Here is a 72089-nt window from a genome sequence, read left to right on the forward strand (position 1 = left end):
CTTGTTCTTTATATCTGAGGGGAAAATGAGCAGTGAGCATCATCACAGATCTCCTTTTACACCAGACAGTCTGTGCAGACTGGAGAATCAAAGCCTGATAGACTGGCAGATATTCAGTAATAAATTCTTGTGTTTATAGACTTTTTCTTGACGAAATAGCTGGTGATGCCATAGAAATGGATTATTTGTGATGTTCTTATCACTGCTTAAAGTATCTAATTACTTTTACACCACAGATTTGGATTTGACTCTCTGAAAACAGAGAAACTAATAAAGTCTTTTAACTGGACAGACCGTCCCAGGGCACAAGGTGGTGTTGCTAGGGAATCTGACCTGAACAAATGGCGTCGTATCTTATTTCAATGAAATTTAAGATCTCAGAAATTAAGACACAGCTGAGTTTTCTATGCTTCAAAAGTTTCTTTCATTTTCTGGTCTTATTTAAATTTTTATTTTTAAAATTTTTAATTGGAGGATAATTGGGGTTATCCTGGTGGCTCAGTGGTAAAGAACCCATGGGCCAGTGCAGGAGATGTGGGCTCGATCCGTGGGTCGAAAAGATCCCCTGGAGAAGAGCCTAGCAACCCACTCCAGTATTCTTGCCTGGAGAATCCCATGGACGGAGGAGCCTGGCATGCTACATTCTGTGGTATCACAAAGAGTAGGACATGACCTAGCAACTAAATAACAACAAAATTACTTTGCAATGTTGTGTTTGTTTCTGCTGTACAACAACATGAATCAGCTATATGTATACATTTGCCCCCTCCGTCTTGAGCCTCCCTCCCTCACCACGCCCAACCCCACCTCCCACCATCTAGGTCATCACAGAGCACTGAGCTGAGCTTCCTGTGCTATACAGCAAAAAGTTTCTTTTAACAAAGACTTTATACCCAATAGAAAGTGCTCATAGTGTATCAGTCGGTTCAGTTCAGTTCAGCCGCTCAGTCATGTCCGACTCTTTGTGACCCCATGAATCGCAGCATGCCAGGCCTCCCTGTCCATCACCAACCCCTGGAGTTCACTCAGACTCACGTCCATTGAGTCAGTGATGCCATCCAGCCATCTCATCCTCAGTTGTCCCCTTCTCCTCCTGCCCCCAATCCCTCCCAGCATCAGAGTCTTTTCCAATGAGTCAACTCTTCACATGAGGTGGCCAGAGTACTAGAGTTTCAGCTTTAGCATCATTCCTTCCAAAGAACACCCAGGGCTGATCTCCTTCAGAATGGACTGGTTGGATGTTCTTGCAGTCCATACTCTCAAGAGTCTTCTCCAACACCACAGTTCAAAAGCATCGATTCTTCCATGCTCGGCTTTCTTCACAGTCCAACTCTCACATCCATACATGACCACTGGGAAAACCATAGCCTTGACTAGATGGACCTTAGTCGGCAAAGTAATGTCTCTGCTTTTGAATATGCTATCTAGGTTGGTCATAACTTTTCTTCCAAGGAGCAAGCGTCTTTTAATTTAATGGCTGCAATCACCATCTGCAGTGATTCTGGAGCCCAAAAAAATAAAGTCTGACACTGTTTCCACTGTTTCTCCATCTATTTCCCATGAAGTGATGGGACCAGATGCCATGATCTTTGTTTTCTGAATGTTGAGCTTTAAGCCAACTTTTTCGCTCTCCTCTTTCACTTTCATCAAGAGGCTTTTTAGTTCCTCTTCACTTTCTGCCATAAGGGTGGTGCCATCTGCGTATCTGATGAGGTTATTGATATTTCTCCCAGCAATCTTGATTCCAGCTTGTGCTTCTTCCAGCTCAGCGTTTCTCATGATGTACTCTGCATATAAGTTAAATAAGCAGGGTGACAATATACAGCCTTGACGTAGTTCTTTTCCTATTTGGAACCAGTCTGTTGTTCCATGTCCAGTTCTAACTGTTGCTTCCTGACCTGTATATAGGTTTCTCAAGAGGCAGGTCAGGTGGTCTGGTATTCCCATCTCTTTCAGAATTTTCCACAGTTTATTGTGATCCACACAGTCATAGTGTATAGCATTACTTAAAACACATGGACATTTCTAAACGTATTTTCCATAGATATACCCTATAATGTTTATTTTAATTAGCACATGGTAAAGTGCCTTGGGATTCTGTGGATGATCTTAAATTAATATAGAAGTTAACACAATTAAAAACCTAATTAAAATGAAAGACAGAAAGGTAGGTGAAAGGGACTAATCTTCCAGAAAAAAATTAAAAGATCACAGAGCAATAATCTAATATCAATAATTGTTGTCTAGTTGCTAAGTCATGTCTGACTCTTTGCAACTCCATGGACTGTAGCCCATCAGGCTCCTGTGTCCATGGGATTTCCCAGGCAAGAATACTGGAGTGAGTTGCCATTTCCTTCTCCAGGGGATCTTCCCAACCCAGGGATCAAACCAGCATCTCCTGCATGGCAGATGGATTATTTACCACTGAGTCACCAGGGAAGCCCATCCTGATTGTAACTACACTTAATTATCCAATTTAACAGTTCTAGATATTACTTGCTCTCTTGATTACATAGCAATATATCAATTCATAACTAAATATTATGTCAATACCTTTCAATACCTTTAGACAAGCCTTGTTTTTAGAGCAGCATATGCCAAAGACATTGGGTGCCCCAGTATTCTAAGTTGATAGTCTTGACTTACAGTGGTCTAACAGTCAGGATATATCTTAACCACTCAGTCATGTCCAACTCTTTGCAGACCCATAGACTGTAGTCCACCAGGCTCCTCTGTCCATGAGATTTTCCAGGCAAAAAATACTGGATTCTGATTGCTAGAATTTTGTTGAGGATTTTTGCATCTATGTTCGTCAGTGATATTGGCCTGTAGTTTTCTTTTTTTGTAGTATCTTTGTCAGGTTTTGGTATTAGGGTGATGGTGGCCTCATAGAATGAGTTTGGAAGTTTACCTTCCTCTGCAATTTTCTAGAAGAGTTTGAGTAGGATAGGTATTAACTGTTCTCTAAATTTTTGGTAGAATTCAGCTGTGAAGCCGTCTGGACCTGGGCTTTTGTTTGATGGAAGATTTCTGATTACAGTTTCAATTTCTGTGCTTGTGATGGGTCTGTTAAGATTATCTATTTCTCCCTGGTTCAGTTTTGGAAAATTGTACATTTCTAAGAATTTGTCCATTTCTTCCACGTTGCCCATTTTATTGGCATATAATTGCTGATAGTAGTCTCTTATGATCCTTTGTATTTCTGTGTTGTCTGTTGTGATCTCTCCATTTTCATTTCTAATTTTATTGATTTGATTTTTCTCTCTTTGCTTCTTGATGAGTCTGGCTAATGGTCTGTCAATTTTATTTATCCTTTCAAAGAACCAGCTTTTGGCTTTGTTGATTTTTGCTATGGTCTCTTTTGTTTCTTTTGCATTTATTTCTGCCCTAATTTTTAAGATTTCTTTCCTTCTGCTAACTCTGGGGTTCTCCAATTCTTCCTTTTCTAGTTGCTTTAGGTGTAGAGTTAGGTTATTTATTTGACTTTTTTCTTGTTTCTTGAGGTATGCCTGTATTGCTATGAACTTTCCTCTTAGCACTGCTTTTATAGTGTCCCACAGGTTTGGGGTTGTTGTGTTTTCATTTTCATTAGTTTCTATGCATATTTTGATTTCTTTTTTGATTTCTTCTGTGATTTGTTGGTTATTCAGAAGCGTGTTGTTCAGCCTCCATATGATTGAATTTTTAATAGTTTTTCTCCTGTAATTGAGATCTAGTCTTAATGCATTATGGTCAGAAAAGATGCTTGGAATGATTTCGATTTTTTTGAATTTATCAAGGTTATATTTATGGCCCAGGATGTGATCTATCCTGGAGAAGGTTCCATGAGCACTTGAGAAAAAGGTGAAATTCATTGTTTTGGGGTGAAATGTCCTATAGATATCAATTAGGTCTAACTGGTCTAATGTATCATTTAAAGTTTGTGTTTCTTTGTTACTTTTCTGTTTAGTTGATCTGTCCATAGGTGTGAGTGGGGTATTAAAGTCCCCCACTATTATTGTGTTGTTGTTAATTTCCCCTTTCATACTTGTTAGTATTTGTCCTACATATTGCGGTGCTCCTATACTGGGTGCTTATATATTTATAATTCCTATATCTTCTTCTTGGAATGATCCTTTGATCATTATGTAGTGGCCTTCTTTGTCTCTTTTCACAGCCTTTGTTTTAAAGTCTATTTTATCGGATATGAGTATTGCCACTCCTGCTTTCTTTTGGTCTCTATTTGCATGGAATATCTTTTTCCAACCCTTCACTTTCAGTCTGTATGTGTCCCTTGTTTTGAGGTGGGTCTCTTGTAAGCAGCATATAGAGGGGTCTTGTTTTTGTATCCATTCAGCCAGTCTTTGCCTTTTGGTTGGGGCATTCAATTCATTTACGTTTAAGGTAATTATTGATAAGTATGATCCCGTTGCCATTTCCTTTATTGTTTTGGGTTCGGGTTTATACTTCCTTTTTGTGTTTCCTGTCTAGAGAATATCCTTTAGAATTTGTTGGAGAGCTGGTTTGGTGGTGCTGAATTCTCTCAGCTTTTGCTTGTCTGTAAAGCTTTTGATTTCTCCTTCGTATTTGAATGAGATCCTTGCTGGGTACAGTAATCTGGGCTGTAGGTTATTTTCTTTCATCACTTTAAGTATGTCTTGCCATTCCCTCCTGGCCTGAAGAGTTTCTATTGAGAGATCAGCTGTTATCCTTATGGGAATCCCCTTGTGTGTTATTTGTTGTTTTTCCCTTGCTGCTTTTAATAGTTGTTCTTTGTGTTTGATCTTTGTTAATTTGATTAATATGTGTCTTGGGGTGTTTCACCTTGGGTTTATCCTATTTGGAACTCTCTGGGTTTCTTGGACTTGGGTGATGATCCATGACCAAGTGGGCTTTATCCCAGGGAAGCAAGGATTCTTCAATATCCGCAAATCAATCAATGTAATTCACCACATTAACAAATTGAAAAATAAAAGCCATATGATTATCTCAATAGATGCAGAGAAGGCCTTTGACAAAATTCAACATCCATTTATGATAAAAACTCTCCAGAAAGCAGGAATAGAAGGAACATATCTCAACATAATAAAAGCTATATATGACAAACCCACAGCAAACATTATCCTCAATGGTGAAAAATTGAAAGCATTTCCCCTAAAGTCAGGAACAAGACAAGGGTGCCCACTTTCACCACTACTATTCAACATAGTTCTGGAAGTTTTAGCCACAGCAATCAGAGCAAAAAAAGAAATAAAAGGAATCCAAATTGGAAAAGAAAAAGTAAAACTCTCACTGTTTGCAGATGACATGATCCTCTACATAGAAAACCGTAAAGACTATACCAGAAAATTACTAGAGCTAATTAATGAATATAGTAAAGTTGCAGGATATAAAATCAACACACAGAAATCCCTTGCATTCCTATACACTAATAATGAGAAAGTAGAAAAAGAAATTAAGGAAACAATTCCATTCACCATTGCAACAAAAAGAATAAAATACTTAGGAATATATCTACCTAAAGAAACTAAAGACCTATATATAGAAAACTATAAAACACTGATGAAAGAAATCAAAGAGGACACTAATAGATGGAGAAATATACCATGTTCATGGATCGGAAGAATCAATATAGTGAAAATGAGTATACTACCCAAAGCAATTTACAAATTCAATGCAATCCCTATCAAGCTACCAGTGATATTTTTCACAGAACTAGAACAAATAATTTCAAGATTTGTATGGAGATACAAAAAACCTCGAATAGCCAAAGCAATCTTGAGAAAGAAGAATGGAACTGGAGGAATCAACTTGCCTGACTTCAGGCTCTACTACAAAGCCACAGTCATCAAGACAGTATGGTATTGGCACAAAGACAGACATATAGATCAATGGAACAAAATAGAAAGCCCAGAGATAAATCCACACACATATGGACACCTTATCTTTGACAAAGGAGGCAAGAATATACAATGGAGTAAAGACAATCTCTTTAACAAGTGGTGCTGGGAAAACTGGTCAACCACTTGTCAAAGAATGAAACTAGATCACTTTCTAACACTGCACACAAAGATAAACTCAAAATGGATTAAAGATCTAAATGTAAGACCAGAAACTATAAAACTCCTAGAGGAGAACATAGGCAAAACACTCTCCGACATAAACCACAGCAGGATCCTCTATGATCCACCTCCCAGAATTCTGGAAATAAAAGCAAAAATAAACAAATGGGACCTAATTAAAATTAAAAGCTTCTGCTCAACAAAGGAAAATATAAGCAAAGTGAAAAGACAGCCTTCCGAATGGGAGAAAATAATAGCAAATGAAGCAACTGACAAACAACTAATCTCAAAAATATACAAGCAACTCCTGCAGCTCAATTCCAGAAAAATAAACGACCCAATCAAAAAATGGGCCAAAGAACTAAATAGACATTTCTCCAAAGAAGACATACAGATGGCTAATAAACACATGAAAAGATGCTCAACATCACTCATTATTAGAGAAATGCAAATCAAAACCACAATGAGCTACCACTTCACACCAGTCAGAATGTCTGCGATCCAAAAATCTGCAAGCAATAAATGCTGGAGAGGGTGTGGAGAGAAGGGAACCCTCCTACACTGTTGGTGGGAATGCAAACTAGTACAGCCACTATGGAGAACAGTGTGGAGATTCCTTAAAAAATTGCAAATAGAACTGCCTTATGACCCAGCAATCCCACTGCTGGGCATACACACTGAGGAAACCAGAATTGAAAGAGACACATGTACCCCAATGTTCATCGCAGCACTGTTTATAATAGCCAGGGCATGGAAACAACCTAGATGTCCATCAGCAGATGAATGGATAAGAAAGCTGTGGTACATATACACAACGGAGTATTACTCAGCTGTTAAAAAGAATACATTTGAATCAGTTCTGATGAGATGGATGAAACTGGAGCCGATTATACAGAGTGAAGTAAGCCAGAAAGAAAAACACCAATACAGTATACTAACACATATATATGGAATTTAGAAAGATGGCAATGATGACCCTGTATGCAGGACAGCAAAAAAGACACAGATGTGTATAGCAGACTTTTGGACTCAGAGGGAGAGGGAGAGGGTGAGATGATTTGGGAGAATGGCATTGAAACATGTATAATATCATGTAAGAATCGAATCACCAGTCTATGTCCGATGCAGGACACGGCATGCTTGGGGCTGATACACGGGGATGACCAGAGAGATGTTGTGGGGAGGAGGGTGGGAGGGGGGTTCATGTTTGGGAATGCATGTACACCCATGGTGGATTCATGTCAATGTATGGCAAAACCAATACAGAATTGTAAAGTAAAATAATAAATAAATAAATAAATAAATACTGGAGTGGGTAGCCATTCCCTTCTTCAGGGGATCTTCCCAACCCAGGGATCAAACCCAGGTCTCCTTCACTGCAGGCAGATTCTTTACTGTCTGAGCTACCAATTAGGGGTTGAGATGAACCACCTGCCTTCTGTCCTAGTCGGAAATAGCTCCATCGATCCTTCAACCTGAGCATGTCTGTCTTGATAAGCTCATAGGAAATTTTTATTCTTGCTAAAACTTCATAGATTAATTCCTTTGGTGAGCCTTCCTAAAACATAGTGCCAAGCTAAGCCTGCCTCCACCTTCCTTACCCATATTACTCTGCCAACCTAGGACCCTCTCAGCAAATCTTCTTCTCTTCTTTTATCCTTAAGTAAAGGGTAGTTGATCTATGATGTTAATTTCTGCTGTACAGCAAAGTGATTCAGTTATCATATACATTCTTTTCCACTGTGGTTGATCATAAGATACTGAATATAGTGCCCTGTGCTCTCCAGTGGGACCTCCAGTTTATCCATCCTCTACGTAATAGTTTGCACCTGCTCACCCCAGCCTCCCACTCCATCACTCCTTCACCCCCTCCTGCTTGGCATTCACAGGTCCGCTTTCTATGTCTGCAAGTCTGTTTCTGTTTTATAGATAAGTTCATTTTGCCGTATTTTAGATTCCACAGGCAAGCAGAGTCATATGGTATTTGTCTCTCGCTGACTCATTTCACTTAGTATGGTAATCTCCAGGTGCATCCATGTTGCTGCAGATGGCACTGCTTCATTTTTGTGGCCGAGTAGCATTTCGTCATATATACGTACCGCGTCTTTGTGCCACATCCGCTCCTCTGTCAATGGACATTTAGGTTGCTTCCAGGTCTTGCCTACTGTGAATAGTGCTGCTATGAACATAGAGGTGCAGGTATCTTTTCGAATTATGGTTTTGTCCCACAAACACTGATCATCTCACAGTTTCTGAGGCTCAGATATCCAGGATGGAGTCGGCTGGCCAGGTCTAGCTCCAGATATCTCATGAGGACACAGTTGCTGTGTCCACTGACGGCTTGTCCAGGGCAGAGGACCAGCTCCCATGCATACCCAGGTGCTGTGGGCCCAAGTCGTCCCCTGGCTGTTCACAGAGGCCTCAGTGCCACACTGCCTGGCCTTCCCCACAGGACTGCTGGCCACAGAGCAGCTGGCTTCACACCCCATCCGATGATCCAAGAAAGAGCAGGTGACCATGGTGGAAACCACAGTGTCTTAGACACAAGTCTCAGAATTGGCCACCATCACTCTGCTGGGGTCTATTGCTCATGCAGACCCACCCTGATGCCAACTTTCCACAAGCCTAGGGTACCACCATGAGGTGGGGCTCATCGGGGGCAGTCCTAGAGCCTGACGAGTGCACCAACTTTTCATTTTGCTGAATCTTTTATTAATATCTGATGTCACAATTGCTTCATAAATACAGATGAAACTAATTATAAAATGCTAAAATATAATACTGATATGTGAGCAATATTCCACCTTAATTTCATACAGCCGTATGAAAAACACACTACATTCTCCTTATTTTTCTAATTTTGCCAAGAACAAGTCTGTGTCTGCTGGCTTTATTTACCATCACCTATTACCCCAGCTAGAACAGGTATTCTGTCTCTAATTGACTGCTAGATACCCCGTGGCAACAACAGTCATGAATATAAAGTAGGAGACACAGAAACGTTCCTCAAATGAAGGAATGACGAACACATTACCTTGGGTTGGTAATTAGCAACAGATGAAAGCTCAAAACGGTGATCTTGGGCCTCAACCTGAGGCCATTCTTTTTTTTTTCTTTTCTTTTTAAGGATGATTATTCAAGTATGAAGTTCTTATGCTATACATAAAATGGTGTAATTTTATTTTCTTTCTCCATCTCATTTTTTAAAATTTGTACTGGAATATAATTGTTTTACAATGTTGTGTTAGTTTCTGCTGTACAACAAAGTGAATCAGCTGTAAGTATATATATACATACCCTCTTTGTGTGGATTTCTTTCCCACTTAGGTGGTAGCGTTCTCTGTGCTGCACAGCTGAAATCATTCTTCACAACCAAAAGGACAGAGCCGGTCCAGCTGAATGTGTGGATGGTGGACTGAATCCATGGTCTCACAGACCCTCAACTTAGACACACATCTCACAGGCACACCCAGGAACCATTTGCAAGGTACCGAGGGCAGGAATATGTCAAGACTGAGGAATAACGTCCATGGGATTTCATCTTTAGATGAAATGCACAACTAAGTGCGCATATTGAGAAACACAGTCTTAAAGGAAAGACTGTGGCTGAAATTCTCATCTTAGCTGAATTTCCATGTCAATTTGAAGGGTTATATAACCAACATGGAGATGACTTGAGAGTCCCTTGAACTGCAAGGAGATCAAACCAGTCAATCCTAAAGGAAATCAACCCCTTCACTGGAAGGACTGATGCTGAAGCTGAAGCTCCAATACTTTGGCCACCTGATGTGACGAGCCGACTCATTGGAAAAGACCCTGATGCTGGGAAAGATTGAGGGTAGGAGAAGAAGGGAGTGATAGAGGATGAGATGGTTGGATGGCATCACTGACTCAAGGGACATGAGTTTGAGCAAACTCTGAGAGATAGTGAAAGACAGGGAAGCCTGGCGTGCTGCAGTTCATGGGGCTGCAAAGAGTCAGACATGACTGAGCGACTGAACAACACCCATACCAAGGCCAGGTGGGGTATCATTTCTGTTCCAGACCTCAGAGTCAGATCCAATCAAGATTTCTCCCCCTCTTGCTCTTCACCAGCTGGGATCATGCCCACCCCACACTCCCTCCCACTTCAGGATGGAAAAGATCAGCCTGGGGTGGCCCTGGGGTCCACAGACATTTGCCCTCCCCTCACCCCAGTCCAAAGCAGGAAGTCAAGGCAGCCCCACCACCCGTATGTACCTGGAGGCCCCACGTACCCGCCCCCATCAATTCTAAGAAGCCAGAGCCAACCTGAGCTCAGCTTTTACAGTTCACTGCTGAGAAACCCTCCCCTCCCAAAGAAAGCTTAGTAAAGTGAGTTATAACTCAGTCTACAAACGTGCTTGACAAACCCTTTTGCTGTTCTTCATTCTGATACACCTTGTCTAATGCAACAGGTATGGGATGACCCAGAGAGATGGTATGGGGAGGGAATTGGGAGGGGGGTTCAGGATTGGGAACTAATGTACACCCGTGGCGGATTCATGTTGATGTATGGCAAAACCAATACAGTATTGTAAAGTAAAATAAAGTAAAAGAAAAAAAAAAGAAAAAGAAATTTAAAAAATAAAAATAAAAAATGAAAAAGGAATTAATTTTTAAAAAACATACTAATAATTTAAATTCACTAGAGAGTTAGCTATTTAGAGGAAACCTGTTGTAAATCCTTTCACAAACTGAAGGCCATTTAAGTAATTACCCTCTAATTTACGTGCTCTGCTAGGTCAACTATTTAAATGTCTGACTTTCTTAATTCAAGGCACACCTGCACTTACAGACCCGCTTTAAAACCCATTATAGCTAACAAAAGTATTTCCTTCTTTTCTTTAACAGAAAAAAAGAAACAGTATTTTGGTGAAATAGGCAGAAGATATCTATTTTCCTGGCAACGCTTCTAACACCAGCAAAGAAGATTTCTAACTGATCTAGACAATACGATCTAAAATCAAATTATCTTATATCACATGTTTTATAGATCTTTAAAATGTATTGTGAGCATATACATCTTAAGTTTCTACAATTTGTATTTAAACTTTAAACTCCTATCATTTGTATTTAACCAGGTTCTCCTGTCCCATCACTTCATGGCAAATAGATGGGGAAACAGTGGAAACAGTGGCAGACTTTATTTTGGGGCTCCAAAATCACTGTTGATGGCGACTGCAGCCATGAAATTAAAAGACACTTACTCCTTGGAAGAAAAGTTATGACCAACCTAGACAGTGTATTAAAAAACAAAGACATTACTTTGCCAGCAAAGGTCCATCTAGTCAAGGCTATAGTTTTTCCAGTAGCCATGCATGGATTTGAGAGTTGGACTACAAAGAAAGCTGAGCTCAGAAGAATTGATGCTTTTGAACTGTGGTGTTGGAGAAGACTCTTGAGAGTCCCTTGGACTGCAAGGAGATCCAACCAGTCCATCCTAAAGGAGATCAGTCCTGAGTGTTCATTGGAAGGACTGATGTTGAAGCTGAAACTCCAATACTTTGGCCACCTGATACAAAGAACTGACTCATTAGAAAGGACCCTGATGCTGGGAAAAATTGAGAGCAGGAGGAGAAGGGGATGACAGAGGATGAGATTTTGGATGGCATCATCGACTCAATGGGCATGAGTTTGAGTGAACTCCGGGAGTTGGTGATGGACAGGGAGGCCTGGCATGCTGCAGTTCATGGGGTTGAAAAGAGTCGGACACGGCTGAGCAACTGAACTGAACTGAACTAATGCCTACAGTGGTGAACCATAACATGTTTTTATTTCTTCATAAACTTAATTTTTAAAAAGCAATCCACTAGATTAAGTTTGTAATAAGAAAATTAGAAAATATTTGAAAATATTATTTTAAAAGTTTCTACCAATAAGTTAGCTCCTGCATGTCATTAAGCCAAAATAAAAAGACTCAGTAATAATGTGGTTTTCCAATCTTGGTGTTTTTCTGATGAACAAAAACTTGCCACAGCACAGAATACCAGAATTCCCACACCCAAAAGAAACATACTGTCTATAATGAGGGGTTGGAGCTAACTACTTGGCCATCAAAGTGAAGACCTTGAAAGAGCAAAAACAACAGAGGCAGGGCTTCACTGATGGCTCAGGGGTAAAGAATCCGCCAGCCAATGCAGGAAACTCCAGTTAAATCCCTGGCCCGGAAACCTCCCACATACCGGGGAGCAGCTAAGCCCGTGCGCCACAACTCCTGAGCTAGATAGAGCCTGGGAGCTGCAGCTACTGAGTCTGTGCACAACTACCAGAACTCACATGCCCCCCTGAGTCCAGGCTCCACAAGAGAAGCCACCACAATGAGAAGCCTGCACACAGCGACTACAGATAGCTCCTGCTCTGGACAACTAGAGAAATGCCCACACAGCAGTAGCCGCCCCCCACCCCGCCCGCGCAAAAAAAAAAAAAAATCCGCTGTCCTTCCCTTGAAATGGCAGCAGGAGCCTCTTTGGCTTCTGACAGAAAAAACAAAAACAAAAAACAGAAGGCACAGGGTGCTGCTGAGTCCTGCGGGCAAGACCTAGGGGACCAAGAAAACGCAGGTCTCCCTGCGACCTGCCCAGACCGGCCACCGCTGACCTCCCCAGATGCCCTTCACCTGAAGTCTAGCGTGCATGGCGCCCCCTAGAGCGCAGGTCGGGAACAGCTCCCCACCCAGGTGACCCAGACTCAGCTCAGAGGCTCAGGCCTAAACACAGGCTGGAGGAAGGGTGTTGTGGTGACCGCCCCAGTCCCCTGAGCTGCACTCAGAATCACGTGGTGTATGGGCAACCCCAGACAACATGAGCTTTAACTCTTCTACACAACCAGCAACTGCTGCGGACACCCAATGTGACCTGTGGATGTGGTCAGTGCACGTGGCCTTCAAGGGCAAACGGGTAAAGTATCCATAAGGCCAGAGAGCCTGATGAGCCCCATAGATAGGACCGTGCAGGTTCAGAGCCACATATTTCACAAATCTGACCTGTAGTGGGGATGGCACTCAGACTGGGGACTGCCCAACTGGCTGACATCAGGAAGCGGCACCCAGGATACTTCCAGAGTGTGTGACCACCTCCCAGGGGAGGGACATGCACACAGTCTGTCCAGTGACGCTTGGCTCTTTCTGCTCCAGGTATTAATAGTGACCACACTTTCCTCATCACCATCACAGCTAACATTCCTGTAGAGCAGGGGTTCCCAGTCCCCGGGATCCAATGCCTGATCATGTGAGGTGGGGCTGATGTAATAATCATAGAACTAAAGTGCACAGGAAATGTAGTGCACTTGAATCATCTCAAAACCGTCCTCCCCACCCCACATCCCTGTCCCAGACCATGGAAAAACTGTCTTCTGTGAAGCCCATCCCTGGTGCCAAACATGCTGGGGACCGCTGCTCTCGAGTCAGTGTTCTGAGCTTTCAGCACTCACCTGCTGACTGTACACCAGCCCGTGAGCATCCGCCGCATCCCCATTCCAGCCCAACACTGCCTTCACTCCTGCTCCTCACTCTTCTGACCGCTGGCCCCAGGGCCCTCCCTGAGGCTGCAAGGAGAGCCCACAGAACCCAGTTCAGCACTCGCCATATGCAACTGAGAAGCTGAGAGCACGGACCACCCTGGGTCAGAGGCATCCAGTTCTGAGATCCTGCATCTCCTAAGGTCCTGGAGCCTCAGCTGCTAGTGGGAGCTCTTTCTCCCCTACCAGGCCTCTCTCCCCACAACCTCCCAATCCTGCTCCCAGAAAGAACTCGTATGTCAGCCTTCAGCTTTGGCTTAGCTGGGATGGCTGGTGATAGGGCAGCCCTGGAGAGCAGATGCTCAGAAGAAGACCTGGGAGCTGGATAAGCAGCCAATCAGATGGCAGTAAGGATGCCTGTGCTGTCACAGGCCCTGGCATTCCGGTCTGTGATTGGTGGGGCTGCGGAGTATGTGGGCATGAAGCGGAGCTTAGCAACGGCCATGGCATTGAAATGGCATGGGGCAAGCATCACTAAATATCGTGGAGGGGTTTTTTTCCATTGCTTTGAAAATCTCAAAAAAGAAAAACAGGTCACTATGCATCTTTCAGAGCGTAAAGAATGAACAACCCGAAGAGTGAACCCTGATGTAAACTATGGACTTTAGTTAATAATATCATTGATATTATCAATATTATTGAACCAATCAATATTGGCTCATCAATGGTGACAAATGTGCCACATTAATACAAGATGTTACTAGTGGAGAGACTAGCTGGGGAGACTCGGTGGGCTGGGGAGGGGAGGGGGTACAGGGGCGCTCTCTGAAATGTTAGTAAATCACAAACACTATCCCTCTTTGCGGTAACTAAAAAGTATCTGAAATTGGTGAATTTTTGATTTCCTAAAAAACTGTTTTACCAACTTAATTTTTCTGAGATAACCACTTTTATAATACTAAAATTGTTTTACAAATTAAAACATATATTGTTTTATTAGTCAGTACTGTCATCAGATATCTGCTTCAGGAAAAAACAGACAGCTTAGTTATTTTCTATCATGGATGACTTTTGAGGTTGTCTCTTGATCTTGGGATAAACACACACACTTTGTCAACACGGTATACATAAAGGACGATTTTGTGCAAGGGGTTAGATCTCCATTTGCTTTTGATGTTGTTACTATCTGGCTATATGACACTAGACAAGTCTTTAGTCTTGTGTAATATTTAAGGTTATGAGGATGAGATGGATGGATGGCATCATGGACTTGATGGATGTGAATCTGAGTGAACTCCAGGAATTGGTGATGGATAAGGAGGCCTGGTGTGCTGCAATTCATGGGGTCACAAAGAGTCAGACACGACTGAGTGACTGAACTGATCTGAACTGAACTGTATTTCCTAAAAACTATTAGTTTGGTCTGTGACTAAACGTGGAAGTGTCAGTCAAGTGGCATAAATTCCTGAAAGTTACCAAGAAGTGAAAACAGTTCTGCTGCCTGTTACTTTAAATTTTTAAATATTAACCAAGCTTGAGCTTTTCTGAAAATTAACCTGAGAACCAGAAGGGCAAGTTATTGCTGCAAACCCAACTCTAATTAAGCCCGTCCGTGAAAAAGCAGGAACGGAGGCAGCGGGCCGTTCTGTGATTTGCCAGAATTAGAATTAAGAATTAGAATAATAATTGGAATTGAGATCCTTATTCCCAAATGTAACAAAGAATTTTGCCACTTCCATCTCGCAATCCCATCCCCATGACACAGTCGGAGAACGCTGTCACACAGCCGTGCTCTCAAGGTGGGACAATTTGGGTCACAAATCACCCAGACTCTAAGGGGCGATGACTCAGCAGGCTCCTTATCACTGCCTCCTCTACTGTGGCTGTGTATTTTTATCTGGGCTCCACCCCCACTCCCCTTCCAGCACTGATTACTTACCCTCACTCCTCACTCTTTCTTATTAATTTATTAAAGTAGGCGTCCTAGCAGAATCAGGAGAGCCCACTTAGGTTGAGAGAACCTTTCCAAGACCCACTGACTCAAGGCAGCCACAAGTCTACACTAGCCTAACTCAGCTCCCTCTCAGGCAGAGCCCTCAGCTACCCGAGCACCAGGCGTCTTGTTGCTAAGAGCCAGGCATCCATCTGTTATTTACTTGGTAACGTGTTGATTGCCTATTTTTTCCCAGACATGGACTCCACTCTCAAGCGTAAAGTGGGGAGACACATAACAGATCAAAATTATCCTCCAACGTGCTGGTACACATGTGAATTATGGTAGAGACACAAAGCAGGGTTGTGAAGCACCTTAGAAAGTCAAGAAAAGATTCCTAGAGGGTGACACTTTGATAGACCTAGAAGATGCAAAGAGGGTTCTAAGACTGGGAGGGTGAGATGGGAAAGAGGTCAGCCACAAAAATAAAAGAAATGAGGCTGGAGACACTGGTGGGCTCCAAACCATGAGAGGTTCAGACTCGACCATGCATTGACGGATGATTCAGAAGGACAGGCCAAGCTTAGATGTACTTCAGAAGTTCATTCTGTTTTGCAAAATGGCAAATGAGGTCAAGAAGAGCAAGACTCTTCTTGATAACAAATTTTTTTAAATTAAAAGATAGCCAGGACATGGAAACAACCTAGATGTCCATCAGTAGATGAATGGATAAGAAAGCTGTGGTACATATACACAATGGAGTATTACTCAGCCATTAAAAAGAATACATTTGAATCAGTTCTGATGAGATGGATGAAACTGGAGCCGATTATACAGAGTGAAGTGAGCCAGAAAGAAAAACACCAATACAGTATACTAACACATATATATGGAATTTAGGAAGATGGCAATGATGACCCTGTATGCAGGACAGCAAAAAAGACACAGATGTGTATAGCGGACTTTTGGACTCAGAGGAAGAGGGAGAGGATGTGATGATTTGGGAGAATGGCATTGAAACATGTATAATATCATGTAAGAATCGAAATGCCAGTCTATGTCTGATGCAGGATATGACACGCTTGGGGCTGACGCACGGAGATGACCCAGAGAGATGTTGTGGGGAGGGGGGTGGGAGGTGGGCTCATGTTTGGGAACGCATGTACACCTGTGGTGGATTCATGTCAATCTATGCCAAAACCAATACAGAACTGTAAAGTAAAAATTAAAAATAAATAAATTAATTTAAAAAAAAAAGATTTTAAAAATTCAAAAAGAGCAAGACCCTCCTTTATAATGAATTTTAAAAATTAAAAATAATAAATTTAAAAAGAAGAGCAAGACCCTCCTTTATAATGAAGTTTTTAAGTTAAAATAAATAAGTAAATAAAAAGTTAATAAAAAAATTTTAAAAGATGAGCAAGACCCCAGAGAGAGATGGATTATTAGGCTGTAGCAAGAAATCAAACTGATTCAATTACTCCTCCTCCTCTACTCTATGCCAGATAGACAGACAATGAGAATCAAAATGGGCCCAGTTCCTGCTCTCAGGAGCCCACGTTTACAGAAAGAGATCAGCACCAACTTTATGATTATAAACCAAGGTAAATGCTATGGAGGGAAAGTCTGGACAGGAGGAGAAGTGGGGAACTTTAAGGAGAGGCCAGGAGGTAATGATGGAGGCCTGAGACAAAGTGGTCTCAGGGCAGACCAGGGTCTGACTGATACACAGCCGATCCATCGACTGATGGACTGTGGGGAGTTGAGAGAAGGGAACTCCTCGCTGCCTAGACAGAGAAGGAGCACTGTTGAAGGTGTGGATTTAGAAGGGAAAGGTGAAAAATAAAGAGATAAAGTGAGATTTAGACCCTGAATTTGAGGGCTCATGAGAAGGCAATGGCACCCCACTCCAGTACTCTTGCCTGGAAAATCCCATGGATGGAGGAGCCTGGTGGGCTGCAGTCCATGGGGTCGCTAAGAGTCGGACACGACTGAGCGACTTCCCTTTCACTTTTCACTTTCATGCATTGGAGAAGGAAATGGCAACCCACTCCAGTGTTCTTGCCTGGAGAATCCCAGGGACAGGGGAGCCTGGTGGGCTGCCGTCTATGGGGTCACACAGAGTCGGACACGACTGAAGCGCCTTAGCAGCAGCGGCAGAGACATTCAAATGAAGATCTTAATAAAGAAGGGAATCTGAAGATGCAGCTGAATTTTAGGGGAAAGCTCCCCACCAAAGGGAGCAGGTCTAGAAAATAAGTGAAACAGAAACCACTGGAATTGATGAGATTTCCTAGGACAGGAGCCTAGTGAAAAAATCGTGATGGCCCAGAAGATATCAGGAGGAAACCCCACATTCCAGAGGAGAACAGACTCAGAAGAGTCGGGCCACAGTGATGCCCCTCACCTCTCTCTTGCACTCCTGTTTGGCAGTAGTTGAAATGAACATGGGCTTTCCAGGTGGCGCTAGTGGTAAAGAACCCACCTGCCGATGCAGGAGACAAGAGACTCAGGTTTGATCTCTGGGTCAGGAAGATCCCCTGGAGGAGGGCATGACAACCCACTCCAGTATTCTTGCCTGGAGAATTCCATGGATAGAGGAACCTGGTGGGCTACAGTCCATGGGGTCGCAAAGAGCATACACACACAAAGAGAAAGGCTTTGTATAGGGCACAGAACTAGAAATGTCTCCCATCACATTTCATTGGCAAGAACCTAAACACAAGACTGAGACTTAAAATACAGTCCCCAGCCCAGAGGCCACACACACGCCTACAGCTAGATTATCACCTTGGAAGAACAGGAAAATAGATTTGGTGAGCAGCCAACCACCTTCACGCCAGGATATACCCACAATTCTTGGTTACCAGAACGTGGACCAGGAGTCCGCCCTACACAAAAGCTACAGGAAATCAAAAAAAGAAGATCTAATGAGTTCAAATAAACAATAAACAAAACGCTATTTTACCCAAGTACAAGACTGTGAGCCTGAAGTTTTCACCTATTTACCACAAATCTCCGTTTCACTTAGAACAACCTTTTGAGAACGAAAGACCACACCTTTCTAAGCATATGAAATGGGATTCATCTCAGAAAAACAACTGTCGGATAATAAAAATATTGCTGCGTGACACAGAGGGGTCAAGAATGTGGCCAGGTTGCCTCTGAATCTGCAAATGATGCTGAGCTGGGAATCAAAAAAAGTCGAAGGCTCTCCAAACCCCAACATACGGGCCCTAGATACACATATGGTTTCCATCTCCAGCTGACGGAGCTGGATCTAGATGGAGGTGCAAGGCACATATGCAGCTTCACAAACAGAACTAGGTAGACGAGGATACCTCCCAACCCAATGTCCTTTACACGACTCAAGTTTGCTTCTCTGAAATCAAGTCTTTGTTAAAGTTTCCTGGCTGGTCTTGGAGCCTCATAAAATTTGGTTTTCACATGTGCTGGGAAGCTTTAAAGAGCTTGCTTTGTGAGCAGGATAATGAGAAGGCCAGAATTTTCATTTGGGGATGAAGTACATAAAGTAAGCCATCCATAATTTGAACATGTGTAAAGCACCTCAATAACACAAAATTTGCGGATTGACCTTTCCATAAAGCATATTTTCCATCGAAAGAGGTTGACCAATGGAACAGTGATCAGTGGAAAAACTATGACATGTCTATGTTCAAGAAAAATTTTACAGAATTAGAATTGTAGGTTTTCCAGATCCTCTGTTAAAAAGCAGTATTCAGCCTCCCCTAAGGACCATAAACATGGAAATATAAAGAAAAATCTAAAATTATGAATCTAAACTGAGTAAGGGAGTTATGAGGATGTACCCTGGGGACCTAATTCTCCATATTTGTTCTAAATTTAGCAAGCTGCTGGTCCATTCTCAGTTTTATCAAAGTAACAGAGACATACATAGGAAAAGCCCTTGCTGAGGGATTTTGTAGACAGAAATTTTATATCCTATTTTAATTCATAAATGTGCTATATTAACACATTATATTCCAATAAGCCTCTGTTTGGTTTGGGGATGGTTTTAATGGTTTAATTCTTAACTACTTTTGGACTGAGATTGGCTGACTTTATAAGCCCAGTTTCGTGATCTGATTCCTCTAATTGCTATGGAGCTAGAAAGAGAAAAAAAAGGATGACTAAAATGATGCTTCTCTTCCCATTGATAAATTGACAAACACAATAATTTTAATAGATTTCTACCCAGTCAGCACTATCTAAATACAATAGCTACCAAAATCCTTAATGAAAATATTCCACTGAGGTCTCTCATATAAACTACATCAGCTGTACAAAAACCAAATTTCTCAGAAAATTTCCAGCCTCTCTCCTTTGTTTTGTGATGTAGAGGCCTGACAGTAATTGTCTGGATTAATCAATCTACTTTGCTGGGAGAAGGCTAGAGGCCAGCTAGTGTGCAGTTCTTATGGTTAAGTTATTGAAACTGTCTTCCTATGAAATAAAGATCGTGTAATAACTCAGTGATTTCAGAGCTCTTCCAAATCAGTCTACAAAATCACACCTCAAGAGTGGACAAATGCATGTTTTCCAGTATGTGTGTTCTGTTCTCTTAGGATTTATCTGATCTGGTAGTTAGGAGCTTGTTCAGTCTGCCTTCCTCTCTGCACTTGATGAGACTGAGATTCAGAGAGGTGAGGGACTTGCCCCAGTCTACGGCATCTTTTGACCCCTCCTCCAATGCTCCTTCCCCCTCCCAGAGCTCGCTGCCAAACTCTTTCCAGTACCCATCTGGAGGAAAACTCGTTGTGGGAACCCCAAGACCACACACTCAATGCTAGAATAACTTTAGTTTCTAGTCAACCATTTCAAAAGCTGAGAGGAAGTCACACGAGTGGAAAATGTGGCCGTCACAGGATATTACAGAAAGAAGAGGAAATTTTCCAGGGTCACAGGCTCGCGCACAGGCGGCTGCTCTTCTGAGTCAGGCACTTGGGACTCTTCCCAGGGAGAAAGAAAAGGGAAAGATTTTTTTTTATTTGCTCTCTTTTCTCAATAAGACAAGTAAATGTCTCATTTCCAGCCCACCCACCCGGAAAATGAATGTCATAGCCCCTGGGTCCCATGAACGTTCATCTGCCAAAGACAGGGTCACCTAATCCATATACAGAGCCTGTCGCTCCTTGTCAAGGGGTGAAAACCAGCCTTTACCTCTCTACTAGGTGTCAGCTCAGGACAGTCTTCTCCTTCTTTGAAAATGAAATTCCAAAAATCAGCTGAGAAAGGTGGCATTTAGTGAGACAGAGCCCCTAGCTGTTTGTCCAGCAGTTAGAAAGAGCTTTCCTTTTTAAAGAAGAACATTCTCTAGCCCAGAGCTCCTTGGTGTTTCCCTCTCTATCAAGGGGGTTTCTAAACGCACCACAGATGGTGCAAGTGAGTGAGCTGCCCACGTGTACCTTCACCAGCAGTTTGGATTCGTCACTAGAGTGAAGGTCTCCAAATGCAACCAGCTGCCCCTCTGTGGCTGGAATGCCCTTGTCCACAGGAAGAGCATCAGAGAATGCAGGACAGAAAGGAGCTTCCCTGGTGGCTCAGGGGTGAAGAATCCACCTGCCAGTGCAGGAGATACGGGTCTGATACCTGATCCGGGAGACTCCACGTGCTGCAGAGCAACCAAGCCCACGTTGTTGTTGTTTCGTTGCTCAGTCATGTCTGACTCTTTGCGACCCCATGCACTGTAGCCCACCAGGTTCTGCTGTCCATGGGATTCCTCAGGCAAGAATTCTAGAGTAGGTTGCCATTTCCTTCTCCAGGGGATCTCCCCAGCCCAGGGATCAAACCCACAAATCCTGCATCGCAGGCAGATTCTTTACCACTGAGCCATCAGGGAAGATCAAGTAAGCCCCTGCACCACAACTATTGAGCCTGTGCTCTGGAGCCCAGGGGCTGCAACTGTCGAGCTGCAATTTCTGAAGCCCGGGGGCCCTGGAGCCCAGGGGCTGCAATAAGATAAGCCACTGCAATGAGAAGCATGCACACCTCAGCTGGAGAGCAGCTCCCACGCACTGCAGCTAGAGTAAAGCCCGCACAGCAATGAAGCAACGAGCAGCTCCCATGCACTGTAGCTAAAGTAAAGCCCGCACAGCAATGAAGCAATGAAGACCCAGCACAGCCAAAAAATAAACAAACAAAATATTTTTTAAATTCAATTAAAAAAATATATATATATATATATAGGACAGAGAGAAAATCCTGAGGCCCATGGGGCGGTCAAGCCTCTTTCCTCACCAGCCATCATGCCTTCTCTCTCTTACTGAAGATACGGATTCACTTCTCTGTAGCCCTCCAGCCACCAAAACTTCAAGAGAGATAGGAGCCAGGAGGACGGGACACGCCTCTCACTTTCATAGGGCTCTGCCCAGGACACCGGGTCTGAGAGATGCGCCTGCTGACACCCCCAGGCTAGCGAAGGAGCATGGAAGGAAGGGGTGGGGAATAGCTCCAGCCAGGTGACCCTTGACACCCAGTTGGTCCACATGCCATTATCCTCCGAGACTGATGGGAGGTCATCTGACAGGGGTCAGCCCCCCATTCCCTGTGACTACGGCTGCTGGGCACCCCAAGTTTGTTCAGGGATTCCAACCCATCTATTGTTTAATTGGCAGCGATTTTTGTAAATAGCTCTACGGTTACACTGTTTTCTTCTTTGACCAGCCTTAGCAGGTACTACTTCTCCTCTTCACAACAGCTTGTAGAGAGCAGCCGTGAAAGATGGTGTTCTTGGTGTTTCACACGGAGGAGAGTCGCCAACCACACCACAAGGGAAGCGTGTGTGTAGGACTGGGCTTCACTGAGGCCTTGCCCAGGGGTAGCAGGACAGGTGAGCTTGGGGAGCTGTGATGCAAGCCTGCGGGGAGGAGTCTGCAGCGGCTTTCCAGGGCACCCCTCCTCTCTGCCTTCCTCCTGCCTTCTGAGCTCGGGGTGGAGGCTCGAGCTGGAGGCTCAGTCTTCACAGGTGGGGCCAACCCCACACTAGACAGACCTGCATCTGACGCGTCACCTTCCTGCCCCTCTGAGGGCGCAGAAATTACTTGAAATTTGAATTCAATCTGCCTTACTTTGGCCATTTGATGGCTTTATCATTAAAGATGGAAAACAGGAAGAATTTCTTCTGCTCTTTCTCTACAGTGTAACTGGTAAATGCTACAAATGGCCAAAACGCATGAGAGTCTGCTCTCTCTGCCTCTTACAGAGTAAGAGAACATTTGCACTGAAATAGGAAGTGTATCATTTAGAGGTTATGAGAAAAGGGGGACCAAAAAAGCCTGGGCTGAAACAATAAGTCAAATTTTTACCGTTTTCAAGCACAAGACGCTCCATCAGGGAATACAGTGTGTGTCCAGGTAACAATCTTAATGGAGGGATAGCTTGCAGCTCGAGTGTGGGATGGTGTGAACACCACAAAGGTAAGTGTTATGGAGTCCAGGGCATCCTAGCTGTTCTTTCCAGGTGGGCATAAGCAAGCACCATGCGCCACGCCACATGCTCGCCTCTGCTGTGGTGTCAGCACCAACAGGCCAGGGGAAGGTTGTGATTAAGTGAACAGAACAGGGGACCCGTGCTGGGGTTAACCCTCCCGGGCAGAGGCGGCCGGAAGTCAGCATCCTGTCCACACGTGCCAGCAAGAGGCACTCATGCGAGGCACTGTTAAGTCAGCCAAATTAAGCCGCACGACCACATCTAGAAAGTATTTTCCAGAAACTCAAAAGGTCTTTAGCAACAGATGGACTTTCGGTTTTCAAAAACTGTAAACCAGAGAGACAACGCAATATGCATGGAAAATTGATGTTAGTTGTGTTTATGCCTTTTTCTCTTTTGCCAAGAAACAGTAAATTCAGTCTTCTTATGGATGAAGGCTATGCTCTGTTTTCTTTAAAGTCTAATAATACTTTGGGTAACAAAGTAGGAAAAACTGAATCTTCCTTGATTTTTTTTAGAAAAGTGATCAGAGCTTATTTATGAACAGGCATTCGTTTATCATGATGTTAAGAAAGCAGAATTGGAGACTTCCCTGGCAGTCCAGTAGTTAAGACTCCATGCTTCCAGTGCAGAGGGGATGGGTTCGATCCCTGGTAGCAGAATTAAGATCCCACAGGCCACACAGGAGCAGTCAAATTAAAAAAAAAAAAAAAAAAGAATTGTTTGTTGAATTCCCACTCTGTGCCAGGAGCTGACTATGTTAGCACTCAATTTTTTTGCTAAACTCTCCCCAAGGTGGGTTTATTGGAACCGTTTTACAGATGATGAAGCTGAGGTCTGGAAAAAAAAAATAACAATTTTTCTAAAATCAGACAACTTGTAAGGGTTAGAGCTGAAATTCAAAAGTTAGATGGACAAAGCCCAGGTAAGCATCTCTGAGAGCTGGGGTATTTTTAGTCTTCCTATGACCCATGTCAGTGTTGGGAAGACTCTTACACAGGGCAAAGGTAACAGTACATAATAAACTTTTTTTTTTTTTTAATGTGGACAATTTTTTGTCTTTATTTAATTTGTTACAATATTGCTTCTGTTTTATGTTTTGCTTTGTTGACCACAAACTATGTGGGATCTTAGCTGCACAAACTGGGAATGAACCTGCACCTCTTGCCTTGGAAGGTAAAGTCTTAACCACTGGGCCCCAGGGAGGTCCCAAACCTAACTGTTCTGGAGGTGCCAACTGCCATATTTGCACTGTTCGGGAGGGTCTAGACTAAATCCTTCTCCATGTTCATACCCATTGTAGAGACAAGGAAAGTTGAACTCACAAGAGCACGTAACTCACATAGTATCTTACACAAATCAACAAGTGCCAGAGCCCAGGGAGATGCGCCAAATTGTCTTAAATTCCAAAGCCCATGTCCTTTACCCTATGTTTCATGAATCCATCCTTAAACAAAGAAAAGACCTTGAAAAGTGAAAGTGAAAAGCGCTCAGTCATATCTGACTCTTTGCGACCCCATGGACTATACAGTCCTTGGAATTCTCTAGGCCAGAGTACTGGAGTAGGCTAGCCTATCCCTTCTCCAGCCGATCTTGCCAATCCAGGAATCAAACCGGGGTCTCCTGCATTGCAGGTGGATTCTTTACCAACTGAGTTATCAGGGAAACCCAGAAAAGACCTTAAGGTCTTCCAAATCCCTTCATTTACTTATTTATAAGTGGAGCTCCCCCCACCACCAAAAAAAGTGGAGCTCCTAAGAGAGGAGCAGCCAAGGTCAGAGGCAGGTGGCTTCTGCTCCTGGGAATGGATCGTCCAGGCAGGCGTGCTCCACAAATGAGGAAGTTAAAGCATTGCACGCCACCAGGGCCTCAGAAGGAATTTACAGCGTTTTATTTAGAAAACTACACAAGGACTCAACGAGAGGCGTTGTGGATAGAAAGGGATAGAGCTTTTACACGAGATATGGGCTGAGAAACGTTTGCAGGTGACCAGCATTCCTGAATAATGAATCCAGAGCCCTCAGCCATCGGTCTGAAATGTAAATGGATGAAGGAAGGTGTGGTGTGGTGCTGTCATTCAGGATGATGTCATTCATCCTGATGTCAAGCAGGATGATTCTGGTGATGTGACTGAAGTGATGAACCTGCGGCTCCTGCCCCTGGAAAATCCTCAGACATGCAGGCGGAGCAAGGCCACTGGACAAAGGACCCAGAACCCTCTTCCTGACTCTAACCTGCTTCTGGCTTCATGCTCATGGCCCTGTTCCCAAGAGATGCTAAAAAATGAAGACTGCCATACAGAGTGAAGTTAGTTAGAATTTTCTCTTTCAAATATTGTATATTAACATACGTATGTGGAATCTAGAAAAGTGGTTCTCATGTGCAAAGCAGAAATAGAGACACAGAGGTAGAAAACAAACATATGGACATCAAGCAGGGGATGAATTAGGAGCTTGGAATTGACATATACACACTTTTGATACTATGTATAAAATGCATGACTAATGAGAACTTACTGTACAGCACAGGGAACTCTACTCTGTGCCCTGTGATGACCTAAATGGGAAGGAAATCCAGAAAGAAGGGATACAGGTACACATATGGCTGATTCACTTTCTGTACAGAACTAACACAGCATTGTTACTATACTGGAGCAACTATGAATCCCGTGGTCACAGGAGCCTGGTGGGCTGCTGTCCATGCTGCTGCTGCTAAGTCGCATCGGTCGTGTCCGACTCTGTGCGACCCCATAGACGGCAGCCCACCAGGCACCCCGTCCCTGGAGAATCCCAGGGATGGGGGAGCCTGGTGGGCTGCCGTCTACGGGGTTACACAGAGTCGGACACGACTGAAGCGACTTAGCAACAGCAGCAGCAGCAGCATACTCCAATAAAAGTTGATTAAAAAAAAAAAGATGAGGAACAAGTGCACTTGAGGGAGCAAAACCACCCACGAAAAGGTCACCTGACTAAGTGCAGAGGACACACGGGAAAGCCTTTATTTTCCTTATGCTTTCTTGCTTCTTGAAAACAAACATATCTCTTATCTCTCCTCCCTCCCTTCTTCCCTAAATTCTCTGGAGCTCTTCCTGCAAGTGGTTCTGTGTGACTCAAAGACAAGCAAGCGCCTCACAAACTCGATGGAGCAAAAACAGCCGACAACTCGGCGGAGAGAGGCGGTGAGGGGACCTCCTCTACCTTTTACCCGTAGGGGAAACGCAGCCGCTGAAAACACAAGAAACAGTCTGCACAAGAGAAGATGCTTCTCCTCCAGCAAAACGCGGATCAGAAGTGTCTGTTCTAGAAAAACGTGACAGCTTGGTGTTCACATCACAGCATCTTAGACCTGGAACACGTAACTGTGCCTGGCGCAGCCTGGTACAGGTGTTTGCTCAGTCACTCAGTTGTGTCCAGCTCTTGGTGATTCCATAGCTGTAGCCCGCCAGGCTCCTCTGTCCATGGGATTTCCCAGGCACGAATACTGGAGTGGGTTGCCATTCCCTTCTCGAGGTACCTTTCCGACCTAGGGATCAAACCCGTGTCTCCTGCATTGCAGGCAGATCCTTTAGGGACTGAGCCTCGAGGGAACTCCAGAGGAACAGAATCTCCTAAGAATGCACAAAAGTAACCCACAATGGAAATAAAAATCATGCAAACATGGAAGCCTCTTCTCTTCAGTGGAAGAAACTGCAATGGGGCCTACATTTTCCCAAGTTTAAACATCTTGATCTTGGACTTCTCTGGTGGTCCACTGGTTAAGACTCAGTGCTTCCACTGCTGATGGTGTAGGTTTGATCCCAGGTCAGGGAACTAAGATCCTGCATGCCCAGTAGCAGAACTAAATAAAGAAATAAATAAAATTCATTAAAAAAATAAAGCCTAGGTCCTGATGCCTAAGATTAGAAAGATAATATCACATAACTCTTCAGCTCATGGGCACTTTCTTTCCAAAAATCATATTATCCACAGCACATATTTCTATAAGAAGAAGCTCTAGTTTGTAACCTCAAAAGTTTATTGGCAAAACTCTAAAACTCCATAATTTTTTATGGTTATTAAGTTTTTTTAATTTTTTATTTTGTATTGGAGTATAGCTGACTAACAATGTTGTGATGGTCTCAAGTGGACAGCAAAAGGACTCAGCCATACATATACATGTGTCCATTCTTCCCCAAACTCCCCTCCCATCCAGGCTGCCACATAACATGAGCAGAGCTCCCTGTGCTGTATAGTATGTCCCTATTGGTTATCCATTTTAAATATAGCAGTGTGTACATGTCCATCCCAAACTCCTTAACTATCCCTTCCCCCTGAACTTCCCACCTGGCAACCAATAAGTTCATAAAACTCCATGATTTAAGGACCCACTATTTCATTGTAAAATGTACTTATGGAAATGGTATCAACTAAGAAAAATTACTGTAGAGAAATTGAAGATTAATTTATAGTTAATGTTTTCCAAAGGAAAATAAAAATAATCCTAAAGGCAGAACTCTGAGCTTTGGATGGTTGCTGTGAAAGCATATAGAGGAACTGGGTTGGTTGGGATCTGTATGGGTGTGTATGGGTGTGTGTGTTTGTGTTCATCCCTCAAAGAACTGAGGATTAATACACAGAATATTGCAACCAACTGTTCTTCACCAACATCTAGGAGGAAGTGAGAAGCCAGTGGCTTAAACTTGAGTGAGAAGGGTATGAGTTCAACAGGAAGAAAGGTGGCCTGACAATGAGCATGGTTAGGATGGTGGTGTGGCGGCTGCTAAGGAGGGAAGCGTCTCCTTCCTGGAGGGCGTCACCATTCCTGCAGATCCTCATCTGTCTAGGCGGGCTGACCCACCCCAGCCTCTCCAAGGAGTCCACCCAAGAGGAGAGTAAGCAGACAGTTCATCCCACATCTTCCCAGGAGGACAGTGCCTCCAGGGAGGGACCTCAGGGGCCCAGGGTCAGCTCAGCCTCTTGCCAGCTGTGAAATCTTGGGACAGGCACATATTTGCCTTTGGCCTCAACTTTCCAGCCTCACAATAAACGTGGTTATAATGTAGATCCCTCCCAGGCTTACAGTGAGGGGACAGTGGACCTAGAATGCCCGTGAGTGTGGGCCTCCTGTGGGGCTTGCCAGGTGGCTCAGTGGTGAAGAACCTGCCTGCCGAGGCAGGAGATGCGGGAGACTTGGGCTCAGTCCCTGGGTTGGGAAGATCCCCTGGAGAAGGAAATGGAAACCCACTCCAGTTTTTCTGCCTGGGAAATTCCCATGGACGGAGGAGCCTGTTGGACTACAGTCCGTGGGGTCACAAAGAGCCAGACAGGACTGAGCGACTGAGCTCACAGGCACGTGGGTCTCCTGTAGGCCTTGGTCCTTACCAGATGCTACGGGAAACACCCAGATTTAAGGTCACACTCCCTGACCCCCAGGAGACCAAAGACCTGAAGAGTTACTGACAATAAAGTGTCCAGGTCGTTAGGTCTAAACTGCAGGGTTTTTTCCATATATGAGAAATGGGTTAAGTTGTTCAAATATGCGATTCAAAGACCAAAGTAGCACCTGGCCCACTGTGAATGACCAAGTCTCTAAGAAAGGCTACCATGTCCTTGAGCAGTGGTCTCAGGCAGGGTGGACTCAGCGTCCATCCACCAAGACACTCATGAGCCCTTCACTCTGACCATGTCAGTGAGTCCCCCACCCTGGCTTCCTGAGTCGAGCCCCTCGGCACCCTCTCTTCAAAGAAGCCTGGCATAGCCATCAAGGTCTTCACACCCACCTGGAGAGGGTGGGTTAGAATGAGCACCTGGAAAAAAAATTTTTTAAATAATTTGTTTGGGAACGCATGTACACCCGTGGTGGATTCATGTCAATGTATGGCAAAACCAATACAGAATTGTAAAGTAAAATAAAAAAAATAAAAAATAAAAATAAATAAAATGGAAAAAAAAATCCATGTTATTTACCAGATTTGGCAATACTGACAGAATAAAAGGTAAAAAACAACAAAAAAAATATTTATGTAATTACTACTCTGTACCAGGTCTCAGTTACAGCATGTAGGATCTAGTTCCCTGACCAGGAATCAAACCTGGGCCCCCTGCACTGGGAGCCCAGAATCTTAGCCCCTGGACCACCAGGGAAGTCCCTCGACAGGCAAATTCTGATGCAAGCACCTCTCAAACCCAAGACAAGCCCAAACCAGCCCTCCAGACCTCACCACCCACTTCACTTTGAACACTTTCTGCGTTTCTTCTCAACAACCCCTCAGATCACTGACTGAAAGCCACAACCATGATGACAAAAATATCTGTGTGTCTTTCGGCATCTGTGATTTTCCTTTGAACTTGACTTCATGGCTTCAGGCCAGGATAATTCACCTGAAGTTGTCAGAAATGGGAGAAGGTAGCAGGAGTCGGTTCTCTAAGAATGATTTTCAGGATCTGATCTGAGCTACGATGCTGTCTGGAGGAGAACTGACTGAATGCCAACGGGGAAGGGGCGAGAAACTGGCTGCTGCCCTTTGAGAGGGGCCCCAAAGAGAAAGCTGATCAAGGTCGCCCCTGTCAACTACAGACTGGCACTTGCCATGGGCCCTTGCCCTCTCCCTCTGCAAGGACTGAATCAGGTGCTACCACAGCTGCTGACCTTCAGCACCCCCTGAAAGGAGTTCAGGGCGGTGAGCAGAAATGAGGCACTCTGTCCTCTGGTAGAACAGGCCTTTAGATAGCCAGATATTTCCAGAAGACAATTTTATGAGCCAAATTCTTGTACCTCCTTACATCTAGAAAGGCACTACAATACTTCATGGCGATGACTGCTCCTCATGACCACAGAAAACCTGCAAAAAATGTGTGAGGGCCTGTATCCCCGCTTCTCCAAAATCACCTGTATCCTGACTGTGCCCTCTGCCCCTGTGGAGCAGTTTCTCCGAGCTATCTGAAATGCTGTTTCCCAGGCTGCTGTCCTCATTTTGCCCCAAACAAAACTTAACTCACAACTCTTAGTGCTGTGCATCTTTCTTAAGTCAACACCTCTGTTCAGTTCAGTCACTGTCACGTCTGACTCTTTGCAACCCCACGGACTGCAGCACACAGGCCTCCCTGTCCATCACCAACTCCCAGTGTCCACCCAAACTCATGTCCATTGAGTCAGTGATGCCATCCAACCATCTCATCCTCTGTTGTCCCCTTCTCCTCCTGCCCTCAATCTTTCCCAGCATCAGAGTCTTTTCCAATGAGTCAGCTCTTCGCATCAGGTGGGCAAAGTACTGGAGTTTCAGTTTCAACATCAGTCCCTCCAATGAATATTCAGGCCTGATTTCCTTTAGGATGGACTGGTTGGATCTCCTTGCAGTCCGAGGGACTCTCAAGAGTCTTCTCCAGCACCACATTTCAAAATTATCTGTTCTTCGGCGCTTAGCTTTCTCTATAGTCCAGCCCTCACATCCATCCATGACCCCTGGAAAGACCATGGCCTTGACCAAAAGGACCTAGACCATCACCGTCACAATCACTGGTGTCTTCCAGCCACATGAAACCCAAGACCCTGAGATGACAAAGAACCTTCTTCCGTCAGCAGGAGGCACAGGACACAGCTCCTGTGCCGGGAATCGGGGGAGGATGGATGGGGACAGCCCTCCACAGCCCCTTAATCCATAGCTGCAGGCCCACCATGGTGTCTAAAGATCCAAGTATAACCATCAACCTCCTGCCAGGGCTGGAGGCTGTGTGAAGTGAGCTTTCTTCACCAGTCACTCTTCTAACTCTTGTCATTAAGAACTTAAAGTATAATGTGCTTCTGCACAAAATACACTTCAGGAAAAATAAAAATGTCTGTGGTCTGCATACTTTATGAGTTATATACATCGTGCACATAGAACATTCTTCAGTATCTACAAATATCCTTGAATCTCAAGTCCTCTTTTACTATCGCCCCATTCATGAAGGATTTGTGGGCTGCTTTTGCAGCAGGGGAAGGAAATTTGGCTAAAGGTAGCATGAAAAACAGAATCTGAAAAATTCCATGTTTTGAACACATCCTTGTGCACGAAGCATTAGTGAAGCGGATGAGTAGCCAGAAGGATGTTGAGAGCAATGGCCTGTCTCGTGATAAACACTAAAAAGAAACAAAGTAGAGACAAATAAGCACCACAACCCACCTCCAGGGCAGGGACACAGAGACACAGATCCACGATGGTTTCTAGTTCCTGGGGAAGCGGACGAGACGGAGGGGGCCAACAAGTGGGAGCACTCCAAGGGCTTGGGCAGCACAGGGACAGAAGGGTGCAAAATGCTCCCCAGATGGGGCTTCCTTCTCCATCAACTACTTACAAAACAATGAAAAGGGAACGTCTTGCTGGACCCTTCCTTAGGGAAATGTATTGAAGTGAGAAAGGTCTGTGTCTGTTAGATGCTTTATCCCAAACTGGGGCAAACACTACCTGCATTTAGCTTTGATGGCCCGTCTCTGGGTTAGGTCCTGTCCAGAGCTTGCTGGGGCAGGAGGTAGATTACCGGGCCCCAAGCTGCTGGAGTTAGCACCTCTGGAGGGCTGGCTACTGCTCCAGCGTGAACGGGTAAGTGTGCATAAGGACCAACAATCTGATCTAAGTTCTGTTTCCTGAGATTACTCCATCAAGAGTGTCTTGCCCCAGCTAAAGGGCTGCATGCTGTTCATCACTGTTTAGAGGACAGTGCTCCGGGTATATGGAGGAATGGAACTTGACCCTGAGAAGAGGGCTCATTTGATTTACAAATAGCCCGTGAATCTAGGACTAGCCTCTGTGCACCTAATACCTCTTCCCTATGTGTTAGTCACTCAGTCATTCTGACTCTTTGCAACCTGTGGACTGTAGCCAACCGGGCTCCTCTCTCTGTCCATGGAATTCTCCAGATAAGAATTTTGGAGTGGGTAGCCATTCCCTTCTCCAGGAGATCTTCCCAAGCCAGGCATTGAATCCAGGTCTCCTGCATTTCCTGGCAGATTCTTTACCATCTGAGCCACCAGGGGAGGCCCTATTCCACTGCCTGTGTGCCCAACAAGAGTGGAAAAGAAAATCTTTGCAAATCAGGAAGCCTGGAAGAGGCAACAGGCCATAATATAATGAGCTGTGTCATCAGAATCCAAGATCAAGGTTTAAAAGCCCCTCGTCCTACCGTGCCCAAAATGTTGGAGGATTCTGATCACAGAGGACAAAAGGGGCACCTCCTGAGTCACACCACAGTCTCTGGAGAGCACTGGCCTCCACTCTGGGGCATGCACCAGCAGATCAGGACGTGCTAGAGCCTTATCTCATCTCTGAGGCTGCACTCAGGAAGACGTGGGAGCTCAGACGGATGCAGGACTGGGGGCAAGAGTGGCAGCTGTCTGGGCAGCGGCTGTCGACCTGGGGTAAAGGGGGGAGCTCCTCTTCACACCTTCCTACCCTGTTTGCTCCTTGCCTTCCTCTTCATCTCACTCTACATTATCACCATCAACCTCATCATGAAAATCCCCCTGTCTCTCCTCCTCTGCCTCTGTCTCTATGTCTCTCTCCCTCTCTTCTTCTCTCTCCCTGTTTTATCAACCTGGTCTATTTCACTTTTCAAACGCATCTCCAATCCATTTCTTCCCCACCCCCTCCCTGGCACAGAGTGGCTTCGTAAGCATGTTCCAGTGGCCTCAGCATCCCTTCCTGCTCTTGCAGCCTCAGCTCATGCCCTCCATGCCTCTCTTTCCTAATCCGGGTCATAAGTGACCCCCAAGTGTCCTTCACGACACAAAGATCTCAGAGGGTCTTCCTTATGCTGAAGACCATCCAGGACCCCACACTCCCGGGGGCTCCTTTTCCCCCAGTAGCACCAACTACCACCATCTGCATCCACCACCGCTGGGGCCCCATGAAGCTCTTTGCACAAAGTTCCCCACTGAAGCCCCAGAACATCCTTGGGAAGAAGAATCACCATCTTGGATTTACAAGTGAGGAAGCCAAGATTTGAAGGGGGATCCCTCATTTGGAGGCAGATAGGAAGTGCCCTAACCTGGAGGCTCAGCCAGGTGGGCCAAGAGGCATGGCCCTCTCCACCTCCATTCAGCCTTACTCAGAAGGTTTAAGTGCTCCCTGTCTTCCCAGGTGGGGAGGAAGCCTCCCAGTCTCAAAAGGGTTCTCACTCCCTCTGAGGACTCCGCACAAACGGATCACGCATCACCTGATGGCTTTGTAGTATCTGTCCTCCCCACAAGACTGACCCCTGGGCTTCCCTGGTGGCTGAGCGGGGAGAATCCACGTGACATTGCAGAGGGACACGGGTTCAATCCCTGGTCTCAGAATATCCCATGTGCCGCAGAGCAGCTAAGCCCGTGTACCACAGCTACTGCCTCTGTGCTCTAGAGCCCGGGAGCCTCAACTCCTGAGCCCACGCGCTGCAAATACTGAGCCCACGTGCACCACGCAGTGAGAAGCCTGCGCACCACAACTGGAGAGGAGCGCCCAGTCTCCACAACTGGAGAAAACCCACGCAGCAACGGAGACCCAGCTCAGCCATAAACACATACGTAAACAGGTCATTTTTTAAGACTGACTCCTAAAAGGCAAAGGTCATTCTGCGTCCCCCTGGTGAGGACAGAACTGGCCCGCAGAGAGATTTCAGTGAACCAAGTGAGGCTCAGATAAACGAGCGAGCGAATGGGTGAGCCCCCTGATCTCCAGCGGCCACGTGCCCCTGTCTCTCCCAAAACAAAACCCCAAGTGTTTGCTTGGCCACGCTAGACATTTCGGAGGTGTGTCTGCATGGGTTATGGAATATTATCAGAACAAGATGAAATTTCCATCCTTGGAGATTGGAAGCAGCCCCAGGACAAAAGCGTTCTTGTGCTTTTGTGTTGTTGCCACTGTTGTTGTTTACTAGGGCCCGTCACCGTGCTTGAATGCTAAGCAGATGGGTTTGGGCTCCATTCATAATTTCCCTGATTTAGGAAAAATCATTATCGCCGACCGGGATGGTGGCACCTGCCAACTGCCGGTGCCCACAGCAGCCTGGTCTTGGCACGCATGGATGTGATTTTACTTCTCCGGTGATCTAGCCACAAGCTGCCTGTGCCATGGGTCCCAGAGACAACGGGGCGAAGGAGGAAGCCTGGGCTCACCCTTCCTGGGCAGAGGGGGTGGGGGGGAACACTGAGATTCCTGGGCATAGTACCAAGTCAGCCATATGTCAGCACAGAAAGTAACTGCTTTTCCCATATATGCTCATAACTAATGTTGCAAAGCCTGTTTTGCCTGGATCCTTTTACAGAACCTGTGTAAAATATGCTGTGAGCTTTCACTCCAGATTTCTTTCTTAGGATGAATGGCTCGCCACACACGGGAACCAGCTCTTAGTGTGTTCATCCGGGGTGATAATTATTCCACGGGCTAATTCCCCAAGCGTTGAGTTCTGTGGGGTGACGGTCTGGCGCGTGCACGGGAGCTGATGGCAACGGGGATCCTAATGGCCAAGTACCTCCTAATGTACTCCTTACAATTCTTTCATTTCTTCTGTCTTTACCTTTTAGAAAATGTTAATGTATTCCTGATGAATTCAGTGTGAAAAAAAAATATGTTTATCAGCTTGGGTTTAAAATTTTTATTCATAATAAGAATATAGTCACATTGCCAACCCTTTCCAAAGTCAGGCCCAGAAGCTTGGGCGGCTCTTTGGGGCATCTCAAACAAGAGCACTGGAAGGCAGGGCAGCAGGTGAGGGCTTGGGACACCCAAATACCAGACAAGCGTAGGGGCCTCGGGTCCTGGCTCCTGGTTCTTGCCAGGCCTGGGGTTCAGGAAAGCCGGCTCTGGCAGCAGATCACCCTGCAAGTTGTCATTTGGTAACTACATGAGTTGTGCCTTTCGCCAGGGCCAAGCGGATGATGAGCTTGTCACTGTTAACAGGTGCTCGTTCTTTGGAGCAAACCATGCTTTCTCTTGAGAAATCGAGCCACTGAATCTCTTGCCTACGTGCCCCCATCCCTAAAATGCTGGGATGGGGCAAGGAAGGAAAAGTGGGCTCTGGGAGCCTGCCCCATGCAGCCTCCCATCCTGAGGGCTCAGATTTCCAGCAAGCCCTCCCCCTTCCCTATCCTCGGAGGCCCACTGGTACCCACCCATGCACAGCATCCCGGCCACCCAGGCACCTAGCACCACATTGGACACAGCGAGCCCACCTGGGCGGCCGTGCCACCCCCGGAAACTGCAGTGCAAGTCCCCAAAGAGGCTTGCCTCTCTGCAGGCTGATCCAGAGCCACAGCTGGATTCTTCAGTTTGTGTGAAAAGATTCCAGCCTGACACAGCTCTGCTCACTACAAAGAAGTACCGAAGCACTAAGAGGGGAAAAAAAAAAAAAAAAAAAAGGAATGCCTCTGAAAGCAAGAGGCAGAGAGAGACGCAGGGTCAAACCAGCCTCCTTCCCCCTAGGGCTCTGCCTGCTCTCTGCATCTCCGCTGTAAACAGAGTGTGAGCACCTCGCCTGGAGCGCAGGTCCCTGTCACCGGGCGCCTCCATCACCCCCTGGGCATCGGGAGCAAACAGGGCCGCCCTGTCTGTGGTCAAACGGGGACAGGCAGTCCTCCTGTTGTTTGATTTCTCAACTTGCCTCCACCTCCCCGGGGCCTCTGAGAGCTCGGGGCTTGCAAATCAACACAACATTTAATTAACTGCACATTAAAGTTTCCATCTTTCCAAGAAGGGAATCAGGGACACTGTGTTTTCTGAAGCGCTCAGTAATGAAGGAATCAATGCTAGCACTTCCCAAGGACGGGATGGTCCTCCCTGTGCTAAAGAGCCCTAAATCTTGGAGTCAGGCTGAGTCCTTCCCGGGAGTCGCCGTGTCGGGGTCCCCTTCCAGGCCAGCACTGTTAACCCTCTGAGACCCACTCATGGTTTCAGCAAATCCCAAAGCCCTCTGAATTATCCTCCACAGTAAAGGTCCCCATTATACCAAACTGTGAATGTTTCCTCACTGAAATGAAAGGTACTTACACAGCCCCGTTAAGAGAGGCATGACTAATATGGTTGAACACTGTCTGGGCGGCCTCTGGACTCGGTGTTAGTGACTGTCACTTCCTTGGGAATGACAGGCAGGTGGGTCCCCATCGAGAAGCACACAGTACAGTCAGCTTGATTTCAGGAGGAACAGATGGAACAGAAGCAGGAGACAGACCAGAAGATACCAGGGCAACCTACCCACAGACTGGCACCTGCCCACGACACCAAAGTCACCTGCTACTCCAGGCTCAGGGCGTGCGTGCGCGCACACACACACACACACACACACGTATGCAAACACACACTCAAACACATGTATACATGTACACGTGCATGTACATATATGCACACACACACACATGTACACACAACATAACTGGGGTCAGAATACAGAGCAGGCAGAGCATCTCTCAGCTGGGGGCAGAGGTCGGTCCTCTTTCTGTTGACACCATGACCCGGCCCTGCTTCTCCGCTGGCCCTTCTCACCTGAGGAAGAGCGGACCCTCCCCACACACCAGCCCATGCCACGCAGCCCTTTCCGCAAGCGCTCTGTGGTACTCAAGGTAGGAACTGTCCTGCCATGTCCTGATCCTTATCTGCTTGTGTGGCTCCGCCCGATATTCTGAAGCCTTGGAGAACAGGAATGGATCTTACTCAGCTTTATACGATGCGCTGTGATATCCACTCAGCCGTGTTCATGTGTCGGTTCCATTAAACACCAGGCTCGGCACTACCTTTCCGAGCGTCACCCTGTCCTCCTGGAGGAGGCAAGCAAATAATGAAACAGGGATGCGAGCTAATTACAAACTATAATTCGTGTTAGCAGGGAACACAGCAGGAGCCTAACAAAGAACAGGATAGAGGGAGAGACCAACTTCAAACCAGATCTCCAAGGACAGCCTCCAGGAAGGGGGCTTCCATGAGGGTGGGGGTGCAGAAAGGAAAGAGGTGCAGTCAGCAGGGAGGAAGGTGATCCCGGAAGGGGTCTTTTGCACGCAGGAGACACAATCAACCTTGCCTCTCCAAGAGTCAATGAACTGGATCTGATAAATTCAAATTGAATAGATTCTGTGTGTTTGCTTAGTCGTTTCAGCCATGTCCAATTCTTTGTGACCCCATGGACTTTAGCCCGCCAGGCTCCTCTGTCCATGGGATTCTCCAGGCAAGAATACTGGAGTGGGTTGCCATGCCCTCCTCCAGGGGATCTTTCCGAGGCAGGGATTAAACAGGTGACTCCTGTGTCTCCTGAGCTGCAGGGAGATTCTTTGCCTGCTGAGCCACTGGAGAAGCCCCTAGTAGATGCTGCTGCTGCTGCTAAGTCACTTCAGTCATGTCTGACTCTGTGCGACCCCATAGACGGCAGCCCACAAGGCTCCTCTGTCCCTGGGATTCTCCAGGCAAGAACACTGGAGTGGGTTGCCATTTCCTTCTCCAATGCATGAAAGTGAAAAGTGAAAGTGAAGTTGCTCAGTCGTGCCCGACTCTTAGCGACCCCATGGACTGCAGCCTACCAGGCTCCTCTGTCCATGGGATTTTCCAGGCAAGAGTACACTAACTTCAAATCAAATCTAGCCAAAATATGCTTGTGTATAAACGAGGCAGGCAGTAGGTGGGTTCCTCACTTTGTAGGAGGATGGAGGGCCTCTGGTCCCTCACTGGTTGGCTGGGACAGGGCCACACCCCAGGCTCTGCATGTCCCCATCCTCCACCACCCCCTTGACATCTCCTTTCTGATCTCTGCTCAGTGTCCAGCACGACAACCAGAACACTAGAGAATACTAGCTTCTAACCCACGATTCCTTTACACTCATCATCTCTCTCCAGGCTGTGGGTTTTCTCACCCGTGAGGCATCACAGTGAAGCTGGCACCTCAATTTCTTGCATTTTCTTCCTTGGGGTCCCCGTTGAGGTCATCCCAAAGCGCGAGAATCCAGGGTGAGGCAGACACAGCCATCAGAGCCCATAGTTTTGTGTCCAGCTGTGGGTCACTTAAAGATGTGCTCTCCTGGTCACCGGGCCAGTATACCTGCCCTTCTCTCTCTGCTCCAGGGCCATGGGGCTGGAACTCAGCCCACCCCATCCTGCTGCCCCCTTTAGGATCTATCCCAGGGGATCTTAGGTGGACCCTGAAAGATAAGCGATGTCCAGGTAGGGGGTTTTCCTGGCTGGACTCTGACCAAGACCCACGAAGACCCACGACTACCCACGACGTAAATGTGGCTCTTATTTCTCGATAACTCCTGCCCATGAGCCAGGAGGCTGGGGTGTATGCCTAGAGGTGGAAGAGGGGGCAGCGAGGGGCTGAACATCTGTATCTGTGTCTCCTGCCGTGGACATGTGCCCACCTGTAGAAGCTCCCTTCTTCCTTCCTTTCTCCCCTCTGCTCTCCACCAGATTTCAGAACCAGCCCTGCATCACACTATCAGGGCTACACACGTGATAACCCCAGTATTTACTCCACAAATTCCAGTCTAGTGGGGATGCCAGATAGACACCCCTGAGCAGAGTCATCGCAACAGTGATCACAGTCCAGGTGGACCAGGGTTCCACAGAGGGAGCACAGCCAGTGGCCCTTACCCAGTCCACACAGTTTGCTTTGTTTGTTTGCTCCAAAATATTTTATTAATAAAGTTTTATAGAAAAAAAAATAGATACGTCACACTGTACGATGCATTGAAAGCACGTGTATGGTGGTGGTTTCTAATTTCTCTGCAAAATCAACCAGCCATGATGGAGCTAAGAGAATAAATATACTCTTATTTTGGGGACTACTTCAAAGTACAAAGAGCCGTGTTCATTTTTAACTTCAAAGAAAGCTTATAGTAAAATAGACTTTCAAAACTGCGAATAAAAATCTGTACCTCAAGGATGTGTTCTGGGCCTTTCTGTATGCACAGCATGATGAAGAGAGGAAGTGCCAAGAGAGAGGACCCAGTACATCAGGTGTTACGGATCTGGCCCATTTCAGCTGGCAGGACACTCTCCTCTTATCACAAGGGGAGAGACTTTTCGGAGGAGCAAAACCCAAGGTCAACGTTTGAGCTGGTCCAAAGTTAAGACTGACACAGGGACTTCGTTGGTGGTCCAGTTGTTTAGGAATCTGCCTGTCAGTGCAGGAGACACGGGTTTGATCCCCAGTCTGGGAGAATCCAACATGCCTGGAGCGACTAAGCCCATGCACGCAACTACTGAAGCCTGAGGGCCTAGAGTCCATCCTCCACAAAAAGCAAAGTCATCGCAATGAGCAGCTTGCTCCCCACAACTAGAGAAAGGCCATGTGCAGCATCGAAGATCCAGCACGATCAAATATTTAAGGAAAAGATTGACACTTAGAAAACAAGAAATTTAAGAGGCGCCAACTGGCAAAGTGGTAAAGAACCCGCCTGCCAACGCAAGAAATTCAGGTTTCGATCCCTGGGTCGGGAAGATCCCCTGGTGAAGGAAATGGCAATGCACCCCATTATTCGTGGCTGGAGGATCCCATGGACAGAGGAGCCAGTGGGCTACAGTCCAAGAGTGCGTGCTTAGCTTCTCAATTGTATCCGACTCTTTGTGACCCCGTGGACTGTAGCCTACCAGGCTCCTCTGTCCATGGGATTTTCCAGACAAGAATACTGGAGTCGGTTGCCATTTCCTTCTCCAGGGCTACCGTCCATGGAGTCACAAAGAGTCAGACACGACTGAACACACACACACACACAACTGCATTAGGAAGCACATTAGTGAGCACATAGTCCTTTACACTGGTTTGCACGCAGGCCCATGGGAACCTGGAATCAGAAGGGAACTCTGATGACCACACCAAGATCATGAGAGACCCTCACCTCTACCCAGAGGGTCCAGTTCAGTCAGTGTGTGTGTGCTCCCAGAATCCATTCCTTTGGCTTTCTTCTCTATTGGGGTATGCAATAGGTGTGTGGTGATTTCATTCTCATAACACTTCTTCGAGAGTCAAGGAACCACTTGGCCCATTGGACCATTATCAGCCAGGCCTGTGAACGTGGAGCCTCTGGGTCATGGAGACTCGGGAACACTGGGTCATGGAGACTCAGGAACAGCACAATCACATTTGGCCTACTGCTTGGCCAAATGGCTCCTGCTGTAGATTTTTGATGAATGATGATGCTTTTTTTTTTGCTCAGGCCGTGGTTTAATTTGTGTTGCAAGGGAACACTTTCAATTGTCAACAACAAAAGGCAAAATTTCCTATATTCCTTGAGAATCAGCTTCAAAGGGTTCAGCTCCTTTTTTAAACGCTCTTCAGCTTTATTTTGACGTGGCAGAAAAGTTTTGCATGCATCCTCGCATCCCGTGTTGTGACAGCTGCATTTAATGAGTGCAAAATGATCAGAAAAACATCCTTTGCTGCGAGTTGCCAGTTGGTGACAGGGAAGAGGAGGTGCTGTCATCAGAGCAGGAGAGTTGCACACACAGCCACTAAGGTGGGATTCCTGCCCGGCCAGATTGCTGCCTGGCCGGTCTGTCCCCAGCAGCTCCACACACTGCCATGAGCCGAGTAAGGCCTGCACGCCCACATCCCAACAGCAGGGTGCAGAGTCAACCATATCACCCCAGGCCACTGTTGCTGGAGGCTGGCCCATGTTTCTTTCTAAATTCTCTGTCCTACTGAGAGAAGGTCTTTCTGACTAGTCTCACTCAGTTATAACTAACAAACTCATTAGAAAAGAAAAAGGAGCAAATTTTAAGCAGTTTCTGTTGAAAGACCTCAATCGGAAAATGAAGGTCTTCTTTTACAGACGGGTATTTGTGATAGGCTGGCTTCCCAGAAGGCTCAGTGGTAAAGAATCTTCCTGCCAGTGCAAGAGAGGCAGGTTCCATCCCAGGGTTGGGAAAATCCCCTGGAGGAGGGCATGGCAACCCACTCCAGTAATCTTGCCTTGGAAATTCCATGGACAGAGGAACCTGGCAGGCTATAGTCCATGGGGTCATGCATGTAGTTGTGGTAGATTAAATTACTGTTTAGCAAACATTCACTGCATGCCCAAAACACATTCAATACTGACTTCCATGGCATGAATTTACTTTCTTTTTAAAAATATTTTTATTTATTTATTCATTTATTTATTTGGCTGTGCCAGGTCTTATTTGCAGCACACAGGATCTTCAATCCTCAACGCAACACTCAGGAAATCTTTAGCTGTGGCTTGTGGGATCTAGTTCCCTGACAAGGGAACTAGATGGAACCTAGTTCCCGTTCACTGGTAGCTCAGAGTCTTAGCCAGTGGACCACCAAGGAAGTCTTGAATTTACTTCCTTATCCCATGGATGTTGAGCTCGACCACGGGACCTCCTTTAGCCGATAAAATGTGGGCAGACATATCGAATGTAGATTTGGAGTCTGGGCCTTAATGCATGCGTGTTTACACTCACTCCTCTAAGAGCATCTGCCTCCACATTGAAAAGATCACAGTCTATACAGTTCTAAGCCCTCAGACAATCCTTGCAGAATGAAAGGTAGATGAAACAGACTTGAGCTCCAGCTGCAGCCTGAAGCAGGGTTGTCCCACCTGGCCCCCAAACCTGGAGGAGAGCTGCCCAACCAAACCCAGCCCACTTTGGCCCAGACACAGCTGACCCGAAGCCCCAGAAGTGGGGCTTAATGACGTAAGTCATTGAAATTTGGAGCTGTTTGTTGTTTAGCATCATTGTGCTGCTTCCTAAGCTTTTGAGAGAGGCCATCAATAATATATGCCTAATTATGCAACAGCAAGACATACTCCAGCCAAAGCCAGAAACCTCTAGCTCTACAGACACAGTGTTCCAGAAAGCCGATAGAGCCAGCACTCCAACCACTCAATCCTATTTATGTCATCAAGCGCCACACTAACTGCATCTTCAACCTTTTGGTTCCAAGTTGGGGTGGTGGAGTCCCACTTAATAGTAATATTTCAAAGCTGCTCCTGGTCCCACCATGCTGCACTGGTTGCAGTCTATCCACAATTTACAGGGAAAAACTACGAGTACCCACCTGCATCTGTCTTCTTCTCTGGTGGTGGTGGCGGTGGTTTAGTCGTTCAGTCACGTCCAACTCTTTGCAACCCTGCAGACTGTAGCCCGCCAGTCTCCTCTGTCCCTGGGATTTCCCAGCCAAGAATACTGGAGTGGGTTGTCATTTCCTACTCCAGCCAGGGATTGAACCCACGTCTCCTGCATTGGCAGGCAGATTCTTTACGGACTGAGCCACCTGGGAAGTATGTATCTCCTTCTCTGGAGTCTGTTTCATTTCCATGGGCTCCGTTTCAACCTCTGTCTTCCCTCCATCACAGGAAGACATCAAAAGGAAACCCTCACCGAACCATTATGACAATTTCCTCTAGAAGGGAGAGTCCTGTAGGTGTCGGCCGAAAACCTTCCTCTAAGTTTTATTTGCTTAATTTATGCATCTACCCGCAAGTAATTAGGGCAACAATTAATTTCCAAATGGAAATATGTGCTGGGTCTCACTTGTTTTGTTGTTTTCAAACTCCCTTGTCCTCAGCCCTACTTGCGTTAGCATCTTAATGGTTTTAGTTTAGCAAAAGGAAGGAAAGTATTTTTTCTAATGCTTTATTTACTTGATCGAATCGGGCTTTTGATCAAACATTGACTACAAATGTTTGTTCAAGATCACATGCCATAGCATTTAATAGGAATGAAAACCTGTAGTACAGAACGGTCATTTTCCACGTATCTGGTGGGCAATCGACGTAAGCGGTGCGTCATCGGCAGACAAAAGACATTCATAGGGATGTGCCTGTCTGTATGAACCAACATTGATTTTCCAATCAGAGGGAAGATTTCATTTCATCTCTGAAAATGCCACTGAGATGTTCTTCAAGGAGAGAAAACTTTCCATCTGGAAAGACAAGTAAAAATTAGCTCTTATTCCTTTTACGTCCTCCAGTGCTGGGAAGACTGGGATGATGGTCAGATGTCCAGTGAACACTCCTTGTAACTGCTCATTCCTTCCTAATCTGCCACCTCGAGAATACTCCTTGCTGGGTCCCCCAGGACCTGTCCTCAGGATTCACAGAGTGCTGGGAAAGTCAGACAGGAGAACCCCTGCATATTTTTGCAACCACTCCACCTGGTACCCTTTTATATGCCTGATTGTTACTTTCTCCTCCAGTAGAATGTGAGCTCCATGAGGGCTGGGACTGTGTTTTCTCACCATCCCAGCAGGGACCAAACACAGTTGAGGCTCTCTGTGAATATCTGTGCCCTTGAAAGAAAACGGTGGTCTTTTAGAGATGTGAAGAGGAGGAAATGAGAGCCCAAAGGAGAGATGCCCTTCTCAGCACAGGATAGGGCAGAAGGTGGATGAGTCAGAAAAGGGGCAAGGAGGAGATGAGGGTGGAGGGGGTTCCTGTGAGGACACAGGAAGGCTGCTGTCTGCGGAGCAGAGTCAGGAGAGGGTCAGGAGCGCATAGTTGATGTAAAGCCCGGGCGGAGGAGGGGGAGGAGGCGGTGATCCAGGCAGGTGTGAGAACACAGAGGGAGTTTCCCTGCAGCACGAGGTCTCCTGGGGAACGGAGGTACTGGAAATGGACAGGTAGAGAGGCCCGCCAGCAGGAGTCACCTTATACCCAGACAGGGACCTCCATCTTTCTCTGTGATCAGTGTTGAGTGTGATGGATCGAAGCGTGTAAACATCAAATTACTCGCTACTGTGAACACCAAAGAAAAACGGTTGTTCACTTTGGGCTAAAAGCTGAGGTCCATTTTTATAACAGATAACGAATGTGTTTCCACCGATGGGCGACTTGGCTTGAGGGTAAGGCCAAAAGAGTATTCCAAACACACACGGCAGATGTAGCTACACTTTTCTCCCACTGTCTGCACGTTTAAAGGAAAATCAGCAATTGTGTCTGAATTATCTGAATAAGTCCACAATTCTTCCTTTGCTTTTCGTAAATGCTCAAAAGAATTAAGAAACAAGCATCTTTAAGATTAAACATGATTCTTACAAAAAGTCTACTTGAAAATAGCAAAGTTGGGACTTCCCTGGTGGCCCAGAGGTTAAGAATCCACCTGCCAGTGCAGAGGACATATATTCAAACCCTGGTCCGGGAAGATCCCACATGCTGCAGAGCAACTAAGCCCGTGCGTGACAACTGTTTCACCTGTGTTCAGGAGTCCATGCTCCACAAGAGAAGCCGCCGCAACAAGAAGCCCAGGCCCCACAGCTAGAGAGAAGCCCCTACTGGCCCCAACTAGAGGAATCCTGCGTGCAGCAAAGAAGACCCACTGCAGACCCAAAGCAAAAAATTTTTTTAATAAAAATAAAAAAATAAGCAAAACAGCAAAGTTTTTTGCTTCTGTTTTCACCCACATGAGAAAATATTTCATACAAGCACTAATGAGAGACCACCAAACAGGTGAGTTTTTTGGATTGTTTTCTTTTGTTTCCAAGACTTTCTGTTTTATTAGGGGGAAAAAAACCACTCGACAGAGCAAGGCAGAGATCACTGCTTGCCTTCTGCCTGCTGCACACCAAGGTCATCAGTAAGTGGAAGTAGGCTTCCTCTGATTAAGAATTCCTCTCATGTCCACAGACTTCAGCCTAGGCATGACAAGGACTTTTGAACTTCAAAAAAAATAAATATTTCAATGTCTCGTCAGGCCAGTATGCTAAGCCTGATGGTCTCGACCAGCCTCCAGAGAACCCTCCCCAGCTGTTCCCTTCCAGCGGAGCAGAGGGGGTGGCCCCACATTTGTATCTGGGGAGCCCAGCTGCCAGGAAAGAAATGAGGGAGTTGTCAGGATGTCCACTCAGAAATCCATCCAGGACACTCAACCAGTTCCTGACTTGGGTGAGCTGACAGGTGATGGAGCAAGCCTTTCTCTACTGGCTTTATGCTCTCTTCCAGACAGTAATGGTCAGGGGACGTGTGGACAGAGTGTTCCAGAGGCAGCAGGGAGCTGACCACCCTCACTCACTCCATCCTCTGTGTACAGAAATCCTTAAGGATGGTGCTGATTGAATGGATATTTGGCAAGAGCATGACAAGGGCTTCCGGGGTTCTCCATGTGGGCCCACACATCCCCCTTGCTTCCTCTTTCTGAGCAGCATGACCCCGAAGTCATCAGGAACAACAAGCCTTTGTTACTATCTTTCAGTGTAACTTTTAGAATTCATGTTACTCTTATAATACTTCATATACTGGCCTGTTTTTCCCCGCCTCTGGATCACACCCATATATTTGTTTGTCCTTCTACTTCTCTTTTTTTTTTAACTTCTTATTTTATATTCTGAATGCATGCTAAGTTGCTTCAGTCGTGTCTGACTCTTTGGAACACTATGGACTGTAGTCCACCAGGATCCTGTGTCCAAGGGATTCTCCAGGAAAGAATACTGGAGTGGGGTACCATGCCCTCCTCCAGGGATCTTCACAATAGAAACTGCATCTCTTTAGTCTTCCGCATTGACCTCTAGTGCCACCTGGGAAACCCACTGGAGTATAGCCAATTAACAATATTGTGATAGTTTCAGGTGGACAGCAAAGGGACTCAGCCATACATATACATGTATGCATTCTCTCCCAAACTCCTCTCCCAACCAGGCTACCACATAACATTGAGCAGAGTTCCCACTGCTCTACAGTAGGTCCTTGTTGGTTATCCATTTTAAACATAGCAATGTGTAGGTGTCCATCCCAAACCCCCTACTCTCCCCAACCCCACCCTTATGGTTACTTATGGTAACCATAAGTTCTTTCTCTAAGTCTGTGAGTCTGTTTCTGTTTCATAAATAAGTTCGTTTGTATCACTTCTTTTTAGATTCTGCATGTGAGTGATGCCCTGTAGGTGATCATACTTACAGAGTCTGCCCTTCTACTTCTCTTACATCCCATCTATTCCTTTCAGGAGATCACAGTGGTGGTGATCACACCATCTGTTGTCAGGGAAAACTTGAACCTCAAGTGAAGCAAGACAGAACCTCTCACCCTCAGAGAGATGAACCAGCCACAAATAACCCTGAGGAATCAGAGAGCCCAAGCTCAGACTCTTGACAGATCTATTCCAGAAGAATTTTTGTGTGGGGTTTTTAAAACCACAAAGCAGAGATGTTAGAGGTAAATGTGATACTCTGATGGCTCAACTGCATAAAAGAAGGCGTACAGTCCTCTTCTGACAGGGGATGTCATGCTTGAAGCTCCTCAGAGGTCTCGGGAGACCCCAGCCTTAGACAGAGACCCCTTCTGTCTAAGGACAGAAGACGTGAGGGACTAGAATGGATTCAGTGGGATGCCTCAGAGGTTCAGGCCATTCCTATTTGCTTGGCAGTTTCAGAAAAGAAAACACTGGGGGCTGCCCCGCATATTTCGTTTTCAAGGAGTTTCTAGTTCTGCACTGCTGTTTAGTCACTCAGTTGTGTCCAGCTCTTTGAGATCCCGTGGACCATAGCCCACCAGGCTCCTCTGTCCATGGGATTCTCCAGGCAAGAATACGGCAGTAGGTTGCCATGCCCTCCTCCAGGGGATCTTCCCAACCCAGGGATCAAATCCAGGTCTCCTGCGTTGCAGACTGATTCTTTACCACTGAGCCCCCAGGGAAGACCTTCTAATGCTGTAGATAATAATAACTTACTTATTACCTACTGACCAAGGCTTCACAGTACCAACTGTATCTACTAACATTCAAGTTTTACTAAAAGTAGGATTAAAACATGAATGAAAGATAAATCATTTTGTAAGATCCTAGATTTCTGTGTGTTTCCCATATGAAATTCTAGATAGGCCCCATAACTTTGAATTATTAAAACCAGAATTTTATGATACTGGTACAAAGATGGAGCTATTTGACCCATAAAATAATAGCTTTAGGCAGACACTTGTTTATTACTTTAATAAGGGGAAAAGCTTTTGTCATGAAAAAACTAAAAAAAAAAAATTAATAAAATTCAATTGCCAAATTACCTATAATTAGACAATGTCCAAACTGCTTTTTTTTTCAGCTGTCTTCATGGCCCTCCAATAGAAAGCTTTCGGTAAATCTTTCCTTTTCAATGTGTCATTTTCATTAAAATCCCTGCAATAGATAACTAAAATAGGGGTTTCCCCAGTGACTCAGCAGGAAGAATCCTCCTGCAATGGAGGAGATGCAGGAGACCTGGGTTCGATCCCTGGGTCGGGAAGACCCCCTGGAGGAGGAAATGGCAACCCATTCCAGTATTCTTGTCTGGGAAATCCCATGGATAGGGGAGCCTGGTGGGCTGCAGTCAGCGGGGTCACAAAAAGTCATATACAACTAAGCAACTGAACAGTAGCAGCAGCAAGAGGGAGAAGAAACCCAAATATCCATCAAAAATGAATAGATAAAATACAGTGTGTACATGCAATTATATATTATTCAACTCTATAGAGCAAGTAAATCCCATAAGATACTGTCCAATGTAGATGAAACTTGAGGACATTACACTAAATGAAATAAGCCAGTCACAAAAAGACAAACATTGTATGATTCCACTCGTATGAGGTATCTAGAATAACCGAACTCATAACAAGAGAAAGTGGTACCAGACATCTAGGGAAGGGAGAAAAGTGGAGTTGTCCTTTCATGGGGATAGACTTTCAGATTTGCAACTTCTGAAGCTCTTTTTCACAACCATGTGAGTATGCTCAATGCTACTGAACTGTACAATTAAAAATGGTAAAGATGATAAATTATATGTTGTGCTTTTTTACTACGATAAAAACAAAACTGTTAAACAATAAGATCCCACTGTACAACGAAGAGAATTGTATCCAATATCCTACACTAAGGACTTCTCTGGTGGTCCAGTGGTTAAGACTTTGCCTTTCAAAGCAGAGGGGGAGGGTTCGATTCCTGGTCAGGGAACTAAGATCCCACATGCCCAAGGCCAAAACCCAAAACAGAAACAGAAACAATATTGTAACAAATTCAGTAAAGACTTTTAAAAAATCCTATGATGAACCATAATGGAAAAGAACATTGGAAAAAAGCATGTGTATATATGTGTATATTATGAGAAAATTTTTGCTATCAACCGTGAGAAGCTGCAAAATAAGATCTTTAAGTTTATTGAAATGTTGTAGGAGTTTCATTTTGGTGACAGAAGAACAGCCTCCTACTTTTAAGTATTTATTTAATCAACTGCGCTAGGTCTTATTTCTGGAGAAGGAAATGGCAGCCCACTCCAGTGTTCTTGCCTGGAGAATCCCAGGGGTGGAGGAGCCTGCTGGGCTGCCGTCTATGGGGTCGCACAGAGTCGGACACGACTGAAGCGACTTAGCAGCAGCAGCAGCAGCATATATGTGTATATATGTATATAGATAGATAGATATTCAGATATATACATTTGAATCCCTTTGCTGTATAGCAGTAATTAACACAATATTGTAAATCAACTATACTTCAATCAATAAATAAATGGAATCATACAGTTTATGTTTAATTGTTTGTCATTTCTTTTACAAAGCAGGGATGGTTGCACTGGAAAGAAAGCCCAGAGCAAGTGACAGTTTATTTGTGGGGAGAGGTGGGGGAGCCAGATGTGAAGAACTAAGATTTTGAGGCCAAGGGTTTTAAAAAGCTGGCCAGGAAAAAAAATGTCTGGAGACAGAAGGAAAAAAAAAAGTATGATGGTGAAATCAATTTCTAGTAAGAAGCCAGGCCTCGCACTGGGGACTATTGAGGCTCCAAGGCCACAAGACAGAGGAGATGCTGGAAGCCACAGAAGGACATTTCTTGCCCTAAGCTCACAGTTTCCCATCCGAATTAATCACTGAGATTATACTCAGAAGCTGAGTCTCATCTTCCCGGTTTGCACAGAACACAACCTGAGTGAGGATGACAGTGTGTTGTCAGATCCCAAACCAAAGCAAGCAGTGGAAGAAGCTTCCCAATTATCAGCAAGTGAAGGCCAAATGCATATCATACCCCACTCATGCATTCAGCCTATCCTCTGAACGGCCGTGGCTCCAGACGCTGCTTATGGAGGTGGGTCAGGGCATCTCCGCTCCTAAGAGCTTGCATCTTGGAGGCACCCATCTGCTAGGCTCCGCTCTGTCACTCGGACACAGTTCATGTTGTGTGTCTCCCATCCTTGCTTTTCTGTGCCTGTTAAGAGTTGACTGAAACCTTGGACCAATCCTAGAAGACCATCCACCCTTGGTGATAACAAGCAGGTGTTTGTACAGTTGGAAGGCCAATGTCCAGGTCCAAACAGGGCTTGGCCCACAGGCAGCAGAGAGGGGCCAGAGCTTCCCACAGGGTGGAGGGCTCGGCTGGCCGAGGATGGGTGCTCCCCAAGAAAGGGGACACAGGACAGAGGACACAACTTTGGCTCCAAGAGCTGCAGTGAGACCTGCGAGCCAGGGAAGGGGTGGAAGGAAACCGAGAGAAGAAACCGCTCAGATCACTTCAGCAGCGACTTCCACCCTGTGGTTCCCAGGAGGCCAGCGGCGGCTGCGGTGACAGGTGGCTGCGGAAGGAAGGGCTGCCTTGAGAAGGGGCAAGGTGTTTGTAGCATCCTTGGGGCCCCTCAAGTTAGACTGGAAAAGCCTTTTCCACCGCCTGTCTATGGCCACCAAAGGGACTGTGGTAGGACATGGGGAGAAAATATCAGAAATCTACATCTCTTTAAAATACTCATCATTTTGAATTTTCACATTTACTTTTATTTTATGATGTAGACCAACTGTTAATACAATGGTATCTGTGCACAAGACATAACAAATAATAAATCGGCAAGTGCATATTGGGAGTTTATGCTCAAAATATTTTAGCGATTAGGGCGAACAGTCCAGAAAGCCTGACGATCCACCCTGTAATAAACTCCTGTATTTAAGAGTAGGACCAAGAACACCATGCTTTAGGGGACACTCATTGCCTTTTGAACCAAACCAGCAGGATGGCAGGAGAGGAGAAATCAAGATAGAGAGGGAGCTAGGCAAGCAGGGGCGGACTCACCAGGTGGAGCAGATTACAAAGGAGCAGAAAGTAAAAATGTTAGGCGCTCAGTCATGTCCGATTCTTTGCGACTCCCTGAACTGTAGCCCACCAGGCTCCTCTGTCCTCGGGATTCTCCAGGCAAGAATACTGGAATGGGTAGTCATTCCTTTCTCCAGGGTATCTTCCCCACCCAGGGATCAAACCCAGGTCTCCTACATGGCAGGCATACTTTACTGTCTGAGCCACCAGGGAAGCCCTTTGCTTACAAAGAGACAGAAGAAGCAGACAAGTCCCAGAAAGACAGGAAAATGAAGGCAAGCACCTCCAAAGTGTCGAGTGGCGATTGGAGAGCTACTTGCCAAACGGCAACTTTGATCAGGCTCATCTGTGCCTTTTCCTTTGGCCTCCATACCCTGTACTACTTCGTTCAGAAGAAAAAGTGGACTACACATAGAAAGGGTCTGTCTTTCAGGAGAGAGAGTTCATGTCCTTACTTGGTTTATTCATACCCTGAATCTGTCTTAAAGGGGACATGGGGTGTGCCCGCATCCTCCACTGGATAAAATGCTCTCCAAGGACCTAACATTCAGACACACATGCGCATATACACACATACACATACATGCATGTGTGCCCACACACATATACACATGCACACACAAACTGAAGCCCGTGTTTCCAAACCCACAGATTTATATGCTTCGAGTCTTAATTGCTGTAATGTTCAATGTAATGTCTCTAGCAAGTAAAAATAAATAAGTACCAACAAGGACAGACTGTATAGCGTAGGGAGCTCTGCTCAATGTTACATGGCAGCCTGGATGGGAGGGGGGCTTGGGGCAGAATGGATACATGTATATGTATGCCTGAGTCCCTTCCCTTTTCTCCTGAAACTATTACAACATTGTTAATCGGCTATGCCCCTATACAAAATAAAGTTTTTTTAAAAAGAAACAACCAAAGGGAAAAGAAAGCACACAAAGTATAAGCTTGAGAGCTGTGGCCCTGGGCAGTGGGCTAGGAGCCAGGAGGCAGGGGGCAGGGTCACCTGCTTCTCCCCTCCAGCACCTCCCCCAGGCTCTGCCTATCCCTTGCTCCTACCCCCGTACAGCGCCCGGTGAGACAGGGGCCAAGCCTGCAACTGAAACCTTTCAATCCCATAGGAAGTAAAGTAGGGATGTGAGGCTGAGACGTAGCTCAGGAACCAGTGGTCCACGGCTCAGACTTCGCTCTGAACACCTCCCCCCAGGATGCACATATCCAAACCTCGAGTCATTGTGCGCTCTGAGCCAGGCTGTGTGGGAGCCACCGATGAGCAGAGCAGACAAGCCCTGGCCCTCACTTAGCTTCTGGTCTGAGGCCTCATTACTCAGTCTGGCTCCCATCCACTGAGAGCAGCCAGGGAAACAGAATCCCAGCCCCCACCCCAGACCCCCTGAGCCAGACACCAACCCCAGGCAATTTGAATGCGCATGCAAGTCTGGGAAACCGCTGGTTTAGTTGTTTGTTTCCATGCAAAACAGTCAGACCAGGGGCTCGAACACACACACCACTTCCTTGACTTCCACGTGAGCCGCTGTTGGAGAAAAGAATTCCTTAACTGTTAGAGCTCAAAGGGATCTTGTTGTTCAGTTGCTCACTCATGTCAGATTCTTCGAGACCCCATGGACTGTAGCCCACCAGGCTCCTCTGTCCATGGGATTTCCCAGACAAGAATACTGGAGTGGCTTGCCATTTCATCCTTCTCCAGGGGATCAGCCCAACCTAGAGCGGATTCTTTAGCACGGAGCCATGTGGGAAGCCCCAAAGGGATCTTACAGTTCATCTCATTCTACTGTTTCATTTAGGGATGAAGAAATGGGAAGCCAGAGAGGTCATGTGAAGGGAAGAAGCCAGAATTGGAACCAAGAATTTTAGTCACAAGTTCTCTATGCCCGCCACAGGGCTGAAAAAAGGCAGGGAACAGTGTAAAAGAAAGGGAGAGAGAAACAAGACATAGAGGACAGGGGGCCACAACACTGAAGACCTGGGGGTACCTCAAAAATGTTGAGGGGCAGGTTATTTCCTTGGAAAGCACTCCTTTCCAAGCCTGCTCTTTGATACCCTCCCAAGTTGATGCAGATAAAGAAATGCTGACCCCCTCTGGTTTCCCCGGCATGAATGTGCTTTTGTTCTGAGGGTGATGTTCTGGTCAATGAGACCTACCGGCACAGGAAGTGGCTATCAGGTGTCTTCTGTCTCAATCCTCCAGACGAGCCTGTAAGTGAAGCCTGGAGTCCAGGGTATGTGCATAAGGTTTACCCCCAAGGCCCTCAAATCCCTTTCTCGAGAGCATCAGAAGGAAATCAGGACACCCTCTGGGGAAATGCATGTGGATTACATCATCCCGCCAGGCTCATCAGTCCATGAGCTTCTCCAGGCAAGGATACTGAAGTGGTTAGCCATTCCCTTCTCCAGGGGATCTTCCCCCTAACCAGGGATCAAATCCAGGTCTCCTTCATTGCAGGCAGATTCTGTACCGTCTGAGCCACCCAAAACTCCTCTCGACATCCAAGCTCCTAAGTGCAGTCGTCAAGGATGCCGATAGCCTCTTACTCCTCCTCACCACTCATCTGAAGCACTGGACCGCTTTTAAACTCAACCTTAAATCAACTTGAGATACTCCCCCACAAGAACCAGCACGTTCTGTCAAAAAAACAGATAGATTGAAAATGAATACAGGCAGTCACCAGATCCGTAGTGTCCAAGCCAAGCTGAGGGAGCAGGAGGCTGGCAGGCCTGAGCCGAGGGGGCTGTAATGGGCCTGCTACCGCCTTTTCTTCCCACCCCAGTAATAAATACTCAATTTGAGAGAGCTGATGGAAAAAGACAGGAGTGAAAAGTGGGCTTGACACATTTATGAGAAGGATTTGTCCTGGGTTTCTTGAGTATAAGGCCTGGAGTTTTTTCAATCTTACTAGAGGTAGCAGGGAATGAACACCTGTTTCATGTTTCCCGAACACGGCTCGGATGATTAGATGGATCATGTACCATTGGGGCAAAAAAAAAAAAATCATGGAAAAAGATGGCTTGTCAAGTTAGCAAGAATTGTATATTGTTTGCAATTTACAAATAGAGGAAGGGAGGCAGACACAAATCGCCAGAAGATAGAGATACTGTTTCTCGTTGAACTCATAGTGTGTGCGTTCTCAGTTGTGTCCGACTCTTTGCGACCCCATGGACTGTAGCCCACCACGCTCCTCAATCCATGGGATTTCCCAGGCAAGAATACTGGAGTGGGTTGCCATTTCCCCCTCCAGGGGATCTTCCCGACACAGGGATCGAATGTGCGTCTCTTGTGTCTCCTGCGTTGGCAGGCAGATTCTGAATGCAGTTTCTGACACTGGAACAGAGAACATTTTATGATGGATTTTTTGATCCCTTTTCCTAAAAGATGAGGTTGGGGATCTCAAGTTGTCCTGTGCTTCCAAATCATGATGGCAACTAGCAACAGTATCTGTCGGCTCCACGAGCTGGTTTTCCTCCAAGGCGGATGGAGCTGAGGATTTGCTACTTGATCTAACAGCAATGGCTTTCCAATAGGCAGACACGCACAGCATCATTGATCAGTGTGCCCTCTCCTTGTTTGCATTGGAACACTGCTCAATTTACACCAATTAAAGAATGCTTGGTTTGGGTATTGAAGAATCATTAAGGAATGCAAATCCCCAAGGGCTTCTAAAAATGACATCTGACTAGAATGGTGATTAAAGCATGAAGACGGCATTAGTATTTGAACAGTTTGACTGATATACAAAATCATTAGAACGTCTCTCCAGGAAGAGTGACACTGGGTCAATGTATGTACTTGCCTGGTCACCCTAAACAAATCTGACAAGTCTAATTTTAAGTAATTGCTCAGAGTTTAGTGGCCGCCTCTGTCCCCACAAGGGCAGCTGTCTGGACCACATATTGTAATTGAGATGTGTCTTTAAACGAGATGTGTCAACCCAGCATGCAAATGCACTCTCAGAAAAGGTTAAAGGTTAGTGATGCTCCGACGAATCGCTTTCCAGTCAAATTTCCACGTGAAAATTCTGCTGTTGCCAGCAGTCACCACCCTCAGCTGGTTCTACCTCATCCCGTGCAGGAAAGGCTGGGTTTTCAAGCTACATCCGCCTCTCCAGTTCAGCTAGAGACCATCTGAAAGTGTGTTCTCTGGACCAGCGGCATTTGCATCTCTTGGAAATATGTTAAAAAGGCAGAGTCCTGCCTTCTGCCTCCCTCAACCTGCTGAATCAGAGATGCTACAGCTGAGATCTTGCATTAATGCTTTACTAAGTCCTGCCCTGATCTAAACCCCATTCGAGTTTGAGAACCACAGATCCAGACCCATTGAGCCTCGGTCTGGGATGAAATGGACGCCACACAGGATAGTGATTTGCCTGAGGCCATGCAGCCCAGATGATAGTGGGAGCTATGATGAAGTATGATATCGTCAAATCATTTGTTGTTTAGTAGTTCAGTCCTGTCCAACTCTTTGTGACCCCATGGGCTGCAGCATGCCACAATTCCCTGACCTTCACTATCTCCTGGAGCTTGCTCAAACTCAAGTCCACTGAGTGATGCCATCCAACCATCTCATCCTCTGTCGTCCCCCTCTTCTCCTGCCCTCAATCTTTCCAAGCATCAGGGTCTTTTCCAATGTGTAGCTCTTTATATCAGGTAACCAAAGTATTAGAGCTTCAGCATGGACTGTAGCCCACCAGGTTCCTCTGTCCATGGGATTTCCCAGGCAAGAATACTGGAGTGGGTTGCCATTTCCTTCTCCAGAGGATCTTCCCGACCCAGGGATTGAACCTGAGTCTCTTGCATCTCCTACATGGGCAGGTGGGTTCTTTACCACTAGCCCCACCTGGGAAGCCCTGAAATCATTAATCCTTGACTTTATTATTCATTAAAAACATATGGGCTTCCCTGGTGGCTCAGTCAGGAAAGAATCTGCCGGCATTGCAGGAGACCAAAGCTCAATCCCTCGGCTGGGAAGATTCCCTTGGAGAAGGAAATGGCAACCCACTCCAGTATTCTTGCCTGGGGGAAATCCCATGGACAGAGGAGCCTGGCAGGCTACAGTCCATGGGATCACAAAAAGTTGGACACAACTTAGCAACTAAACCATCACCACCAAAATTTTGAATATACTTTGCTGCCCTGTTTTTTGTTTGTTTGTTTCTTTGTTTTGGCAGGTATATCCCTCCCCTCATCCCGGAGAGCTTATGCAGGATAGTCCTGACTGGCGGGTGGCTGGTTTGCCTCTTCCTTCTCCTGGGCCCTAGAGACAGAACCCCCAGGGCTGGCTGTTGGCTGCAGCCTCTGGACTAAGTGCTGGGGAAGGCTCATCTGAGCTGGAGATTTCATTGCTGTGGTGAAAGCCTTGCAAGATGGCTTCTTCAGTCCGTGGGGATCGTGGGTTCACAGGTGGAGACTGACTCTCCACTGCCAGGGGTCCCCGAAGGGTTGGGAGGAGCAGAGCCCCTTGCTGACTCCCACTGGCTGTGTCGTCAGAACCACAGATGGTGTGAAGCAGAGGGAACTTGGGGAATGTTTGTTTCTACCTGATAACCCAGAATCTCTCAGGACCCTTTGGGACTTTCGGACGATCCCTGTGCACCGTTAAAAACGAGTGACATGCAGCATAGGAGGTATGCATAGGAGCACAGAAGCACAGGGGGAGGCAAACATGGAGCTTCTCCTCTACTTAGGATATAATTGAATAGAATCAGACTTCCAGGAGGACTAACGAAACAATAGGTTTCGGATTTAATTCTTCTTTTTTATTAATATGAATCACTGTATCTCTTGCCATCTTATCCCAGTCTGACAACCCTTGAGCTACAAGGAGCCTGGAAACTACAAGCAAGGACATCAAATCAAAACAGAAAAATAAGGGCCGCCTCATCTGCAGGCTCCAGGAGCTTGAGTTCCCAATGCAGGCGGCTTAGCCAGATGGTGACCCTGTGAGATAAAAGGTTTTTTCTCAAGTCGTCCAGCTCCCAACAGACAGACAGAGCCGGTTTATACCACAGGCTCCCCTGTTCTTTGCTTCCTGGACACCCTCACCCCAGGTGAGCCTGTGCGCCCAGGGCCCCCCGCCCCCCGCTCCCCGCCTCTCCCCCGCCTCTCCCCCGCCCCTCCCCTCCCTCCATCCCACCCGCCTGCCTTCCCGTCCCTCTACCCACAGTGATGCTCAGCCTTTCAGCCTTTCAAGCCGGCGCCCTGTGCGGGGCAGGGTTAAAATGCGCCTCTGAATGGGGAGGAGAGACAGGGTGGATTAATGGCAGCGGCAGAAGAGTGATACAGGCCGAGCAGAACAAAACGAGGGCGACCCGGACGAAACAAAGCCCCACAATAGATCATTTCTGAAAAGTCATCGGGCAGCTTTGAAACCGGGGCCTCTGTGGGTCCCGGGCAGTTTCGCAGCCACGGGCTTTCAAGACACATGAATGGAAACGGAACAGTAACTCTTTCTCCCAACTCTTTTCAGGGGTCTTGTCAGCAGAGAAGGATTTACCATTCAATTCCCATACTTTTATGTGGGAAATTAGGAATTGGCTCCTGAAAAAGCAATTGCCTTTTTAAACTCTCATAAATTGTGACAATCTCATAGATTCACCCAAATTTCTTCTTTTTTCTCTCCTTTCCACTTAGAGTTCATTTTTTAAAAATATAGTCATAAACACAGATATACATACACATTTCCATCTTGCCTTTTCTCAGGAGTATTTTCTACCAAAAAAAACCCTCCAACCAAAGTAGACTCTCATCTGTCTGCTCTGTTTGGTTTTAATCCTTATCTATGTCCATTTTATCACAGTTCAACACAGACTTAACTTCTTCTTGGAATGAAAAGACCAATCCTTTCCAGATAGGAATCCTGCATATCTGGGGTGTTTTCAAGATTAATTTTTTATGTGGACCATTTTTAAAGTCTTTATTGAATTTTTTACAATATTGCTTCTGTTTTATGTTGTGGTTTTTTTGGCCATGAGACATGTGAGAGCTTAGCTCCCTGACCAAGGATGAAACCCGCACCCCTGCATCGGAAGGTGAAGTCTTAATCACTGGACTGCTGGGGAAGTCCTGGCTTTTGGAAAGGTGACAGGGGTTGGGTGAAGCTTATGCAAAGTCAGAAGCAAAATAAAACGGGATGTTTTCTTGATTCCTGACTCAGCAGCTGTGTGCTGAGTGGAGACTAGCCCTGAATACAGGCTACTTCTGAAGACACTCAGGTCTTCCTGGGGGAGAGCTCAATCATCCGTCCCCATTTGGGGGGCCTGACGGTGTATTCTCAGGGGAGAGTGTGGAGCCGGCTCTTCTTTCTCAGAAGCCCTCGGCGTTTGCCATGTCAATCTCATTAACCTTCCCTGTCCTGGGATCCAGGCCCAGAGAAGCCCAGCTTAGGCTCTGAGCCAGCCCGTCTAATCCAACTCCCCAGGCCCAGGGATGCACTCGGGGAAACCTTATCCCAGGAAACCCAGGTGTGCTTGACCCCCGCTTCCCTGGCCCCTCGTCCTGCCCCCTGGAGACCCCAGCTCCAAGGTTGATTCCCATGGAGCAGCTATGCTGACCACCAGCCACTCTCCAGGGCAGTCAAGCATACCCTGAGTCCTCAGAAATGCCTTGAGGTGAGAGATGGAAAGGATGGGGGTGGGAAGAAAGGAGGCCAATCTGCCACACCAGCCCATCCACGAAGCCAGGCTGGGACACGTAACTATTTCCTGATGTGCAGAAGTTGAAACCTGGACTTCCTCTCTCTTTAGATGTTTCAGATATGCAAACACGAACCCCACAAAAGGAGTCTGATGGTATACTTAACACAGACTATTTCAGATCCTTATATCACCCCTCTAAGAAATCAAAATAAAACAAAATAAAATGAATTTATGAAGAGAGAAATCAATTTCCTATTTTTGAGGACAGTGTTAAAAAAAACATAGAAATTTGCAATATACCTGTAACAAATCCACACTCTGTAAACCTAAACTTACACAACATGATGTCCATTTATCTCAGTGCTTCAGGGGAGAAAAGAAAACCTTCGAAAGAAAATCCCCATTGTTACTGCACAGACACCAGCATGTTCAGGAGCTCTGTCGTCTCCTTCCTGAAATAACTTACTTGTTCAGAGTTATTTCTAAAGGAGTCAGGATGTCGATCTTTAAGAGGTCAAATCGCACTTAAAAATTAATTTTGGAAGGAAAGGATGTTCCTTACACACAGATTTCTCTTGCTTAAGAAAAATAGGTCGCTGTGGTTCAGGAAGCTTTTAAAAATTAACATTTACATTTCCTCCTTTGCTGTCTCTAAACCAGAGGCAGAAATTCCAAAGACCAGGCTCCTAAGAACTTTTTGAAAACCTCATCACGGCTCCTCCAACCCCTTCCTCCAGCCTCACCCACAACCCCAAACGATGAATGTGGTCAGGAGAACAGCATCACAGAACCATGACCAGCTTTTCCCAGCCTGCTTACAACTGGACAGCATATCATCCAAGAAACCCTCCTGCAGCACTTCTCTGCTGGTCCGATAGCTAAAACTTTACCTTCTAGTGCAGGGGGTCTGGGTTCGAACCTTGGTCAGTAAGCTACAATCCCACGTCTTGCAGCCGAAAATCAAAACATGAAACAGAAACAGAAACTAATTCAATAAAGACTTTAAAAAAAAAAGAAGAAGAAGAAAGAAACTCTCTTGCAACATAATTCTTCAAACAACTGTCTTGGGCATATTTTTTTAAGGAATTCAAATATTACATGATTAGAGAAATTCTTCCATGATTTTTTGAATAACTTTTCTCAACCACCATTTGCCAGGACCACAACAGCCCATGGCAATGGTGGGAATTCTTGTCTTTTCAAGAATCCATAAAGTAGCAGAAGTGATTTCATAAAATAATCAGGTGATTTATCTGTCCCCCACATGACCCCCACACATACACAGACACTTCTTATGAACTTAACAGCTTCCAGGACATAGAGAGTGAAACCCAGCCCCAGCCCCAAGGGTATGACCCATCTTCTAGTGCATTCTATGTACACTCTTCCACCCTCATCTTCAGTCCCTTAAGCTCAGATTCTTCCTTGTCCCAGGGCCTTTGCACATGCTCTGCTCTGCCTGCATGCCTGGCTTCCTGACTGCTTGAGGGCTCAGCACAGAGCAGTCCTAGTTAAAGTAGCTTTTTCTCTCCTGTTTCTCTCTTCCCAGCCCCAAGGCTACATCCTTCACAGTCCAGTCTGTAAGAGGATAGTCTTAATTTAACATCCATCTATTTGCTGTGGTCAATCTCCACTACAAGAAGGCAAAGTCTAGGAAGATACAGGCACAGGTCTCTGAGCATCATCAGTAACTTGCACACTGCTGGTACACAGTAGGAGGTCAGTAAATATTTGTGGGGCTTCCCTGGTGGCTCGGCAGTAAAAGCATCTAGTTGCCAATGCAGAAGACTTGCGTTCAGTCCCTGGGTCAGGAAGAGCCCCTTGAGAAGGACATGGTGACCCATTCCAGCATCTTGCCTGAGAAATCCCACAGACAGAGGAGCCTGGAGAACCACAGTCCATGGAGTCGCAAAAGTGTCGGGAAGGGAGGAAAAAGAAAAACCTGAAGGAAGACAAGGTATTGACTTGCAATCAAGGCTCAACTTCCTCACCCAGTAATGTATATTATTCAGGGTAAAAATCTCAGCTCTTAGATTAAATAGATCCTCAAATATAGTGGCTCACAGGATCAAATCATTTTCTCTTTCCCATAACTCTCTGGAGTGGACAGTCCGGGCAGGCAGGATGCTCCGTTTCACATGGCGGTGAAGAGATCCAGATTCTTTGCCTATTGTCATTCCACTGTCCTGCCAGGCACTGCACACCTGCTTGGTTCAGTGTGGTCCCAGCCCATCCAGGTTCCAGTCCACGGGGAGAAAGATGGGGAGGGGAGGAAGAGCGATGCCCGGTGAAGGCAGGGAACAGAGGCTGCTCACAATACTTCAGCCTACATTTTATGGGCAAAAATGTAGTGGTTTGTCCTGAGGGGAAAGTAGGAGGTCAAGTCTCTAGATGAGGGACTTCACATCCAGGGAGAAAGGAAGGCACATTTGGAGAAAACTAGCCATCTGCTGCAGGTTCCTAGACTCCTCTCTGAGCAGAAAATATCCTGGAGCTTGTCCATGGGGAACAGAGCACATGTGCAAACTGTCTTTGATCAGAGGACAGTGACCCACTCCCAAGGATCCCCAGCCATGTAACAGAGCTCTGGGAAGCTGCAGGGTCAGCAGGACCTCAGGCTGTGGGGCATCACTAAAGGGGACACCAACATGCTCCTCCCTCCCCTTCCTTATCCGCTCTGAAGCTCAGAAAATACCCAGGTGCGTTTCTGTTTTTACACCTAAATTTTCCCATTCAGCTCTTCACTCACCATGTAAGAATATGCAAACAGCAGATAACCCCAGAGCCCAATGCTCTAATTTAAAGGGAGGGAAATACTTACAAATTGTGGTGCTGGAGAAGACTCTTGAGAGTCCCTTGAACTGCAAGGAGATCAGACCAGCCCATCCTAAAGAAAATCAACCCTGAATATTCTTTGGAAGGACTGAATCTCCAACACTTTGGCCACCTGATGCAAAGAGCTGAGTCATTGGAAAAGACCCTGATGCTGGGAAAGATTGAGGGTAGGAGGAAAAGAGGGCAACAGAGGATGAGATGGTTGATGGTATCACTAACTCCATGGATATTAGTTTGAGCAAACTCCGGGATATAGTGAAGGACAGGGAAGCCTATCATGCTACAGCCCATGGGGTTGCAAAGAGTTGCACGGATTAGTGACTGAACAACAGCAAATAGGGAGACTGCTTCCACGTCCCCAAGACAACCCCAGTTTAGCAGCTTCCTTCCCTGTGATCTTGAGCAAATTAATATCCTGAAGACTCATTCTGCTCACCTTTAAAATGGGAGTGAAAACACCTTATCACATGGCTATGATTAGAATTCAATACCTCATGCAGGTAAAGATCTTGGGGGCTTCCCTGGTGGCTCAGACAGTAAAGAATCTGCCTGCAATGCAGGAGACCCAGGTTTGATCCCTGGGTCGGGACGATCCCCTGGAGGAGGAAATGGCAACCCACTCCAGTATTCTTGCCTGGGAAATCCTATGGACAGAGGAACCTGCTGGGCTGCAGTCCGTGGGGTTGCAAAGAATCAGATGTTACAGAAAAACCTGAACAAAATTTCGGCCACCTCAATAAACTCACTCAGCAGATTTGTCCGAGACATCAGTTGATTTCAGATTTCTTTTTTACAGAGTGAAATCTTCTGCTTATGTGGATGGAATGACTGCCTTACCATCCCAAGGCAAAGCCAAAAGTGTTACCTAAAATGATGCTGCACCCTGGAACTTCTGGTAATTCCAGGTACTGCATTCTGGGTGGTGTTTATTCTGTGCCACCAACACCTGAGTGACTGAAAGTGAAATCAATCCAGGTTCTGTGTCTGGGGTTTCAACACTTTGCGGACTGGCACGTGTGCCTGAGAAAAATCCGGGGAATGCTCGGCCTTTCATTCCTCCGAGAATTATGCCATTTTCCAAGAAAAGCTAAATAGCTCATTCCTGTCTCACCCCCTCTTCTTCCAGCCTGGTTTCCTGAGGATATTTTTTAGCCAGACTGGAGTGTGTTTTTTAATAAGCTGTTGGAAACCAGAAGAGCTTTAAATCGAAACTTGTACTGAATGATTCTTGAGTGCATCACCCAACGAAGAACATCATCCTTGTTTCATTTATCACAGACAAAAATCACATCCACGGGAGCGACGGCCACTCCGTGGCTTTTGCAGACAAACTCCCCAGAGTATAAACCAAAATCCACAGGAAATCTCTCATCACTCTTTCTGTGAGAAGCTAACTAATAAGTACCATCAGGTAACGAAGCTGTTATTCTTTTTTCTTTCTGTATCCCTTTTATCACCAGGAGGATGGGGAACTTCATATTTCAAGGGCTTTTTGCACAGGAAATCCTGGTGTGGCTTTAACACTCACTGAGGTCCCTGGGGGGGAAGTGTGGAGTGACCCTGAAAACCTTGGGTAGAGCAGCAGAGTTGGCCCGGATGGCATCCATCGGGGCTTCCTAAGTACGTAAACCACCCACCTAGATGGGCGTGCTCCCAGCCATCTGAGCCCTTGGACCTTGTTTCCAGAAGAGACGACGCCATGAACTGCAGAGCTCAGAGCCCAGATTCACTCCCCGAAATACAAACAAAAGCTTAAATCCAGACAAGGAAAATACTTGGTTTGGCTGAAGTGGACAGTTCAGGCCAGTGTGAACTGGGCAGGCTGAAGAGCCTGAGAATCTATAAAACTTCTTTAGAAAAGACAGACCCTGGTCAGCAGAGGTGGCCTGGCCGGAGATAAAAGTGCTCCCCACCCCGAAGCTAGAGACAATGCCCCCTTAATACATCCCAAACGTTCATGGAGCTTCTGTACATCAGCGAGACACAGTTTTTAACTTCACTTCTATGTTTCATGTTCTCTATGTTTTTGGGGGGCGGGGGGAGGTGTCTCTGGTGGCTCAGTGATAAAGAATCTGCCTGCCAATGCAGGAGACTCAAGTTCGATCCCTGGATTGGGAAGATTCCTCTGCAGAAGGAAATGGCAACCCACTCCAGCATTCTTGCCTGGCAAAATCCCATGGACAGAGGAGCCTGATGGGTTATGGTCCATGAGGTCACAAAAAGTCAGACACAACTTAATGACTGAACACGAACAACAATGGTTTTTTCATAGAGATGCATTTTTTTATAACTACTTCACTTTCACTTTTCACTTTCATGCATTGGAGAAGGAAATGGCAACCCACTCCAGTGTTCTTGCCTGGAGAATCCCAGGGACGGGGGAGCCTGGTGGGCTGCTGTCTATAGGGTCACACAGAGTTGGACATGACTGAGCGACTCAGCAGCAGCAGCAGGACAATAAAAAATTAAAATGACAACCTTTAAAAAATGTTAAAGCCTCACCCGGCAGAACAGGAGGCAGGGCTAGGGATGGAGGAGAGTCTCCACGGCCACACTGAGGTGCTGGACGCATTCGTGCAGGCTGTTGAGGCCTTACTGAACTGGCCAGTGGATGGACAGGTCCTCATCGCCCCCCGGAAGCCAGATGGCACCAAGGGCTGGCCAAGCAGGGTCAGAAGACACATGGGGAAGTAGGTGTGTATGTTTCATCACATACAGTGATACATGTATAGTGATGATGGACCATCACGTGCCTTGGGAATGAGTCATTGCATCACAGGGAACAATGTAGCCTGAAACCTGTGGACCTTTAGTCCAAAAATGTGCAGGTGACAAGGTGATGCCCTGGGCACGGAAGAGATGGTGGGTCCCACAGCACTGCCTTCTGACCCCAGGGTGCCCTGGGGACAAGAGCAGCCTTCAAGCAGGTGACTGGAGAGACCCTAATAAGCAGTGTGTTTATGGAAGGGTCCTTGGGGTTAGAAAACCAAACCCGGGAGAGCAGTTAGTACCCTGGGCTGGAAGCAGCCTTGGAGGGATGGATTCCTAACCAACAGAAAAGCGACCATGTCACCCTCAGGCCGTAAGAAGGGGCAGAGCCATCATCACACTGACCCTACCACTCTGCTCCCCAGTTTAGGGGCAAACCCCGGGGGGCAAAGAGGCTCCTGATGTACTTCCGGTGTCCCTTCCCGCATGACAGGGGTGGAAAGGGACAGGGGGTCTGCAGGGGCACACAGAAGATGTCCAGCCCACACGTAGTTGACTTTCCCTTCTTTTCCCGCCAGACCTTAAGCTCCCAGAGGACCAGGATACAGTCTACTCCCTGCTGGGTCCCAAGTGCCCACAAGCGCCCACACACAGTGGGCACTCAGAGAGCATTTGCCAAATGACTGCAGAGAGGCAAAGAAGAAAACCGCTCGCCCTGGACTTAACAGCAAGCAGGTAACAAGCACCATTTTATAAAAGGTAAAAATAGCCTGTAACAGGGTGTTTCCCTACGGTAAACCAGTTCTTACTTTGACCATTCTGCCCAGAGCAAAATACAGCCGACATATATAAGAAGAGAAATGGAAAAGCATGGAAGAGTTGCTGAAAAGATTATATTTATGCTTTGCTTGGAGTGAAGAAAAGTTTGGGGGAAAGGGACCAAAGAATTTTAAATGGCTTTTAAAAAAAAAATACAAGAAGTACGTCTTTCTCCTAACTTTCGGACCTGTGGTCTAGGAAGAAGGGGCTGGTTGCCAGGATTATTAAAGAAACTCTGTGTGGAGCAGTGGAAAGATGTCAGCTTGTGGGTTTCTCTGCCACGGGAGGTTTTGGAGCCCAACGTTGTCTGGATTTGATGACAGGTAATGACATTAACTAATTACAAAACTAATCGCATTTGGAGCAGTGGAAGCTGAGATCATGATAAGCATAATCAAATCCCTGACTTCGGGGCTTCAGGAATGGGAGGATAAGCTTTCTCCCTTTGCAAAGCTTGACCAGATGCTTTTCAGAGCCCTTTGTCTGAGTGTTCTGGAAGCTGCAGACACCAACAAAAGTGGAAACCAGCATTCTGAACCACAGCACCCAGTGGTCTGCTTGGCATCGAGCAAGCATGGGGGTCCCAAGTGGCTGAAGATGAGCCTTGCCAACCCCCTGCCATCCGGAGCTCCAACAAGGTTAAGTGCCTGGCCCTCTACTTCCTCTCTCTTCCCCTAAAAGCCTGAAGACCCATGCCTCCTGACTCCCATCACTGGTTGGGTCATCTTGGACAAATTCCAACTCATTGGACCCTCTGTTTCCTCCTCTACAAAGCGGAGATTAAAATATTGGTCCCACTTGCCTCAGCAAACTGAGGTGAGGATCCAGTGAAGTAGTGTTTACTTTGCGTGTTATGGGCTGCCCTGGTGGCTCAGACGGTAAAGAACCCACCTGCGGCACAGGAGACTCAGGTTCAACCCCTGGGTGGGAAAGATCCCCTGGAGAAGGGAATGGCAACCCACTCCAGTATTCTTGCCTGGGAAATTCCATGGACAGAGGAGCCTGGCAGGCTGCAGTCCACAGGGTGGCAAAGAGTCGGACACAGTTGAGCAACTAACAGTTTTCAGGACTGTTACTGGATGGAACTAGAGACCATGGCATTTCCATGGCCCAGCTCCGGGCTCCGCTGGTTCCTTAAAGGGCTTGAGATGCTCCGAAGGAGGTCAGCCTCTTCTCTTTCCTCCTCCCAGGGAACCTGGGAAGGAAGAAGGAAGAAAGAAGGTGATGGAGGTGACTGACCACTAGAAAGGTGTCTAGCTTCTTTATTTTAAGGATTCTGACTTTCCTGATCATTGGAGTCTTCATACCGCAGGTGTCTGGCCTGTAATTTGGCTCCCTTCTGTCATCCTTTTTATATTTTATAGCAGTCTGTAACAAGTGTAACAGGTGTTTCAACAAGTGTTGAAAGTGTTAGTTGTTCGGTCTTGTCTGGCTCTTTGTAACCCCATGGACTATAGCCCACCAGGCTCCTCTGTCCATGGAATTTCCCAGGCAAGAATACTGGAGTGGGTTGCCATTCCCTTCTCCAGTGGATCTTCCCCACCCAGGGATTGAACCTGGGTCTCCTGTGCCGCAGGTGGGTTCTCTACCGTCTGAGCCACCAGGGCAGCCCATAACACGCAAAGTAAACGCTACTTCACTGGATCCTCACGTCAATTTGCTGAGGCAAGTGGGACCGATATGTTGATCTCTGCTTTGTAGAGGAAGAAACAGAGGGTCCAATGAGTTGGAATTTGTCCAAGATGACCCAACCAGTGACGGGGGTCAGGAGGCATGGGTCTTCAGGATTTTAGGGGCAGAGAGAGGAAGTGGAAGGCCAGGCCCTTACCTTGTTGGAGAAAAATGTTAGTTGCTCAGTTGTGCCCGACTCTTTGTAACCCTGGGGACTGCAGCCTGCCAGGCTCCTCTGTCCATGGGGTTCTCCAGGCAAGAATACCAGAGTGGGTTGCCATTCCCTTCTCCAGGGGATCTTCCCGACTCAGGAATCAAACCCGGGTCCCCTACATTGCAGGCAGATTCTTTACTGTCTGAACCACCAGGGAACCCGACATTCCTGAAGCCCCCATGTAAAACTTGAAATGAGATCCTATATGTCTGTCAGTCACTTGGAGAATGATCTATCTGTTCTCTTACCAGTTCATCCCCCTCCCCACCAGTTAAAGCCATCCTCTGAGTTCAACTTCACTCTTCAGAAACCAAGCAATCACTTAAGAAAGGGGAAAACATTAAGAGATCCAGATTTCAATTAACTTGGCCATTGATTTTTGTGTAATTCTGGGGGAGGCATTTTTCTTTGGGTAAGATGGGGGGAGGCAAAGAACTCAAAGATTAATGAAGGTTCTAATACGGGCAGTGCCAAGGGCTGGGATATCTGACCTCATGGTCCCCAGGCCCTGCTGAAAAGCAGAAATATTAGGAAATAGTGTGGAAGAGAGACCTGCTGCTGACCTACCCGTGACAGTGGTGGGTCTGCCGTTCACTGGGTGAGGAGGGCTTTCTTGTTACATTTTAATGTAATTCCTGTATTTGGTGTTTCACTCAATTCCATCATTTTATAGTTGGTCAATAAAGTATGTACCCATGTAACCATTCAATGTATTAATTTTTGGCTGTTCTTCATATCATGTACCTCTCTAGTCAAAGTGATGTTATAAACATTCAGTGACAATGAATCAGTGCTAATCCCAAATCCTTGAGGGCTTCCCGGCTGGTCCAGTATTTAGGAATCGGCCAGCCAATGCAGGGGGCATGGGTTTGATCCCTGGTCCGTGAACAACTAAGCTCCTGAGCCACAACTACTGAGCCTGTGCTCTAGAGCCCGGGAGCCAGAAGTACTGAGCCGGCCCTGTAGAGTCCTCGAGCCACAACCACTGAGCCTGGAAGCATGTGTGCTCAGCTGCTGAAGCCAGTGCACCCTAGAGCCTGTGCTCCGCAACAAGAGGAGCCATGCAGTGAGTTACCCCAACGAAGAGTAGTCCCAATCGCCGCAACCAGAGACAAGCCCGAGGCACAATGAAGAGCCGGTGCAGCCGAAACTAAAATAAATAAATAAATCTTTTAAAAATAAAAGTAAATCCTTGATCCTCCACAACGTGCTTGAAAACACAAACTTTCTGAGTTAAAAGCTCTAACATCTGTTAGGAAGAATTTTTCATGTGGGTTTGGAATCTTTGATTTTCCCCCCTTTATGAACTGCACTGGCTTTTGACCTCCAGACATCTGACTGCAAATATCTTTTCTTGTATTCCCATAGTTCTAGATAATGATTTTTGGAAGACAATAAATGTATTCACTGTAGATAAAGATAAATAATGTATGTAACCAAACTTGATTATTTTAGCTGCAACTGTTTCATAACTGTCACATGCGTGTCCATCCTAACAGGGGACCACAAGGTTAGCACGTGCATGCACGCACGTGCACGCACACACGTGCACGCACGCACGTGCACGCACGCACGTGCACGCACACACACACGTGCACACACACATGTGCACACACACGTGCATGCACACACGTGCACGCACTACATAAATGCCACAGAGGAAACCACTGATACAGATATAATTTTTAATGCATTGTGTCACTGACTGTCTTCTGGAGGAAAGAGTCTCTGTGAAAATAGATTTAAAACAACAGGCAGTTTAATCAGATAAGTACACCACATCTATCTCTGTCCCCTGGAAATATGATTTCAGCATCATGCCTGGGGAGGAGCTCATTGAAAGACGTGTCTTCTGAGCAGTAGAGTGAAAGCAACTGTCATGAGAAGCCTTTCCAGGGTAAGGGGCTCTGCTGGTGTGATGACTGTGGGGAGAAAGATGGTGATCGCCATCATCAATAGGTAAACTGTTAGAACTGAGCAAAGGAAATAAGGTGTAATAGCAAATGATACAGGCTTCCCAGGTGGCAACAGTGGTAAAGTAGTGCAATGCAGGAGACATAAGAGACGGGAGTTCAATCCCTGGGTCAGAAAGATCCCCTGGAGATGGAAATGGCAACCCGCTCTAGTATTCTTGCCTAGAGAATGCTATGGACAGAGGAGCCCGGCGGGCTACAGTCCGTGGGGTCGCAAAGAGTCAGACATGACTGAAGTGACCGAGCACACGCACCCAGTGTCCCCTCAGGGAAGCGGCTGACCAGTCAGAGGTGAGAACTGGCAAGTAAACTTTCTCCCCTTCCTCCTCCAGATCAGTCTCCGCTGAGACCCCACAGTTCATGCTCTGGGAGAATGCACCTGTATTACTGCCCTGTGGCTGCTGTAACAAGTTACCCCGAACTTGGCAGCTCACACAGCAGGCACGTGTCCAGTTAGCATCACCGGCCCGCGTGGAGCTGTCGGCAGGGCCGTACTCCCTCGGGAGCCTGGAGGGGAGGGCCCCGTCCTTGCCTCGTTGAGCACCTCGTGAGGCACGCATCCCTTGTCTGGTTATCACTGCAGTCTCTGCCTCGTGTTCACACTGCCTTCTTCTCTTCCGTGTATTAAATCTGCCTCTGTCTCTGCCTCTTCTTATTAAAAGGAGAGTTACAACTGGATTTAGGACCTATCCAGACAATCCAGAGCTTTCTGGGTGGCACTAGAGGTAAAGAACCCTCCTGCCAAGGCAGGAGATGCAGGCTCAATCCCTGGGTTGGGAAGATCACCTGGAGGAGGAAATGGCAACCCACTCCAGTATTCCTGCCTGGAGAATCCCAGGGACAGAGGAGCCTGGCAGGCTGCAGTCCATGAGGTTGCTGAAGAATCGGACGTGACTGAGCAAGTGCACAGATTATCCCAGGTAACTCTCCATCTCAAGATCCTCCATCACATCCTAGTCCTGGACCGAACCTCCACAGGACAGACCGCATGGGAGCTTTTCCTCAAGCTCGCCTTTCTGAGGAACTCAAAATAACGCAGAAAGATCATCAAGAACTTTGCACAAGGCAATGGGAGCAATAGCAGGAGTAACAATAATAGTTCCCGCCGTTTTCAATGAGATTTTACTTTTTTCGGGAGCGTTGCTAAATCGCTTAAAAATAGGCTTAGACGCTGTGGAAACGGAGGTCATCTATTTCGGTGGAATTTTACACTGCGTTGAAAGATTTATTCCCCCCTCTACAAAACATTTCCTGCGTGGTGACAATTTCTCAGTAGAATACCTGCTAAAAGATTAGAATTAGAAAAAGAAGGGTTTTCCCACAGCAAATGGAAGAGAATTCACTTCATGGCAGGGAAGTTAAATAAATTGGTTAATGCTCACCAGTTTCTTAGAGGGGAAGAGTGTTATCTGTATCAGTGTTAAATCCTGCAATGAATATGCTCTTTGTGCTGAAACAAATTACATTTCTGAGTACAGCACTGTCCTGGGTCCTAGGAATATTGGAGGAGCAGCACAGCTTCAAGAGGGCAAGGGGAGAAGGGGGCAACAGAGGATGAGATGGTTGGAGGGCATCACTGACTCAATGGACATGAGTTTGAGTGAGCTCCAGGAGATTGTGAAGGACAGGAAAGCCTGGTGTGCTGAAGTTCATGGGCTTGCAAAGAGCTGGACACGACTGAGCTGCTGAACAACAACAGCATGGTTTAAATGCTGAATCGCAGGATCAAATGCCCCTCCTCCAAACTCAGACAGCAGGAGTGTGAGTCACTGATGTGGGAGAAAGAGGAGAATGAGAAAGATTTTCTACTGTACTTCCCAGAGGTCTGTACAGTTGACAGCTGTACCATGAAAGATTCTGAAGGGTTCGTTTTGTTTTGTTTTTATGAGGCAACTTTATTAGCACCATTGTTTCAGAGAATCATGTGACTTTTAGGTGCAAGCCTACCTGAAGAGCATAAGTAGCCAACAGGATTGACTGTGACTATCAGGGAAAATACTGGCAAATCGCCTACTGGGACACAACACATTCAGTATTACGGTTCGAGCTGCTTCCTCCTCGCACATTTGATAATCATCATGTCAAAAGTTATAAGACACATTATCGAAGGACTACAATGTGACTGAAGACTGTATGGGACAGTAAAGCCAAGTAAGTCCACATCTGGCCTATTTAATATACATCATCTAAATGAATGATTCATATTTGGAAATGTCTCTGATAGGGATTCCCTGCGACTTCATGTACAAAATCGTAACTTTCAAATTTTCCAAACCTAGATTGTCCCCATTCTGTAGCTGTTGGTGAAATCTGCTAGCAATATTTCATCTCTTTTCCTCTTTTCTTTCTTGATATGTAAACACGCATGTGCACATATACATACATATATGTGTATATATACACACACATACATTCACACATATTCACATGTGCACATGTATATACATACACACATCCGTGCACGTATACGTACACATGCACCCACATGTGCAGGTATACATACACGCACACATACGTGCGTGCTTACATGCACGTGTGCACATGTGTTATGTGCCTGGGTGCACACTTGCACGCACATGTGCATACGTGTGCACATGCATGTATATATGTGCACATATACACACACAACCTGAAACACTGTCTCCAGCAACATGCTGTTGAGTGACAGGACTACTCTCCCTTCCCCACCCCATTTCTCTCTTTATATCACAGATAAGGACCAAGCCCTTGGGCAGCTCAGGAGAAACGGTGAGGGAATCTACTTCTGGAGGACTCCAGCCCAAGAGTCCAAGAACAAAACCATCCTGAGAGTCTTCCAACTCTTCTTTAAATAATCATCACTCTCCCTAAAAAATTTCAGCCTTTTTTCCAGTTAATAGTAGATGAATAAATATTGCTGAATAGTGAAGAAAAGAAAGAAGAGAGAGAGGGAGGGAAGGAGGAAGAGACAAACTAACTGAAGAACTGAACACGCCTGAAAGCATGGCCAGAAGTATGACATACAGAAACACATAGAGCCCTGGAAAGCAGTGCTTAAAACCAGCAAACAGCTCCTGGTACTTCGCCTTGCTTCAGTTCAGTTCAGTTCAGTTCAGTCAGTCGTGTCCGACTCTTTGCAACCCGGATTGCAGCACGCCAGGCCTCCCTGTCCATCACCATCTCCCGAGGTTCACTCAAACTCACGTCCATCGAGTCAGTGATGCCATCCAGCCATCTCATCCTCTGTCATCCCTTCTCCTCCTGCCCCCAATCCCTCCCAGCATCAAAGTCTTTTCCAATGAGTCAACTTTTCCCATGAGGTGGCCAAAGTATTGGAGTTTCAGCTTTAGCATCAGTCCTTCCAAAGAACACTCAGGGCTGATCTCCTTTAGACTGGTTGGATCTCCTTGCAGTCTAAGGGACTCTCAAGAGTCTTCTCCAACACCACAGTTCAAAAGCATCAATTCTTCGGTGCTCAGCCTTCTTCACAGTCCAACTCTCACATCCATACATGACCACAGGAAAAACTATAGCCTTGACTAGACGGACCTTAGTCGGCAAAGTAATGTCTCTGCTTTTGAATATACTATCTAGGTTGGTCATAACTTTTCTTCCAAGGAGTAAGTGTCTTTTAATTTCATGGCTGCAGTCACCATCTGCAGTGATTTTGGAGCCCCCACAAATAAAGTCTGCCACTGTTTCCGCTGTTTCCCCATTTCCCATGAAGTGATGGGACCCGAAGGTTACTAGATCTTAAATAAACTGATTCTCATTTCTTCACATGACAAATAGAGATAACACTTATTCACTGCTTTTATACATAGTATCTTATGACCGAGAAAACATTTGACCCTCTACTCGAGTTCTCCATTTGACTCACCCAACCACTCACTGGTGGCAGAGGGGCCCATCTTTTGGCCTGGCAGCAGAAGTCCACATGATGACCCTAGGTGTGTGGTTTTTTTTTAATTGAAGGTGATCATAGGTCTTGAGGGACTTCCCTGGTGGCTCAGACTGCAAAGAATCCACCTGCAATGTGGAAGATCTGAGTTCAATCCCTGGGTTGGGAAGATCCCCTAGAGGAGGGCATGGCAACCCACTCCAGTATTCTTGCCTGGAGAATCCCCATGGACAGAAAGGCCTGTAGGGCTACAGTCCTTGGGGTCACAAAGAGTCAGACATGACTGAGCGACTAAGCACAGCACAGCACATAGGTCTTGATGGAGGAGAAAGTGGCAACCCACTCCAGTATTCTTGCCTGGAGAATCCCACAGACAGAGGAGCCTGGCAGGCTACAGTCCATGGGGTCACAAAGAGTCAGATATGACAGAGCAACTAACACATGTGCACACACACAGGTCTTGAAGTAGCTAATAAAGGTGCATTCTAAGTCTTTAACA

Source organism: Oryx dammah, unplaced genomic scaffold (assembly GCF_014754425.2).
Source record: "Oryx dammah isolate SB20612 unplaced genomic scaffold, SCBI_Odam_1.1 HiC_scaffold_25, whole genome shotgun sequence".
NCBI classification, from domain to species: Eukaryota; Metazoa; Chordata; class Mammalia; order Artiodactyla; family Bovidae; genus Oryx; species Oryx dammah.